The following is a 62,724-nucleotide window of genomic DNA, read 5'->3' as shown; positions in this document are numbered from 1 at the left end:
TGGGCCCTGGCTTTTGCTCTGGAGCACAGGAAGGCAAATGTGGCTGTGGCTTTGACTGGGGGCAAGCCAAAGCAACAGAGAAAATGGAGCTGTGAGATGGGAAGCATGGGCCTCTGGACTGTGCAGACGAGGGGCATCGACCACGACTCGGGGCAGACGGGAACACAGTTTGAGCACTGTGAGTTCCAGCCCTTGTCTAGGATGCGCTGTCCTCCCCACCTAGCCTACAGATGGCCAAGTCCAGCAGGTCCCCATCCTCTCTGTATTGCCGAACTACCTGGGTGTCTTATACCACAGATAGAGACCCAGGCCACCCTCTGCAGACCCAGTTGCAGTGGGTGGGGTTGGGACCTGGGCATCTGCATTTCCTGAATGCTCCTGAGGGGATCCTGAGGTACAGTGCAGGTTGAAACTTACCAGGCTAGGCGGTTCCTGTAGTCCCCATCTCAGCTCCAGAGCTACCCTGTGTGATGAGGAAAATGTACTTTCTGCCCCTCCTGAATAAGGAGGGATGGATTTTATTTCTCATCCTTCCCAGTTTCTGGCGGGGCTACTGAACTGACCAGGGAGAAAGTAAGAGCTTCCGAGCAGGGCTCAGGACCCAGAGTCACAAAGGAGGGATGCAGAACTTTGGGGCAGAAGGAAATTTCAAGGTTGCCTGGTTCTTTTTTTTTATTATCTTTTTTTTTTTTTTTTTTGGTGGTACTGGGGTTCCTGGAAGCCCTTCTACCTCCGGCTACACTACCACGGGCTACACTCCCAGACTTATTTTATACTTTTTTATGTGGAAACAGGGTCTCTTAAGCCAGTGCGGCTGGCTTCGAACCTGCAGCGATCCTCCTGTCTCTGCCTCCCAAGCGCAGGGATGACAAGCGTGCACCACCACGCCCGGCAAGGTCGCCTGGTTCTACTTCCTTGTCTGAGGCCCCGTCCTCCCCTCAAAGCCGTGACTGGTGGGTGGCCACAGGCCTCTGCTGGCTGCCAGCGCTCAGGCTCCCTGCCTCTGGGAGCCTCTTCTGCTAGCCTGGCCTGAAATCTGCCTCTGTCCACCTGGAGGGGGTAGGCTGTGTCGTCAGCAGTCATGGACATAGCCCTGAAGCCTGCATCCCCACACTGGGGACAGGGTCTGTGCCACATCCACTGATCCTGGCTGGAAAGGATGTGTCTGACCTCCTGTCCATGTTCTAGAATTGGGCTGAACCTTGACTCAAAGCCCCTTGGCCCCTTTGCCAGTGTCAGTTACCACAGCAAACCCAGGCCATCACTCCACGTGTGGATTTCCTCAGATATCGCGAGGGCAGCCCATTCCAGGATCCTCCTTGTTCAGATGGGGAAACTGAGGCCAGAGAAAGAAGGACCTGCGCACGGTCCCCAAGTAAACGGGAACCAAGCTGAGGCAGGTTCAGCGGATTCCTACTTTGGGGGCTGAGACTGGCATCAGGCCAGAAGGATCAGACAGACAGACCCTGGAGACCAGAATCCCAGCCCAGCCCTGCCACACAAAAACCCCACTGGCCTCTCTGCCTCAGTCTCTCTACCTGTAAAAGAGTGAGTTGGGGCCAGATCACTGGTTTGCAAACTTCTAAAATATTTTTTTTTAGTAGCAGAATTATGTATTCTCTTAGCAGCCTGACATATAATACAGATAGAAGGGGAGTGTTTGCTGCAATGGGGGGAAGGGGGGATCACAGACCTTCTGCCTTAGTTTCCCCCCATTCGATGGACCGTGGTTTGAAGGTCACAGGCAGACCGACCTCTCAGGTCCTTTCTGACTGTCTACAGTGCTCTTTCCCTGTGAGAAGTTACAGCTCATTGTGGACCCTTAAAGCAGAATTCAACAGAAGGCGAGACAGCATCTAAAAACAGAGTCAGTGCAGAAACTGCCGCTGCGAGAAGGCAAATCGGAATCGGCACCACGTCCCCCCTGGAATCTCTTTCAGCGACGGCGAGTTTTGTTTTCTGGTAAAAAATATAGAAATAGTGGTTGTTCTCGGGGGATGAGTGGTTTGGTCCTGGACCTCCCCACAGAGCCAAGCAGTGTCCCTGAGGGTGAGGGTGGCAGAGGCCTCTGCTCAGAACCGCGCTGAGCCCATCCGCAAATTTTTGATCTCCAGTTCCAGCTGCTTGGCCTGGACCTCCCGCTGGGTCACCAGCTCCCGGAGCCTTCGGATTTCCTCCTGCTGCCGATAGAACATCTGTAGAAGCTGGAAGAGCAGAGGAGAGGGCGAGATCGCCTGGGACTCTGGGGCAGGTCACCAGCAAACAGGCAGAAACACCACTGCTCTTGGATTCAGAAAGGCAGAGTGACGGAATTAACAAAGGGACAGTCTCTGCACTGATCTGCTACAAAAATCTTGGTTAGTTCACGCAGTAAATAATACTTACGAAGACTTGAAGCTTTCAGACACATTGTGCCTTTTGGAGATCCCTAAGGAAAGGGCCTTGATGCCTGAAGATTGGCGTTTTGAACACCCCTAACTGTGTGACCTTGGGCAAGTTACCTACCCACTCTGAGTTTTGATTTCCTCTTCTAGGTATTGGGGGTCAGGATATTAACCTCACCACTAACGACCGTATTTGCTGCTGCCATGCAGAATAGCCGTTAGTTGTTGGGTGGCCCCTGAGGGCCTACATTACCCCCACCCCGGGTGCTCACTACACAACTCTGAGGGTGGCAGTGCCCACAGACCCTCTTTACATGTGGAAGCTTCAGTTTAGGGACATGCAGCCTGGGTCCAAGGCTCCACAGTAAGTGCCCAGTGGAAACACCATCAGAATCCGTCTGGGAGATGCCAGCCCTCACGCTTTAGCTCCTCCAGTCTTCGTGCCAAAGTGCCTATCCCAGACCTAGCACTTAGTAGGCATCTAATGAACGTTGACTCAAATCCCAGAATGTCAGCACCAGAAGGGGCTTTGATGCCCTCTGCATTTACAGGTGGCGCCCACTGTCTGCCTGCGGATCCACCCAGTGAGAATATTAACCTTTCCGCTACCCCATCTGCTGCTGCTGTACAGGACAGCTATTAGAAGCTGGTGGCCTTTCTTATTTCTTATCCCCTGGGGACAATGAGGCTGCACACTTTCCCTTTGTGGACTGATTAGCCAAGTGAGAAGCAGGAGGCCAGGGCCGACCTCACTCCCTCCTCCCACCGGGCCTCCCCTGGGGCGGAAGTTCTGCGCTGTTCCCCGCCCACCTCATTCTCAGTCCTTGGTGGGGGACACTCGAAAATGTCAAAGCCGTTTGTGAGCCAGGACTTCTTCTCCTCCAGCCTGCGCTCGGCTATCCACTTGGGTGCCTTCTCCTCCACCAGGGAGAAGGGCCTCCGGCCATCTTCTGCAGCCAGCTTCACCGCGGGGTCCAAGGGCAGGGCAGAGGATGGCACCCCGGAGGTGGAGAGGGGTCTCTCTGGAGGCAGTGGCCGGGCGCTCGGCAGCTGGGAGCCGGGCCTAAGGGACACCAGGATTGGCTCTGGGACAGAAGCAGAGGGCTGTGAGAGGGCTGAGCGGCCCTGAGCAGATGGAACCGACACAGAGACACGCAGCAGGGGCAAGAGAGATGGCCACCTGCAGGCAGGCAGGCAGGCAGGCTCCCACAGACCTGTACCTGGCAAAGCCTGGGGACAGCACAGGCGCTGCCCCGGCCTGTGAGCTGCCCGGCGGAGCTCTGGGGACAGCTTAGTCACATGCACCCCGCCACCTGAGGCCCTTGGTTCTCCCAACAATAGCCCAGGGAGCTCCGGCCTCTCTTACCCCTGTTCATCCCACTGAGCCACTCCTGCGCCGTCAGCGAGGGCTGGGCCCCCGCGGTGGGTGGGTAGATGTCCTCTTGGTAGGATTCCGACTGCAGGAGAGGTCGGGAGGTGAGGGTTAGCGTTGGGCAGCGGGAGGGTAGGCTGCCTTGGTGGGGAGGGATTCGGACCCCAGGCACTCCCATCCCCCATTGCATTAAGGACCAGGCCCAGAGAGCAAAGTCACTTGCCCAAGGACACACAGCAGCCCAAGAGCAGAGGTGAGGCAAGACCCAGGGCTCCTGGCCCTGGTGATGTCACCCTGACCACAGAAGGGTTTCCTCCAGAGAGTGGCCTCAGCTGCCCTGTGGCTGAGGCCAGAGCCCTCAGGACCCTGACACCCCTGGATCTGTCTTCTCCAGGATGGATTCCCCGCCTTCCTCCCCAACGTCACCACCACCCTCACCCGCCGGGGCACAATCATGGAGACCGGCTCGATGAGGCTTTTGGTTGTGATCAGCTTGTAGAAACGGAAGATCTCGCAGGAGCAGACGTCGAGACCTCTCTTTGGCATGGCACCTGTGGGCGGAGGGTCAATGAGGGCCCAGAGGTTCTGGCTGGGCTGGGGCCACAGGGACCCAGCCACGACGATGAACAGAGACCACACGCCCCATCCCCATCTCCCCCCAGCAAACTGCTTACCAGCGGGGACATGGAATTGAAATAGCTGGACTCTGTCTCCACCTTCAGGGATTTCTTTTATTAACTATACTTTTATAGGCAGCTTGCTCTGCTCGAGCTCCCTGCCTCTGTCCCCACAGCATGGGGACCCAAGTGCTTGTAAGCTTTCTTTTGTGTGTATGTGTGGGGGGTGGTACTGGGAATTGAATCCAGGGTCATTCCATGTCTGAGCCACACCCCCAACTATTTTTTTTTAAGGTACTAGGGATGGATCCTAGGGCCATTCTGTCTTGAAGCTACATCATTAGCCTACTTTTTATTCTTTATTTTGAAGCAGGGCCTCACTGAGTAGCTGAGGCTGTCTGCCAACCCACGATCCTCCTGTCTCAGCCTCCCAAGCACTGGGATTATAAGCGTGCGCCATCATGCCTGGCTCCCTCTGCTCTTTTAGTTTTTTGTTTTGAAACATGGTCTCACTAGGCTGCTAAGTTGCCAAAGCTGGCCTCGAACCTGCAATTATCCTGTCTCAGCCTCCCAAGTGTTGAGATTACAGACGTGCACCGCCATGCCCGGCTTCTGGCTTTCATTTGATTAATGTTAGCATGGTATATCTTTCCCTATCCCTTTCCTTTTCGTCTATCTGTAATTTTACATTTAAAGTTCTTCCCTTCCCCTTCCTCTCTCTTGTCCCTCCCTCTCTCCCTTCTTTTCTTCCTTCCATCCTATACTGGGGTGCTCTATCACTGAGTTACATCCCGAGCCTTTATTATTATTATTATTATTATTATTATTATTATTATTAGTGGTACTGGGGGTGGAACCCAGGGGCTTTTCTACCTCCAGTCTATATTCCCAGACTTATTATACTTTATTTTGAAACAGAGTCTCACTGAGTTGCTGAGAGCCTCACTAAGTAGCCGAGGCTGGCTTTGAACCTGTGCGATCCTCCTGTCTCAGCCTCCCAAGTGCGGGGATTACAAGAGTGCGCCACCACGCCTGGCCAGCCTTTTTAATTTTGAGACAGGGTCTCACTAAGTTGCCCAGGATGGCCTCAAATTTTCAAAACTCCCCCTACATCTAACTAAAGTGGGGTTCTTCATTTTTTTGTTTTGTTTCAGTACTGGAGATTGAGCCCAGAGGCACTCTATCTCTGGGCTACACCCCTAGCCCAGAATCTTGCTGAGTTACCACACACTGGCCTTGAGTCTGCGATCATCCTGACTCAGCCTGCAAGTACTGGGATTACAGGCATGCACCGCCGCACCCAGGGTAAAGTGGGCTTCTTATTGATAACATATAGTTGGACCTTCTAAAATCTGTGAACACACTTAGTAAGGAGGCGGGGCCTGCTCCTTGGAGCTTCTCTTAGGCCAGTGCCTCTCATCTCCCTGCTGCTGCTGTAACTGCTTACCCTTGGCCTAGACCACTGCCTTCTGCTTCTTCATTAGCTCCTTGATGTCACCTCCTCCAGGAAGCCCTCCTGGCTCCCTCTGTGCGGTGTACACCTCAGGTATGGCCCCTGCTGTGGCTTGGGTGCCCCCAGGCCTCATGCATTGAAAACTGGCACTCCCCATTGCAAGGTGTTAAGAATGTGAAAAGTTTTTTTATTTTTATTTTTTGTGGCACTGGAGATTGAACCCAGGGGCATTCTTCCTCCAAGCAATACTCCTAGCCCTTCTTATATTTTGTTTTTGAAACAAGGTCTTGCTAAGTTGCTGAAAGCCTTTCTAAATTGCTGAGGGTATCCTTGAACCTAAGATCCTCCTGTCTTAGTCTCTCACGTACCGGGATTCTATGTACGTGCCACAATACCCAGCTGTGGAAACCTTTAAAATTGTTTGTAGTACTGAGGATTCAACCCAGGAGCACTCTGCCACTGAGCTACACCCCTAGTCCTTTTTATTTTGATACAGGATATCACTAAGTTGCCCAGGCTGGTCCTGAACTTGCCGCCCTCCTGCTGAGCTGCCGAGATTACAGGAGGGGGCCCAAGAGTGTGGAAACTTAATCCTACTATGTTGTGGAGAGGTGGGACCTCTAGGGAGTGATCAGGATTCGATTCCATCATTGAATCCTGATGACTTTAAAAGAAGAGAAGAAGCCGGGCGTGGTGGCGCACGCTCGTAATCCCCGCGCTTGGAAGGCTGAGACAGGAGGAGCTCAGGTTCAGAGCCAATCTCAGCTACTTAGTGAGGCCCTCCGCAACTTAGTGAGACCCCGTTTCAAAATAAAGAAGAAAAAATAGGGCTGGGGTGTAGCTCTGAAGTAGGATGCCCCTGGGTTCCATCCCCAGTACCGCAAAAAAAAAAAAAAAAAAAAAAAAAAAAAAAAAGTAGAGACCAAGAGGCACACAGACTCCCTGTCCTGTCACGCGCTGCCCGGTGACACCCTGGGATTCTGCACATGAAGACCATCAGTAGAACCATGGGTCAAAGCACAGCTCATCTGTTGTAACTCATTCAACCCCACGCCGTGTTATCATCAGCTTCAAGTCAGCGCTGCAGGGCCTTGGGCTCCGCGGCCCCTCCCTGCCGCCCTGCGCCCCACTCACCGATCCCCTTCTGCGGGTTGTAGGAGCGGTACTCAGTTAGGTAGCTCAGATGAGGCTTGTTGGCGCTCACTTCGTAGTAGCGGATGTTGCCGTCTCCCTGGGGGTGGGGGAGGCGAAGCTCAGAGTGGTGCCCGGCAGCCACGGCCAGGCAGCCACCAGGCTCTCACACTGAATGGCTGGCACCCACTTAACGCAAAGAGACACTGGGGAGCACGGGGCCCTGTCACCAGGGCAGGAAAAGAAAGGTCCCTCAGCCTTGACCCAGAGGGCCCCTCATTCTGCTCAGGCCAAAGAAAGCTCCAGGAACACAGGCCCACCCCACTTCCACCCAAGAGCCACACCCAGAGGTCCTCAAAGACCACCTGGGGTTCTGCTCCCTGGGGGACATTTCTTTTTTTTTCTTTTTTTTTTTTGCGGGTCTGGGGATGGAACCCAGGGGCATTTGACCTCCGAGCTACACCCCCTGCCCAATTTTTTATTCTTTATTTTGAAACAGAGTCTCACTGAGTTGCAGAGGGCCTCACTAAGTAGCTGAGGCTGTCCGCGAACCGCTATCCTCTGGTCTCAGCCTCCCAAATGCTGGGATTACAAGCGTGCGCCACCACGCCCGGCTCCTGGGGGACATTTCTGGTTGTCACAAGTACTTGGAGGCAGGAGAGTGCTTGCTGCTCCTGGCATTGGTGGGCAGGGGCCAGACATGCCAAATAAGAGACGGTCTTACACACAGAACTCTTCTGTCCCCAGTTCAAAGTTGCCTCTGTTGAGAATCGCCTCCTGGACCCTGAGCTGGGGAAGACAAGCTAGGTGTGTCCAGCCAAAGCCTGGGGGATCCCAGGGAGCTGGGCCGGCGAGGACGGGTGTTCTCTTGTAGGGAAAAGTGGCTGGCCACTACTGCCTGTCCCATGCTGTACCCCCGGGGGCCCAGGCTGCCGTGTGTCACCAGTGGGGCTCAGCTTGGGACACTTCTGCCCCTTCTCTGGGTGCAGGCAGCCCCTCCCTCCTGTGCTGGGCTGACCTTTCCCACCACGTAGAGCATGTTGGTGTCCGCATCGTGAAAGGGAAACAGCACGCCCGAGGAGCCGTCCAGGTCCTCCTCGGTGAGAGGCACGGAGAGGTCATCCTGCAAGGGAAGGGCGGCCAGGAGGGCCCGTGAGTCTCCCGGGTGCCTTCTGAGATTCGAAGAATTGTTCTGATTCCAGAGAACAATTCAAATTGTGTGTGTGCAAGAGAGAATGTCTGATCCTGTGCACATCCTGGTTCCTGAGGTCCCTGGTTCCTGAGGTCCAACTTGCGGCTACGCTCTGGGGGAGATGACTTTATTTATGGTACCGGGGATTGAACCCAGGGGCATTCTACCTCCCAGCTATACCCCTAGGCTGCGCGATCCTCCTGTCTCAGCCTCCCAAGCGCGGGGATTACAAGCGTGCGCCACCATGCCCGGCTGCCCTTTTGGTTTTTTGAATTTTGAAGCAGTGTCTTTCTAGGTTGCTGACGGTCTCGCTAAGTTGCTGAGTCCGGTCTCATGACTGTGATCCTCCCATCTCAGCCTCCCAAATACTGGGATTACAGAACTGTGGCACCATGCTTGGCTCTGTGTGTGTGTGTGTGTGTGTGTGTGTGTGTGTGTGTGTGTGTGTGAGAGAGAGAGAGAGAGAGAGAGAGAGAGAGAGAGAGAAGATTGAACCCCAAGCATTCTACCTTTGAGCTATATCCCCATATCCCCAGCCCTATTTTATTTTTTTAAATTTATTTTATTATTTATTTTTTTTGTAGCACTGGGGGTGGAACCCAGAGGCTTTCTACCTCCGGGCTATATTCCTAGACCTGTTTTATATTTTATTTGGAAACAGGGTCTCACTAAGTTGCTGAGAGCCTCACTAAGCTGCCGAGGCTGGCTTCGAACCTGTGTGATCCTCCTGTCTCAGCCTCCCATGCATGGGGATTACAAGCACGTGCCACTATGACCAGTTTTTTTATTCTTATTTTGAAACAGAGTCTTGCTAGACTGATGAGAGTCTCACTACTTACTGAGGCTGTCCTTGAACCGGAGATCCTCCTGTCTCAGCCTCCCAAGTACTAGGATTACAGGCATGTACCACCATGCCCGGCTTGCCTGGTTAAGTCATTTTTGACACACCTCATCTCACTCCACTCCTCCTCGACCAGTCTTATTTTTCTACTTGTTTTAATAGACGAAGGGGACTTAGAGAGGGGAAGTGATCTGTCCAGTCCTGAAAACTCTGTGAATGCTCCTTCTAAACAATACTGCTTGGGCTGCCCCGCCTCCAGCTGCTCCCCCTAGGGTTGCACTCCAGGCCTTTGCTGCAGCCTTCTCTCCTTCCTCTTTCCTCCTCCCAGGACAAGAGGCACCTCTCCCTGGTCCATTATGGGACCCCCCCCCCCATCCCTGGCAGACCTTACTAAGTACCCGTGAGAAATGAATGCATGCATGCATGCATGAAGAAATGAATGAGACCAGGTGGGCTACGGGGCAGGTGGGTTCCTGAGACTCACCTGGTCCCATAGGGCCACCTGCCGGTTGTTCCACCGAGAGGTGCCCGTGGATAGCAGCTTCTTCAGGTTCCCCAGAAACAGCACCTTGTTGGCCCGGTGCCCCTTGTAGCTGGCTTCCTGCAGGGACAGCTCAGTCAGTGCTGGAGACATGGAGGGGAGACTCCTGGGCCATGAGAGGGGCTTCTGGCCCCCAACTTGGCGGCTGCTGCTCCTGTACTTGGAAGGCCTCCGCCTCCCCCTCTGCTGGAGAAGCCACAGGGGGCGGGCAGCTCCTCCAGGAAGCCTCCCTGGAGTCCTCCTGGCCACACGGAGGCTCTCCTGCAACTTTATTGGGTTATTTCTCTCCTGCAACTTTTATTGGGTTATTACTCTCTTGCTGAGAGGGCACCGAGCCCCCCCCTGTAAGTGAGGCGGGGGCTGGATGCACGCTGGCACTCTGGGTATCCTATTTCATTCTCTAAGAGGAAGGACTACCAGTCCACTGTTGCTGATGGACAGAGGCTAGCGCACTTGCCCAAGGTCACACAGCTGACACACGCTGGTCCCCTCAGTGTCCTGCCCCGGCGGTGACCAAGCTGAGGACCAACTATGAAGTCAGACCAGATGCAAAGCCCAGCTTTTACCGTGGCTAGAAAATATTCTCCCTTTCTGGTCTCAGTTTTTTTCATGAAAAAGGAGACATGGTTTATCTTACCTCCCCAGGGAGGGCTCAGAGGGGGCTGCCACCCGCCAAGGGCCCCGGCAGCACTGAGGCTGTTCTCAGAAGCCCCAGCCCCACTCCACCCCTGGGTCCTGGGACCAGGCCCCGGCTAGCACTGACCCGGAGCACGGTCCCCAGCCGGGGGTCCAGGATGCGAATCTTGCGGTCCTTACAGGCAGTGGCCAGCAGGCTGCCGTCAGTGTTGAAGGACATGGACAAGATCACGTCCTGATGGCAGGCGATCGTCCTCACGGGGGTTTCGATGACAGACTCCTTTGTATCCAGGTTCCAGACCATCACCTGCATGGCAGAGTGCCTACTCAGCACAGAGGCCACCCCTGCCCCCGCGCCCCCGCCCAGTCACACGCAGGCCTGCTATCGGGAAACACCGGATGGATTCCCGGGAGGGAGGCGCAGCTGGCAGCCTGGCCCAGAAGCACAGTGGGGGTTGGTCACGGAGACTGAAGCTGATGTGGCGGGAAGGGGGAGCCAGGGGCCAGGCTGTCGCTATCTGCCTTTGAGCAACAAAACATCCATGCTGGGAGGACCCCAGGGGCCAGAGAATCCAGGGGATTTCAAAGGGCTATTAGCAGCATTTTCCACTTCACGTGGATAAGCAGGGTTGGCGTGTTTAGTTGCACAGGATGTGCACTGCACAGCTCCAGAGCAACTCCCGCCCACTGTCTCGGAGGTGAGTAGAACAGCGCCCCCTGGAGTTAAGTACAGAATAACCGGGACACAACCAGGGCAGTAGCCCTGCAGACACACCCAGGGAAAGAGATCAAAGGGCACTTCTGCAGAGCGAGGTGGTGCTTGCCTGCAGTCTCAGTACTTGGGAGGTTGAGGCAGGAGGATCACAGGTTTGAGGCCAGCCCCAGCAAGTTAGTGAGCCCCTGCTTCAGAATAAAAAATTAAAGCTGGGCATGGTGGCACACGCTTGCGATCCCAGTACTTGGGAGGTTGAGACAGGAGGACCACAAGTTCGAGAGCAGCCTTAGCAACCTGCTGAGACTCTCATCAGCCTAGAGACACCGTGTTTCAAAGAGAGAGAGAGAGAGAGAGAGAGAGAGAGAGAGAGAGAGAGGAGGGGAGAGGTGGGGGAGCCGGGCATGGTGGTGCACACTTGTAATTCAGGTACTTGGGAAGCTGAGATAGGAGGGTCACATGTTCGTGGCCAGCCTCAGCTATTTCAGTGAGGCCAAAATAAGGAATAAAATATAGGGGCCAGGAGGTGTAGCTCAGAGGCAGACTGCTCCTGGGTTCAATCCCTAGTACCACACACACACACAAAAATTGCTGGGTGTGGTGGTGCACTTGGGAGGTTGAGACAAGAGGATTGCAGATCTGAGGCCAATTTCAGCAATTTAGCACAATTCCCAGCATCCTAGTGAGACCCTGTTTCAAAATAAAAAGGGCTAGGGCTAGATTGGAGGTAGAATGTCCCTGGGTTCAAGTCCCCAGTAGCATTCTTCCCCCCAAAGAACTTCAGATTAGAAGGTGATGGAAGACCCAGAGCTCCGTCAACAGCTCCCACTCCACTTTTTATCCATCACAGAGGCCCCCGAGGTGCCTCTGTGAACCCCAGTAGAGTTGGGAGGGAAAAGCTGAAAAACCATGGTTGTGGTCCCACCATGACAGACCAGGTAACTGAGGCCCGGAGAAGGCAAAGGGGTATTTCCAGACCACACTGCAAGTCAGAGGCTGAGTTGGAAAAGCACAGGGTCTCCTGTGCTGTGAAGCGTCTCAGTCCTCAGCCCGGGAGCCCATGGCCCGCTTGCTGGGCAGTCAGTGGAGGGGAAGAGTCTCTGGAGGGCCCATCCCACCCCCCAGGCACTGCAATCCGCCCTGAACTCAGGTCCACCTGGAGCCTCAAATATGACCTTATCTAGAAAAAGGTCTCTCAGGTGTAAAGATGAGGTCTCAATAAGTTAGGATGGGCTCTAAATCCAATGGCTGGTGTCCATGAAGAGGACACACAGGGACACAGCCACATGAAGACAGACTGGGGTCACACAGCTACCGGGGCCAAAGTACACCCGGAGCCGCCAGATGCAAGAAGAGGCAGGGACAGGTGTTCCCTAGAGCCCCAGGAGCGGGGCCTCCCAACGCCTTGATTTCAGATTTCTGGTCTCTAGAATGGTTGTTCTGGACACAGGCCCTCTGGCTTCTGGCGTCCCCATCCATAGGCGCCGGGGTCTCGGAAGCCTCCAGAAGCTCCGACAGTGGCCTCACCTTGTAGTCGTAGCCGGAGCTGAAGAGGATGTTGGCGGCCGTGGGGTGCCACTCCACCAGGCCCACCCTGCGCGCGTGGCCCACCAGCTCCTTCTTGTAGGCCGTGAGGTTCCTCGCCAGCAACTGCTTGGGGATGTCCCAGATCTTAATCTGGCAGGAGACAAGGCCCGGGAGTGTCACACTGGTAGCCGTGCTGTCCAGAGCTACAGATCCAGTAGGGCCCAGCTCTCTCTGTAGCCATTTCTCAGTTCAGGGGTAGCAGGGGGCTTTCAGAGGAGCGGGGACTTCCCCAGGGCCCCCCAGCCCGAATGAGAGCTGACCTTGACCAGAGATGAGCCTATGTTTTTTAATCTGCTCCCAGAGAACTCTGCCATCTTGGTGGCCTGCGGTGTGGCAGGTGGGTGGGCTGTAGGCCTGTCCCCCCAGCTGGACACTAGAGCAAATCAGGCTCCCAGCCGGAATAACCCTCAAAAGTACAGTGGTCTTCCCTCTCCTCGCCCTAAAGACCCCAAGTAGAGCCTCAAGTGCCAGGATGAAGGGTTCGTGCTGTCTTCTCAGGGCACTGGGGAGCCAGCGTGGACTCTGGAGCAGGACAGGGCAGTGACAGGCTTGCTGACCTGGAGGGCTCCCCTGGATGGCCTGGAGGAGGAAGGCTCGGGCCAGGAGGCTGGGCGGGATGGCAGGAGGCCTGTATTTCACAGTGAGGGCCTGTGAGGAGGGGCTGGGGCTTCCTTCTGAAAATGGAGGGGGCTGCCATGGGTAGTGGAGGGGTTCAAACAGAGGTGCAGGGGTGCTGCGGAGGGAGGTGAAGCTGGGGTGGTGCTGTCCTGCTGCCTCTGGTCGTTCTGCGAGGATCTCAGGCCTCTCTGTGGTGTGTGTACCGCTTCCCTTAGAGATAGGCAGGTTCTTCAGGTAGAGGTCTTGTTGCCAATTCAGCAAGTATGTATTTCCGGGTCATCTTGGATTTGGACCCAGGAAGTGAACTCAGTCTGGAGCCCGTGCAGCCCGACAGAGCCGGCTGCTGAAGGCTGTTGCCGCACGGCTAGCTAGGGTCAGGCTGTGGAGTCTGCTTGAGAGACTCTGGCCCTCCCTGACGCTGAAGAGGCACCCATGCACTGCCCAGCGCTTTCCAAGGGTGCACCTCCAGAATGACTTGGCTGCCACCCCGATCCCTATAATTTGGGCCATCCCCCCTGCCCTGGGACACATGGGGAGGGGCAGTGGCAGCAGTGAGGTCTTTAATAAAGACCTTTCTGGGAGCCTTCAAAGCATCCTGAAGGGTGGGTGGAGGACAGGGCCAGCCCCGTGCCTCCTGCCGGGAGCCTGCACTCGCTGGAGAAAAGGCTCTATAACTTCCTGAGAATACAGTACAAACCCCAAGTTCTGTCCGGCACTTGGGGCTCCACTCCGGGCTTCTAGGACGAGGAGAGGGGTGTTCTAGGGTGGGGATTTGCTTTGGCGTCCAGCCTGGAAGACGGGCCCACAGCCATCGCCCTTCAGTGACACTGTCGTCTATGTTTCTCAGCGAATTCCTATATGGAGACCTTAGGATTTTTCTGTCTTCCTTTCCTGATAAACCAGTCGGATTCCTCTGATCTATCAGAGAAGGTTCTGCAACACATTCTACTTCCCTTTTTTGCCTCTGCTGCCAGGCAGCACTGAGCTGAAGTCAGATCTCAGCTGCTGCAACCCTGCAGAGCCCATGTCTCTGGGATTTCCTCCACCTGTGGCTTAGCTCAGTGCAAAGAGGATGGGCTCTGGGGTCAGTCAGGCCTCAGTCTGAAGCCGGCCCTACCTCCCACAAGCTGTGTGGCCCAGGGCAAGCTGCTGCACCTCACGGTCCTCGGCTTCTCTAGCAGAACTCTTCTAACTTGTGGGGTTGTTGGAACAGAGAGGAATGATCGGTGTGAGAGTCAAAAATACAGGGGGAGCCGGGCATGGTGGTGTACATTTGTAATCCCAGTACTTGGGAGGCTGAGACAGGAGGATCGCAGGTTTGAGGCCAGCTTCAGCCACTAAATAAGGCCATCAGTAACTTAGTGAGACCCTGTTTCAAAATAAAATATTTTCAGAGCTAGGGGAGTAGCTGTGGGCTTAACCCCCAGTAACACAGGGGGGAAAAAAAAGCCAGTGGTAGTGGGTCATGCTTATAGTCCCGATACTTGGAAGGCTGAGACAGGAAGACTCAAGGTTCACAGCTAGCCTCAGCAACTTTGTGAGACTCTGTTTCAAAAAGATAAAATAGGAGCCAGGCGTGGTAGCACATGCTTGTAATCCCAGTACTTGTGAGGCTGAGACAGGAGGATCGCAGGTTTGTGACCAGCCTCAGCTACTCAGTGAGGCCTTCTGCAACTTAGTGAAAACCTGTTCCAAATTTAAAAAATAAGAAAATAGGGCTGGAGGTGTAGCTCGGAGGTAGAATGCCTATGGGTTCAATCTTAAGTACTGTAAACAAAACAAAACAAAACAAAACAAAAACAAAAACAAAAAAACAGGGGTAGGGATATAGCTCAGAGGTAGAATGCCCCTGAGTTTAATCCCCAGTACTACCAGAAAAAAAAAAAAAACACAAAACACTGAACATTGTGGGGACAGAGATTATGTTCTTGATATAGAATAGGAGCTTAAAAAAGTTAGTGTAAGCCAGGCATGGTGGCATGTACCTGCGGTCCCAGCTACCAAGGAGGCTGAGGCAGGAGGATTGCTTGAGCCCAGGAGCTCGAGGCCAGCCTGGGCAACACAGTCAGGCCTTGAGGGACTGACCTTTAAGGACGGTCTTGGCATCCACATTCATACAAGGCTCCTACGTCTATTCTTCCTTCTCTACTGTCTGTGAGAGCAAGTGGCACCTTCTGTGGCCACAATGAAAATGCCCCTCATGGAATTTTATAGTTTTCCCCCAAAGGGTGGGCTCTCCCACTGGAGCATGACTCTCTCTAGATCGCCATTAGATGGACCCAAGCTCTATGGCCATTTTATAGGTGGGGGAAACTGAGGCGCAACTTCTCCTCCTCGATTTCCTGTGCCCCCCATGCCACGACCTCATCTCAGTGATGGAGTCACCGCCCCACCTCCCACCCCCCTTTGGCGAGGGAAGCGCCTCCTGGACCACACTCACCGTGGCATCTTCAGAACAGGAGGCGATCTCAAAGTCGTCAAAAGGGTTCCACTTGATGTCTAAGACGTTCCCTCTGTGCCCGCAGACTTTTGGGTAGTGGGGGTCCAACTTTCCAGTCTATAAAACAATGGCCAGAAGTGAGAGGAAGCTGGGGTGACTTTAGCATCTGAACGATCACTCAGCCAGCCATCACTGAGTCAAAGGGAAGACGTAAGAGGCAGAACTGGGTGTGCGTGTAGCTCTTCCTAGGTATTCCCTGTGTGACCCTAGGGGAGTTACTTCCCTTCTCTGAGCCTCAGAGAAGCCACCTTGGTAAAGTGGAGGAAATAATTGGCATTTCACAGGCGAGTGTGAGTGTAGAGAAAACGCCAGGCGCCTGGCGTGGTGGAGGCACTTAATCAAAGGGTGTTTTCCTGCTGACCTTACTGGTCGGGGACAACAGCCTGGCAGTTCCTCAATAGGTTAAACAAAGAGTCAGCGTGTGGCCCCGCCATTCCGCGCCTAGGAATGTCCCCAGGAAGAATGAAAACATAGATCTACATAACACTTGTTCACCTGTGTTCATAGCAGCATTGTCTACCACAGTCAAAAGGTGGGAAGAGCCAGACCGCAACAGTGCACACCTGTAATTCCAGCTACTCAGAAAGCCGAGGCAGGAGAATCCCCAGTTTGACACCAGCCTCAGCAATTTAGCAAGAGCTTGTTTCTAAATAAAATAAAATAGGCTGGGGATGTTGCTCCGTGGTAGAGTGCTTGCCTAGCATGTGAGAGGCCCTGGATTCAATCCCAAGTACCACAAAAATAGGTAAGTAAGTAAATAAATAAATGTGGAAACTGGCATAGATCTGTAATCCCAGTACTGGAAAAGCTAAGGCAGAGAATCTCAGGTTCGAGGCCAGCCTCAGCAACTTGTTGAGACCCACAGCAGCTGAGTGAAACCGTTTCAAAAATAAAAGAGGCTAGGGCCCGGGCGTGGTGGTGCACTCTTGTAATCCCAGCATTTGGGAGGCTGAGACAGGAGGATTATGGTTTGCAAACAGCCTCAGTTACTTAGTGAAGCCCTTTGCAACTCAGTGAGACCCTGTTTCAAAATAAAGAATAAGCCGGGCGTGGTGGCGCACTCTTGTAATCCCAGCCCTTGGGAGGCTGAGACAGGAGGATGGCACAGGTTCGAAGCCAGCCTCAGCTACTTAGTGAGGCTCTCGGCAACTTCGTGAGACCCTGTTTCCAAACAAAATATAAAATAGGTCTGGGAGTATAGCCCGGAGGTAGAAAAGCCCCGGGGTTCCACCCTTAGTACCACACACACACACAAAACAAATAAATAAAAATAAAGAATAAAATATAGGGCTGGGAGTATAGCTTGAAAGTAGAATGCCCCTGGGTTCCATCTCCAGTATCGCAAAAAAAAAAAAAAAAAAAGAGGCTATTAGGAATGTATCTCAGAGGTAGAATGCCCCTGGGTTCAATATCCAGTAAAACACACACACACACACACACACACACACACACACACACACACCTATTGCCCATCAAATGATAATGGATATCTAAAATGCTTACTCATACAATGAAGCATCATTCATCCAGAAAAAAGAATGAAGTACTGACAATGTGCTACAACTTGGACGAACCTAGAAAACATTCTTAGTTAAAGAAATACACATAAAAAGCCACATATTAGCCAGGCACCATGGGTATTTGGGAGACGGGGGCAGGAGGATCAGCCTGGGCAACACAGTAAGTGCATCTAAAAAAAAAAAGCCACGTTTTGTGAATACTGTGATTTCACTTGGATGATGATGTGGTTTCACTGCGTGAACAAATCCATGCCTCTCCCAGGACCTGGTGCGCAGAGCACCGACTAATGCATGCGGAAGAGCAGAATGTGTCTCGTGGTGACGCAAGGCAGATTAGTGACTGCTGATGATACGGGTTTCTCTTTGAAGTGACGGGATTAATTTTAAATTGGTGGTGACGACAGTCCACTGTCTTGTGAATACAAGATCACCGAGACGGGGAATGTTGTGGCCTGGAATGTGTGTGGTGTCTCAATTAAGACACAGGGCATTTCCTCCCTTGCCCCCTTTCCTGCTGAGACTTCTGTACAAGTGCGGGAGGGACACACGGGTCCTACAGCGCCTGCCATGCAGTCCCGAAGCTGACACCCCCAAGCCCACCGACTGACTCAGATTTCCCGGGGTCCAGGAATGACCACAATAGCAAAGTCACAGCAACTTGGGCCTGGCAGTGGTCAGTGCACTCCTTTGCACACCATACCCAGGGCCCTGGCAGAATACTGACCAGTCTCGGGCTCTCTGCCACCAAAATGGTCACTGCCCACGTCCACCATCCAGCCTCAGTTCCTGAGCAACTGACAGGGATGTTCCTGACCATCTTTATAGCAAAGCAGAAGAGAGAGTAGAGAGAAAACGGACCAACACCCATCCATTCAGCGAACATTCACCAGGTGCCCGGGGACAGCCCCTATTCAAGGCGCCCCACGCGAGCTGAAGAAAGTCCTTGGCCTTAAAGAACCAGTGGTGTCAGGATGTTTTGCAAAGGAACTTTCAAGAACAGAGTGGACTGAGGGAGCACTCAGCTCTCTTCCCTTTACCTCCCCACTGCAGAGAAGCCTGCACTTTTGTGTGTATCCTGAGACCATGCCCAGTCAATTGCACAACTGTGCAGCTGCAGCGACGGTCTCTGATCGCTAGATAAGGCTGCGGTGGACAGCTGCCGGGAGACTAGACTCAGGGCTTCTTGGTCACCTTGGGCAAAGGCTGACCTCCCGGGCCCCTGGTTTATGCGAGTTTAGGCCTGCATCTCAGTAGCCTGCAAACAGAAGAGGTGGTCGTGGGCTGCCCAAATCAGCTCACTCCCCTGGGACAAAGGTGTGAGGCACCTTCCCCTGGATGGGATTCCACTCTGTGGGGAGAACTCTTTAATGAACAATGTTTGACAAATTTAAAAAAGATTGGTAGATTTGATGAAAGCATCATTGCATGTTAAACTCACTGAAGTGGAGGTTTCAGAAGAGACTATTTCTTTTCTTAGAAAATACTGAAGTATTTCAGGGTAAAGGGCTAAATTGTTCCCAGATGTTTTTGGTAGGGGGTGGGGTCACACACGCACACTCAGAGAATTGGGACTTGTGTCATCGTAACTGATATGTGGGGAGGGGCCCAAAAGGCCTATTTTGTCAAATGTTTCTTTCTCATCCACAGGTAGAGAAAATGGCCCCTGCTGGGGAGGAGAGGCCCTTGCTCCCTGCCCACTCCAGCAGGGCACTCCCCCCAGGCCCTGGCTCTGGTCTGTGGGACCAGGCCTCCAGCCATTGACCCACTCAGCCTCCAGGCCTCAGGCTGAGCTTTCAAGAATTAAAATTTGAGCATGTCATGCACCTGCTCAAAATTTTGCAAGTCTCTTTCCTCTCATCTGTAAAATGTGAGTAATGAGCTCCTCCCTGCAGACTTGTCGTCAAGGGTAAAATGAGATAGTGTGTATGAAAACCCAGTGAGGTACTGCAGCGAGTACCCAGTGACAGCTGTCATCAAACAAACACATGTGCATGCATGCACACATGTCTGTGTCAGAGCTGAGGCAAAGACCAGTAGGAGATGAACCAGAATGCTAGATTTCGGATGGTGGGACCCATGGACACTTTTTTTTTTAAAAAACCATCTTCTTTGTCTTTTATTTGAACTATGAATATTTGGCAATTAAAAATGTATTTAAAAACAAAACTGTGTATTTTCTGAAAAGATGGTACTTCTAGGATTCACCAGAAATTTGCTATAAGAGCTTGAAGGAGTCAGGTGCATGGCACATATCTGTGAGTGCAGCCCTTTGGAGGCCAAGCAGAGAAGATTCTGAGTTAGAGGACAGTCTGGGAACCTAGTGAGACCCTGTCTCAAAATAAAAATGCTTAGGAGGAGCGGGGCATGGTGGTGCACACCTGTAATCCCAGTACTTGGGAGGCTGAGATAGGAGAATCACAGGTTCACGGCCAGCCTCTGTTACTTAGTGAGGCCCTCCTCAGCTTAGTGAGACCCTGTTTCAAAATGTAGTATAAAAAAATAGGGCTGGGGATATAGCTTGGAGGTACAATGCCCCTGGGTTCAATCCTCAGTACTGTGAAAAAAAAAGATGTTTAGGGGGCTGAGACAGGAGGATTGCAGGTTCAAGACCAGCTTCAGCAACTTAGCAAGACTCTCAGAAATCTAGCAAGACCATGTTTCTAAATAAAAATAAAAAGGGCTGGGGGAGTAGTTCAGACATAGAATGTCCCTAGGCTTAATCTCCGGTACCACAAAAATAAATAAATACATACATACAACAGCAACAATACATTTCAAACAAAACAATAAGAAAAGAAGCTCACAGGGCTCTCAGACCAGGAGGAGTATGCACCTTGCTGAGTTTTCCTATCCTGTGTCTGGCAGACATCACAAATGGATCACAGCACTCCTGCTCTTGAGGAAACCCACACAGAGGCAGAGCTGGGCTTTAGCCCAGGCCTCTGGCCCCCTAGGTTGTGCCTGTGGCTGTGCTGAGGGAGTGTCAGCCTTCTGAGTCACTGCACTGGCCCCTTTCCTGCACACAGCCTTTCTCTTTTCTTGGATCACTTCCTGGGCCAAAGGGCATAAGCAGTGCTGGACCTTCGGTGATGGGCATGGATTGTTCTCAGGGCCTCTCTACTCTCTGGCACAGGGCCATGCCCTAATTTCTGCTCTGCGAGTTTCTGAGGAAGCACACATTGTTAGGCTGGCCTTGGGCTGACAGGAGGCAAACTGCCCAGGAGGCCGCTCAGGCCCAGCCTTCTGCTTCCTGCTGAGAGATTCAGGGCAGGTGTCTCTCTCTGGGCCAGGCCTGGCAAAGAGAGGCAGCCCCTCAGAGGGATGAGCGGGAGCCAGTGCTCCTTCCAGGCCTCCAGAGCAGAAGCCCGGCCCCAACAGCTCTTCCTTCTCCTCTGTGGACAGGAGATGGCTGGGCGTCCCCGGAGACCACATTAGCCAGTCTGGTGGGCTCCTGACTGAGCTGCTAAAAGCCTGTCAGGGCAGGGACACTTAGAGCCAGCAGGCCATTTCCACCTCTCTGCCCATTAGGCCAGCTCTCGGCTGGGGATGGGCCTCTGATTTATGGGGTCACAGCTGTAAGTCAGGGAAGGTGCACCTGCTCCCCTGCAGACTCAGGAGAGTCCTGGCCTGAAAAGGACATTCAGCCTGGAGGGGCTGCCCTGGGGCAGGGGTATGGGCAGGAGAGAAGAGCCCCAGGACGCAGCCAGGCGGGGGACAGACCCTAGCTGCCAGGATGGGAGAAGCTGCGAGGCACAAGGCGTGGCTGTCCCTACAAGATGTCCTGGCCATGGCTTCCAAGGGGCCTCCCAACAGCCACTGTAGAGCCTGGAAGGCAGGGGAAAGAGGCGCAGGGAGGCCGCCCGATGTAGACAGGGTTAGGCAGGCAGGCTGGGTTCAGCTACACTGCTTACTACAGCTCAAGGGGGCTAGCCTCAGCCCCCACGCCCATCCCCTCGCCCACAGGCCCCCATCTGACGGGTGAGTACGAGGACTGCCCGGGACATGGTGAGTTCCAGGCAGATCAGCCAGTTTATTCATCAGCGCCAATCACAATTAGTGTGTGCATGTGTGTGTGCGTGACTGTGCGTGTGCACTGTGCTGCGGATGAGACCTTGGGCCTCACCTCACACATTCTAGGCAAGTGCTGGACCACTGGGCTGCACCCCCAGCCCAGCCAGCTGCTCATGTTGCTCCGTCTGTTTCAGGGCCGGGGGCTATGCAGTGTGAGGCTAAGCTATTCCGCGGGGGCCTCCATCCGCTGCCCCGCGGCGGGCCAAGGAGTCAGCTGAGGCCTCCACTGAGTTCCACCTGATGGCTCAGGAGCCGGACCAGCCATGCACCTGCAGCTATAAGAAACAGGCTTTCGCTGTTGTTTTGTGGTGCTGGAGATTGAACCAGGGCATTCTACCTCTGAGCTACACTCCCAGCCTTTGTTTTTTCTTTCTTTCTTTTGAAACAGGTTCTTATTAGGTTGCTGAGAATCTCACTAAGTTGCTAAGGCTGGCCTCAAACCTGTGACCCTTCTAACTCAGACTCTCAAGTACTGGGTTTGTGTAACCATACCTGGCTAAAAACATGTTTTTAAATTTTTTTTTTTTTGTGGTAGTACTGGGGGTGGAACCCAGAGGCTTTCTACAACCGGGCTATACTCCCAGACCTATTTTATATTTTATTTGGAAACAGGGTCTCACTAAGTTGCTGAGAGCCTCACTAAGTAGCTGAGGCTGGCTTCGAACCTGCGCGATCCTCCTGTCTCAGCCTCCCAAGTGCGGGGATTACAAGTGTGCGCCACCACGCCCGGCAATGTTTTTCTTTTTTATTTTTATAATTTGTGTGTGTGGTACTGGGCATTGAACCCAGGGCCGTTCTACCTCCAACCTACACCCCCAGTCCTTTATTATTATTATTATTATTATTATTATTATTAGCGGTACTGGGGGTGCAACCCAGAGGCATTCTACCTTTGGGCTATACTCCCAGACCTATTTTATATTTTATTTGGAAACAGGGTCTCACTAAGTCGCTGAGAGCCTCACTCAGTAGCTGAGGCTGGCTTCGAACCTGTGCGATCCTCCTATCTCAGCCTCCCAAGCGCTGGGATTACAAGCGTGCACCACCACGCCTGTCTCTTATCAGTATTATTTTGAAACAGGGTTGCGCTAAGTTGCTGAGGCTGGCTTTGATCCTCTGGCCTCAGCCTCCCAAGTACTGAGATTACAGGCGGGCACCTAAACATCCTGAAGTTTTCCTTTAGGATCCACCATAGAAGGGGCCCTACTTGTGCTTTGCTCCTGTTATTTATCTCCCAACTCCTCACAGGAGTACTGCGAGAACCCCCACTGAGAAGCTCCCTGAGGCCCTGGAGCCCGTCCTGGCAGAGCAGGAGCCCTGGCTTTGTTTCCCCCAGCTGCCCAGTCTGCCTCTTGCTGTCCTGGGTACCTGCTATGTGCCAGGCCACAGGCTGCTTGCAGGTGGTGCCGGAACCTGGATGCTCCTGGTCCCTGCTCTACAGGAGCCATGCATCTTGGGAGGAAGAAAGATGTAATGTACTTAGAGCATGGGAAGAGGGGCAAAGGGCCCGGGAAATAAGTCAGAGAAGGCTTCCTGCAGGAGGTGGTCTTTGAATTGGGCCTTAAAGAGAGTGTGACTTTGACCAGGCCAGATGGAGGAGAGGCACTTCAAGCCAGAAAGCCAGGGCTACCACTAGGTTTCAAATGAGAGGACCTTGAAGCAGGGGATAAGGTGGGCTGGAGGACGGCAAAAGGGGAGTCTGTGCACTGGGGGTCATGGCTGGACCCCATGGAGACACAGAGAAGAGGGCACAGGAGCTCTGTCCGGGCTGGGAAGCCAGGAGGCTGCAGTTGAGCAGAGGGGAGGGGAGCGCGTCCCGATCCTGGGAACACACTTCAGTGTGCGGATCCAGGGCACAGTGTCCTTTGTCATCCTCCCCCAGGAGCTCACAGATGACACAGGGCTGGTGCGGTGTACTGCAGAAGTTACTTGCTAACCTTGCTTGGTTAGCCCTGAAGATGGGGAGCTCATTTCCTACCAAGGTAGTTTATTTCACTTTCAGAATGTGTTGATTCTGGGAAAACACTTCTTACTTCCTCCAGCCCTGTGCTGCCTCCCTCCATCCCCTGATTCTGGTCCCAGCAACATCTTTTTATTTTTTTATTTTTTTTAATACTGGGGATATAACCAGAGCGTTCTACCTTTGAGCTACACATCCATCCCAATTTTATTTCTTATTTGGAAATAGGTCTTGCTAGGTTGGTGAGAGTCTCACTATTTAATGAGGCTGTCCTTGAATCGGTGACCCTCCAGTTTCAGCCTCCTAAGTACTGGGATCACAGGCCTGTGCCACTGTGCCCCACACAGCCGTGTCCTCTAAGGACCCAGACACAGTTGTCCCTCTGTCCTGGGCCATTCCTTGGCTCTTTGAAGGCAGAGGCCCCACATCTTGACTGTGATCCCTTCCAGGCTGAGCAGATCCTGGAACTGAAAAAGACTTCTAAAAAGCCAGACTAGCCCACATTGCACTCCTGGAAGGGGAATCCAGGCAGAGGAAACAGGCATGTGTTTTGGAAGGTCCAAAGTGTGCTGGCCAGGACAGTCTCGGAGGGCTTGGGCAAGAAAAGCAGTGTTCTCTGTAGACAACGGGGAACCTGTGATGGGGTCAGAAAAGCCTGAGAGGGTGGGTCAGCCTCTGAGCGGAGGTGAAGTGCCCCCCACCCTCCCATACCCCTAGGCCCAGGGCCCCCTGGCTCTAGCCGGCCTCACCCCAAGTGTTCGGGGGCCCACTCCCACTCCCAGGGCGCTGCTGTCCCTCCCACCTTCCCCACCTCACAGCAAAGTCCACACTCCTCAGCCCTGTGGGGTGGCTGTCTCAACAGGAGCCCAATCTGGTCCTCAAGGTCAGGAGCCCAAGCTGCCTGTCCCCAAGGCTGAGGGCAGCCCTCCCCCCACCTCTGCTGCCTGTTGGCTGAGCACAGACCTTGGTTGCCAAGGCTGCAGAAACAGGTTATGAAACTCGCCCTCCAGGGCTCACCTGTCCAATGTGCACGGGGAGGGACCCAGGCTGCGGCGGCACTCCCCTTGGGACTCCCAAGTGGCTTGGGCCCAACCAGCACCTCTGCTAACCACTTCCAGGAGGCCGTGGAGGCCGTGGGACACCTCACCCAGCTCCTTACACACGTATTAAAGACCTAGCTGGCTCATCCTCTCCTGCACGTCACTTGTTTACGACACTGCTCTGGGCACGGGCTGCAGTCCTGGCAACCAACGAGGAACAAGGAGCGGAAGGGGACAAACAGCCAAGCCTCCGTGCAGCAGGGGTTCACTGAGAGCAGCCGGGCACACCCCGGCCTGGGCTCCTGCCAGGGTCCTCGCCTCACTGCTCAGGGTGTGTGTGGGGGGAGGGAGCCCCAGACCTCAGCATCCTCATTGGGCCAGTGGGGCAGTCACCTTCCCGCACAGGCCCAGCGCTCCAGTCCCTGGTTACACCGTGCTGAAGGGCCAGCCTGCACAGGGCAGTACTAGGGATGGACACGCAGGTGCGTTCATTCCCCTCTCCAAGCCACGTGTCCCTGTGCAGTAATGCTGCTTAAGAAACAGGTCTGCTGGAACTCTAAGACATTGTTGGTGGGATTGCAAATTAGTGCAACCACTTTGGAAAACAGTATGGAAAATCCTCAGAAGAATGGGAACAAATCTACCATTTGATCCAGCAATACCACTGTTGGGTATCTACCCAAAAGAAAAGAAACCAAACTACCAAACTACTGCATGTGTATCTATGTTCATAGCTGCACAATTCACCATAGCCAAACTATGGAACCATCCGAGATGTCCATCAGCAGATGAATGGATTACAAAACTGTGGGATATGTACACAATGGAATTTTACTCAGTCATTTAAAAAACACAATTGCAGCCGGGCGTGGTGGCGCACGCCTGTAATCCCTGCGCTTGGGAGGCTGAGACAGGAGGATCTTGCGGGTTCGAAGCCAGCCTCAGCTACTTAGTGAGGCTCTCAGCAACTTAGTGAGACCCTGTTTCCAAATAAAATATAAAAATAGGTCTGGGAGTATAGCCCAGAGGTAGAAAGCCTCTGGGTTCCACCCTCAGTACCACACACACACACACACACACACACACACACACACACACAAAACACAATTGCAGCATTTGCAGGGAAATGGATGGATCTTGAGGAGATTATGCTAAGCGAGATTAGCCAGTCACAAAAAGTAAGGAATCGGATGCTTTCCCTAGTATGTGAAAGCTAAGGCGAAAGGGGTCATAGGAGGAACTCCAGGTGAAAAAGGAGATCCTATAGAGGAGCAAATAAGGCAACCTAACTGAGGGGATGGGAGGGGGAAGGAAACTCTTTAAAGCGCACGATGTACTTATTCATATCATAGTCAACCACTACGCCACACATGGGAGGGAGGGAGTGGGGACTGGGTGGGGGCTGGCTGCGTGATGTGTGCGTTTATGTCTGCACAGGTTCTTTGCTTCATCATGATGTATAAATACAACGCACCAATAAAAAATTAAAAAAGAAATAATAAAGTGACCTTCCGAAAATAAATAATAAAATATCAATTTCAAAACGTACAAAAAAAAGAAAGAAAGGAAGGAAGAAGGAAAGGAACAGGTCTGCTGGGCGTGGTGGTACACGCCTATGATCCCAGCTACTCAGGAGGCTGAGGCAGGAGGACCTCAAGTTGGAGGCCAGCCTGGACAACATAGTGAGACCCTATCTCAAAAAAACAAAAACAAAAAACAAAGGGCTAGGAGTATGGCTCAATGGTAGAGCACCCCTGGGTTCAATTCCCAGTCAGTACTGGAAAAGGAAGAAAGGGAGGGAGGGAGGAAGAGGAGGAGGGAGGAAGGAAAAATCTGGGTGTGGTGGTGAACACCTGTAATCCCAGCATTTGGGAGGCGGAGACAGGAGGATTGCAGGTTTGTGGCCAGCCTCAGCAACTTAGTGAGGCCATTTCAGATAAAATAGGGCTAGGGGTGTAGCTTAGAGGTAGAATGCCCCGAGTTCAACCCCCAGTAGCGCGTGCACGCGCGCGCGCACACACACACACACAAGAAATATTCAAACAAACCCAAGTTATATGCTTTGTCTGAGCTTCCAGCCAAACAAAGAGGCGTTTATGAGACAACTGGAGGCATTTTCCTATGAACTGGGAATCAGATGGTCACAAGGAAGTATCAATTTTGTGATCCTAGCATCGTGGTTAAGTCAGAAAAGGTCCCTTCTCTCTGGAATTGCATACTGAAGTTGATGTGGGGGGCGGGGGTAAAAAATATCCAGGTTTCAGCCAGGCGTGGGGGCCCACACTTGTAACCCCCGCCTTTGGGAGGCTGAGACAGGAGGATGGCGCAGGTTCGAAGCCAGCCTCAGCTACTTAGTGAGGCTCTCAGCAACTTAGTGAGACCCTGTTTCCAAATAAAATATAAAATAAATCGGAGGTGTAGCCTGGAGGTAGAGGCCCCTGGGTTCCATCCCCAGGACCACAATATAGAAAGAAAGAAAGAAAGAAAGAAAGAAAGAAAGAAAGAAAGAAAGAAAGAAAGAAAGATAGATCTAGGTTTGCTTTAAAATATTAAAAAAAAAAAGGACTGGTTGAAGCAAGAGGGTAAACGCTTGGTAATTCTAGCAGCTGGCTACGTAAGAGTTCATTTCTTCATCTGTATCTGCCTTCCTGATTGAACTCTTTCACCGTTATGGATATGGACGAGGGAGAGGCTCGCTGCTGAGCGCGGGGCTCGCAAACTTGCAGCATCAGCACCACCTGGGAGTAGGGAAGCCAAACACAGCAAGTAGGTGTACAGGCTGCCAGCGAAAGTCGGGTTCCTCATACGGGAAGAAAGACTCTTGTAGTATAAATAGAGCCCATGCAATATTTGACTTACACTAAAACATCACTCGTGAAAGCAGTTTGACAGTTTCTTATACATGGGAACATGCAAGTAACTGCCTTATGACGCAGCCATTGCACTCCTGGGCTTTTATCCCAGAGAAATGGGGACTGCCTTATGGTCTCACAAAAACCTGCACACGAGTGTTTACTGTAGTTTTACTCACAACAGCCCCAAAGTGGAAACAACCAGATGGCTTTTAATGGGTGAGTAGTTACATAAACTGCGTCCTATCCATTCTGTGGAATACTACTTAGCAATAAAAAGGAACGTACAACTGACTTGTGCAACGAGGATTCATCCCCAGAGAATTCTGCTGAGTGAATAAGCCCACCTCCAAGGGCACACATCGGGGTGGGGTTCCATCTACAGACATTCTTTTTTTGGGGGGGAGTGGTACTGGGATTCCTGGAAACCCTTCTACCTCCGGGCTACACTCCCAGACTTATTTTTATACTTTTTTATTTGGAAACAGGGTCTCTTAAGCCAGCGTGGCTGGCTTCGAACCTGTGCGATCCTCCTGTCTCCGCCTCCCAAGCGCAGGGATTACAAGCGTGCGCCACCACGCCCGGCTTATAGAACATTCTTGATATGGGAAAAATATAGAAATGGAGAAAAGATTAGAGGTTGTCAGGGCAGAGGGAAGTGCCTGTGGCTATCAGGGGGTGATGGGGAGATCTCTGTGGTGTTGGGAATACTCAGTATCCTGGCTCTATAGATCTCACTGTCAGGACTAGCACACGATACTGCAGGCTTGGAAGATGCCCCTGCTGGGGGACAAAAGCTAACATCTACCTTTACTTTTCGGGGTGAATGGTACATAGGAGCTCATTCTCTTTTTTTTTTTTTCTATGGAGGTTGAACTCAGGGGCATTCTACCTCCAAGCTACACCCCCAGGCTTTTCTTTAAATTCTGAAACAGGGATCTGGCTGTGGTAATTGTAATCCTAGTACTTGAGAGGCTGAGAATGAGGATCGCGCAGGTTCGAAGCCAGCCTCAGCTACTTAGTGAGGCCCTCAGCAACTTATTGAGACCCTGTTTCCAAATAAAATATAAAATAGGTCTGGGAGTACAGCCCGGAGGTAGAAAGCCCCTGCATTCCATCCCAATTAACACACACACACACACACACACACACACACACACACACACAATGAAACAGGGTCTTGCTAAAGTGCTGAGACTGGCCTTGAACCTCTGCTTCTCCTGTCTCAGTCTCCCAAGGTCTAGGATTACAGGCATGTTCCACTATGCCTATATCACTATTTCTTACAACTGTTTTTTGAATTGACAATTACCTAAATAAAAAGTTTACGAAAAAAAGGATTAAAAAACGACTTGCTCATCTGACCTGAAATGGCAGTGGACGTGCTGTATGTGAGCTGGCCACTCGGGAGCCATCAGGCAGACAGTGGCTGGGATCGGACTCGTGGCTGTGAGAACCTGTACAGTAACACTCAGGTAGCATGGGCTAAGTCGCGGATGCAGGTCTCAAAAATGGCTCCTGTTCCAGCCTCCCAAGTTACTCAGATGAAAGGAAAAAAACAAAACAAAACAAAAAACCCTCTGGGTTCAATCTAGTCAACCCCCTTCCCCCAAAAAAGGGTGAGGAACGCTGCCAGGTGGCTCCCAGCTCCTGCTGTGCCTGGATTCTTCAGGGTCTGGGTGGCGGCAATGAACCTGTGTCCTTGAGGCTGCTTGTGAGATATCAAAAGGCCCAAAGCATCATGTCTGCTGCCTAGGATCAGGCGCAGGATGGCTGAGGTCCACCCCCAACAGCTCCACTGTGTCCACAGCGCCTGGGAGCCGAGGCCCTGACCTCATCTGAACTTAACTCCCACTTCTTGTCCAAGCGACCTTGCGCAGACACACCAAACCCGCTCCCACCTCGGGCCTTTGCAGCTGCCCCTGTTCTGCCTGGACACTCCCCCTAGAGTCAGCTCCGGAGAAAGGCCTTCTGGGATCGTACCGCCTAAACTAGGCCTCTTCTCCCCACCTTTGTCAGACTCTCATGTCAAACCAATTTCTTTTTTGTTTTGTGGCACTGGGGATTGAACACAGGGGCTTTTGACTTCCAAGCTACACACTCAGCTTTTTTTATGTTTTTGTTTTGAAATAAGGTCTCAGTGGGTTGCTGAGAGTCTCACTATGCCGCCGAGGCTGGTCTTGAACCTGTGATCCTCCTATCTCAGCTTCCCAAGTACTGGGATTACAGGCATGTGCTACCACATCCAGCTGCTGCTTATGTTTAATTATATTTCCTAAATCTTCCCAATGTATACAAATGCAATTCATTTATCAAAACGATTCTGAGTTTTATATCCAGCTGCCTTCCCAATGCTCATATTTTTCTAATAATCTGGCATGTTCTTCTGGGTTTCTATGTTGACAATCATATACATAAATAATAGTTTTATTTCTTCCTTCCTCATTCTAACACCTTCAGCTTATTTTTTAAATCTTCCTGGTCAGTCTATGGGCTTTATCTTCTTCCTGGTTTTCTTTCTTTATCAGCTGGGGATTGAACTCGGGGTCTTGCACATGCTAGGCAAACACTTTACCGCTGAGCTACAGCCATATCTCCTTATTCCTGATTTATTTTTTCCCCTGGTACTGGAGATGGAACCCAGGGGCATTCTATCTCTGAGTTACTCCTCCAGCCCTATTTTTTATTCTTTCTTTTGAAACAAGGTCTCACTGAGTTGCAGAGGGCCTCACTAAGTAGCTGAGGCTGTCCACGAACCTGGATCCTCCTGTCTCAGCCTCACGAATGCTGGGATTACAAGCGTGCGCCACCATGCCCAGTCATATCCTGACTTTGAAAGAATGCTTTTAGCTGGGATGGTGGTGCTTGCCTGTAACCCCAGTATTTGGGAGGCTGAGACAGGAAGATTGCAAGTTTGAGGACAGCCTCAGCAGTATAGCTAGATTCTCAGCAACCTAGTGAGACCCTGTTTCAAAACAAAAAATAGAAAGGGCTGGGGGTGTAGCTCAGAGGTAGAATGCCCCTGGGTTCCATCCCTAGTATCATAAAAAAAAAAGAATATCATGAAATAATGTAGACTAAGAGGTATGACACCTCAATGCGTATTGTCGTCTTGACTTGGATTCTAAGTCAGGAAAAATGCTACAAAGGACATTATTGAGGTAACTGGCGTAATTCAAAGTTGAGTTTTGTATTATAATTAGCATTTATCACATTAAATTTCTAGAATGTAGTGGGCGTGGTAGCACACTCTTGTTATCCTAGTACTTGGGAGTCTGGTGGCTCATGCTTGCAATCCCCGCGATTGGGAGGCTGAGACAGGAGGATTGCACAGGTTTGAAGCCAGCCTCAGCTACTTAGTGAGACCCTGTTTCCAAATAAAAATATAAAAAAGATCTAGGAGTTTAGCTCGGAGGTAGAAAGCCTCTGGGTTCCACCCCCAGTACCACCAAAATAAATAAATAAATAAATAATAAATACACAAAGAATAAACTGGGCATGGTTGTGCATGCTTGTAATCCCAGCATTTGGGAGGCTCTGAGACAGGAGGATCGTGGCTTATGGACAGCCTCAACTACTTAGTGAGGCCCTCTGCAACTCAGTGAGACCCTGTTTCAAAATAAAGAATAAAAAATAGGGCGGGCCGGAGGGAGCTCGGAGGTAGAATGCCCCTGGGTGTCAGCACCAATGCCACAAAATAAATAAATAAATAAAATATATAAATACATAAATAAATAAATAATAAAAAATAGCGCTGGGGGTATAGCTTAAAGGTAGAATGCCCTGGGTTCAATGCCCAGTGCCAAAAAAAAAATAAAAAAGAAAGAAATTTCTAGAACTTGGCTACATTGTAGCTATATAAAAGAATGTTGTCTCTAGAAGATGCGGAATGAATTATAGTAATTAGGGGTGAAAATCATCTCTAACTCTTTTGTTTACACACACACACACACACACACACACACACACACACACACACAGTGCACATTTGCCAAAATGTTAATAATTGGTAAACCAGATTTTTAAAAATTAGGAATTCATTCAACCACACTTACAAATGTTCTGTAGGGTTGAAATTGCCTCGAAATTTAAAAAAAGAGCTGGGCATGGTGACACGTGCCTGTAATCTCAGTAGTTGGGAGGCTGAGACAGGAAGAAAACAGGTTTGAGGTCAATCTTAGCAATTTAGAGACGCTCTCAGCAACTTTACAGGATCCTGTTTCCAAATAAAAAATAAAACAGGGCTGAGGGTGTAGCTCAAAGGTAAAATGCCCCTGGATTCAATCCCTATGCAAAAGGAGAAAAAAAAGTTCCCTTCCTTCCCTAGCGCTGTGGTTTGGGCTTGGGATGTCCCTAGTGGCGCAGGTGTCCCGTCCTGGTCCCCAGGGAGAGCTGCTGGGAGACTAGGGGGTGGGTCCTTCTGTCCTTGAGCGCGTGGCCTTGATGGGACCTGGGATCCTGGTCCTTCCTTTGCGTCTTCTCTTTCCTGGTGAGGTGAGTGGTTCTGCCAGGCCACCAACTCCCAGATGCACGACCTCACCAGAGGCCCAAAGCAACGGAGCCAATCGATCATGGACTAAAACCTACAAAACCTGGCGCCAGAATAACCCTTCCTTCTTTATACGCTAATTATCTCAGGTATTTGTCAGAGTGATAGAAAGTTAGCTAACACACCTAGTTAGCTGAGATTTTTCTCATGGGTGGGTACAGATTTATCAAATGCTTCTTCTGAATCTGTGGAGCTGTCCAGGCATTTGTTAATATGGTGATTTAACTTTGCTGATTGACTAGCACTAAATCACCTTTTGTGGTTTTTTTTTTTTTTTTTTTTTTTTTTTGCGGGTCTGGGGATGGAACCCAGGGACATTCAACCTCCAAGCTATAGCTTAATATTTTTTGAAACAGGGTCTCATTAAGTTACGGAGTGCCTCACTAAGTAGCTGAGGCTGTCCATGAACCACGATCCTCCGGTCTCAGCCTCCCGAATGCTGGGATTTACAAGCGTGCGCCACCACGCCCGGCTCACTAAATCGCCTTTAATAGGGCATGGTGGTGCGCGCCTGTAAAGCCAGCCACTCAGGAGACAGAAGCAGGAAGATTGCAAGCTCGAGGCCAGCCTCGGGAACTTAGCAGGACCCCGTCTCAAAGTAAAAACTAAAAGGAGCTGGGGGTCCAGCTCAGTGGTAGAGCACCCATGGGGAGTTTCAATCACTAGTACTACAAAAGACTCAGAAACCAAAAGATACACAAACCACCTTTAGTTTCCAAACCACATATATTTTTTGGAATAAATCCAACTATTGTAGTGTTTATTATTCACAGTTACATTCCCTTTGCCAGTAACTATTATCTATCTATCATCTCTATCTATCTATCTATCTATCTATCTATCATCTATCTATCTATCTATCTATCTATCATCTATCTCTCTATGTATCTTCTATCTATGTTGCTAAGAGTCTCACTACTTGCTGAGGCTGTCCTCAAACCTGCAATTCTCCTGTCAGCCTCACAAGTACTGGGATCACAAATGTGAGCCACCGCACCCTTGGCTAGTATTTTGCGTCCATCTTCGTGGCCGATCTATATTTGTGTGTGTGTGTGTGTGTGTTGTTTCTTTCTTGTTCTGTCCTTGTCTGGCTTTAATATCAAGGTTGGCCTCATGGCATAAAAAGGAAGTACTCTTCCTATTTTCAGAAAAGTTTGCCAAAAAAAAAATTAGAATAATCTCTTTTTAAAAATTCGAGGTAAGCCTGGGCAATTTAGCAAGACCCTGTCTCAAAATACAGTTAAAAAATAAAAAGGCTGCAGATGCAGCTCAGTGGTGGAGCCCCTGCATGGCATTCGAAGGCCCTGAGTTCAATCCTAGTACTGCAAAAAAGAAGGAGGCGAAGGAGGAGGAGTAAGGAAAGAAGAAGGAAGAAAAACCTGTCCATGAGATTCTAATCTCTATTGGATTAGTGCTGTTTTATTTATTTTTATTTATTTTTAAATAGAGTCTTGCTAAGTTGCTGAGGCTGGCCTCAAAAACCTGCAATCCTCCTGTCTCAGCCTCCCGAGTACTGGGATTATAGGAGTGTGCCACCATGCCTGGCTCCAATCTGTATTTATGATTTTAACTTCTGAAGTCCTCTCAGAAGTTACTTGCTATTTCAGCTGACTCTTCCCCATCGTGCTGCACAGGCATTGTGAGTTGCTATCGCCCTGACTTAATCTGTGGGCTGCCTTCCTTGGAAGAGGCTCGACACCTGCCTCTCCTGTGGACCAGAGGCACCACCAGCCCTCAGTCCTGCAGCCTCTGGTGCTCAGCCTTTAGGGAGAGACTCAGCATTAGATTTGCTATTAGGATGAAATGGATGGGGATGTTGCTTTGGGGGTTGGAAACACTATCAGCCACAGAACAGAGTCCACACTACATCACTGGCGCGAGCCCTGAGGACAAGCCTGCTCACCCTTTCGCTTTCTGTCCACCTCTTTTTAGTAGCTTTTGACCTGACATTTGTTACCCCTTTTTTTTGGCAGAGGAAGGAGGCTTTGGAGGTTTCCCCAATCCTATGTAAATCCATCAAAATTATGTTTTATTCAGGAGTGAATTAATTTGTAGAATTCTTCTGCAGGGAGCAGAGGCGGTCCTAGGAATAGCTGGGCCAGCTTTTGGAAGCCAGGAAAGGTCTATTCTTCCCAAGAAGGAGACCAAGTCTTAAAGAGATGAACCGACTGATCGAGGTCACGTAATTGGGGCTGGGCAGGGCTAGGACCTGCCTCTCATCAGAGACTGGAAACCTGGCTCCTTCTACCTTCCCTCTGTCAGCAGTGCCACCGGAGCCCAGCTTGGGCTTCAGGGTTAGCGGGTACTCTTTCTTACCTGGTGCAGGGGGATGACGAGGAAGGCTCCCCCACCAGCGCACTCAGTGACGACGGCGATGAAGTGTGGGTTCACGGCACAGAAGTGATTGTCGTGGACGCTGCGGGTGATGGGCACCGAGTCGTAGCAGTTCTCCTTGCTGGCTGGTTTGCCGAAGACATGGCGGAACTTGGAGCTCCGGTACTGGGGGTGCCATGACATCTACGGGAGACAGATGGGACCAAGGCATGAGGCTCGGTACCTCGGTGGTGGGACACAGCGAGCTCGCCCTTTGAGGATGCAGACAGTGGTCAGAGTTCTGCAGACAGTGATGCCCTATGGGAGCGACCGCGTGGATAGCTGGAATTGTGGTTATTTCTGTGCATGCGGAAGGCAAGGTGGGCTGGTGCATAGTAACCACGGACTGCAGGCTGGTGTGTTAAGGCTTTTCACCCTTCAGGTGTGAACACAAATGGCAGAGAATCATGAAGAACCTCATTCTCCCACCCCCACCTCATCAGACACCTCCCTCCCAGCCCAACTAAATGAGTAACAGCGTGTTCTCAGGAGGCTGCCACCTGGGCTCCATGCCAGCTGTGTCTTTTCTCTCTCTCTCTCTCTCTTTTTTTTTTTTTTTGTGGTACTGGGGTTCCTGGAAGCCCTTCTACCTCCGGGCTACACTCCCAGACCTATTTTATATTTTTTATTTGGAAACAGGGTCTCTTAAGCCAGCGCGGCTGGCTCCGAACCAGCGCAATCCTCTTGTCTCCGCCTCCCGAGCGCGGGGATTGCAAGCGTGCGCCACCACGCCTGGCAACGCCAGCTGTGTCTCTTACCAGCTGGATGGGCAAGGGACTTAACCTCTGTAGTCTCTATCTTCTTGTCTATAAAATGGAATGACAAAGTATCTGTCACACAGACCTGCCATGAGGACTAGATTAGGAGATATATTTAGATCCCTCGGCACACGGCAGATATTTGATTGACAACAGCAGTGACTACTACTTCAGGCTGAACATCCCTTATCCACAGTGCTTGAGAAGAGAAGTGTTCAGATTTGGGATTTTCTCAGTTTCTGGAATATTTGCATATGCATAATGAGCTGATATCCTGGGGATGGCACTCAACTCTAAACACAAAATTCATTTGCTTTATGTACACCTTATACACATAGCCCGAAGGTAATTTTTTTGTTTTATTGTTTGGTACTAGGGATTGAACCCAGGGGCATTCTACCTTTGAGCTACATCCCCAGTTCTTTTTATTTTTTATTTTGAAACAGGGTCTCACTAAGTTTCTGAGGCTGGCCTTGAACCTGTGATCCTTCTGTCTCAGTGTCCTAGGTACTGGGATTACAGGTGTGTGCCATCACTCCTGACCTGAAGATAATTTTAGGCAATATTTTTAGAGTGCTTATGTTTTGACTCTAACCTGTCACATGAACTCAAATGTGGAATTTTCCTTCTCTTTTTTTGTGTGTGTGAAGATTGAAAGAAGTTTATTAAAAGATAGAAATACAGAGGATAGGTACAGCTCCATACCAGACTGGCATGGAGGGTTGACTCGAATGAATACACCCTTTCCCCCTCTTTTTTAATTGTGTGTGTGGTACTGGGGGGATGGAAACAAGGGGCATTCCACCTCCAAGTTACACCCCAGCATGATTTTATTATTTTACTTTGAAACAGGGCCTTGCCAAGTTGCATAGGGTCTCGCTAAATTGCTGAGGATGGCCACCAACCTGTGATCCTTCTGTCTCAGCCTCCCAAGTACTGAGATTACAAGTGTGCATTACTATGCCTGGCATGCTCAAAAATTTCAGGTTTGGGGATTCAGAGGAAGGATGTTCAACCTATATCATCATCAGGGTGTCTTAGGCTTCCTATGCCCCTTGTCCAGCCTATATTCTTTTACTCAACATTTACTGGGCAGAGTAACGGAGGCCTGCTGCTGATTCTGGAGCCCACAGATGCTCCGTTTCAAAGCTGACATTTTCCTCCTTTGTCTTCCGTCTTTCCTTCCCCATTATCAAATACCAAGTTTTTATCAGTTTACTGATGGAAGGGGACCAGGCACCTATGGATCTGAACTGACACAAGGAAGACTTAGACATGAATTTTATCTCTTCTGATAAACATAACAGCATGACCCTGGCCTGTGGAGCTGAACAAGAATTGATTCAAATAAGAACTGAGGCTGGGCGTGGTGGCAAACGCTTGTAATCCCTGCATTCAGGAGGCTGAGACCAGAGGATCGCGGTTCGCGGACAGCCTCAGCTACTTAGTGAGGCCCTCTGCAACTCAGTGAGACCCGGTTTCAAAATAAAGAATAAAAAATAGGGCAGGGGGTGTAGCTTGGAGGTCAAATGCCCCTGGGTTCCATCCCCAGACCAGAAAAAAAAAAAAAAAAAAGAACTGATTTAAACATGAATTGTATACCTTCTGATAAGGTACCAACATGACTCCCAAGAGCTAATTCTTAAAAGGGACTTGATTCCTTTGTTTGTTCCTGAATACAAGTTCACTGATTTCCCTGATATGCTAGAAAATTAATAAATTTCTTTTTTCTTCTTCCCAAAGGCTTGTACCAATTATTTGATTCAGCAAATTAGGGCAGGTACCGGGGTTTGGTAACAGCATCACTGTGTTTGAGCCCTTGCAGGAGTGAAGAGTCCTGCGGGTGAGGCTGCTAGGGGAGTCTGGGACACTGGGACCCACTATTCTACGAATAATAACTGGGGTATGTACATGGCACTCACAGAGGGCTTCCCATAGGAGGTGACACTTGGGCGCACTTGAAGGGTGAGCAGGAGTTGGCCATGCAGGCAAGACAGGCAGAGCTGGGGGAAGGTGTACCAGGTGGATGGAAGAGCCTGAGCTGAGGTCTTGAGGTAGCCATGAACATGGTATGTTTGGGGAAACCACACTTAGTAAGATTTGCAAGGAGATGTTTAAAGGAAAAAGAATATATATGTATGTATGTGTGTGTATATATATATATATGTGTATATATATATATACTTTATAAAATAAATATATAAAGTATATACTTCTTTGTAAAAGAAATATGTAAATATATATAAAAAGAAATACAAATATAAAAATAAATACTTCCGAGTTTTCATCATATACCAGACACCACTCCCGGTGCTTTCCACCTACGAGCACAACAGGTATGTGCCACCTGGCTCCCCCTGGACGATTCGGGGAGCCAGGCAAGGGGTGGTGACACCGCTAGTAGATGAGCTCTGACTTGCAGATCTTACTAAATCACATGTGGTTCCCCAAACGCAGCTCTACCTGAGCCTCTGGCTCCAGGCTTACAGAAAATGACCAGGACTGTAGCATTTGCACCCTATGACACCCTGGGTCATCTCAGCCCCTAAGGGCGCGTGTTGTCATTATGATGGCACACATATGACAAGACAAGTTAGCAGCAGGAGGCTCAGTGCCCCTTTGGAAAGGCAGCTCCGCAGCCCAGGATGAAGCCAGGAATAGCCCCTGCGGCCCGCCCCAGCTAGCAAGGCCAGCTCCCGCTCTGCGTGCGCTGTGGGAGTGCGCACGCAGCAGCCTGTGTGTGCTAGTCAGTGTGAGCGCTGCACCAGTCAGGATGCTTCTCAGTGACTCCTCTGGTGGGGACGCATGTGCGGATTATGCATGCGTGACCGGTGACTCAGCGATTCACAGCAGTCTCACTTTCCGCACAGGCAGGCACTTGCAGTGGGTGGGCCTGCTGGGGCACGGCGGGTGGCACCCATTCTGCTGCTGCCTGCGGTGCCCTGTGTGCTGGGCCGGGCTCACAGGTCTGCAGGATTACATTTGGCCCAGCGGTGAATTCCCACCCTCAAAAAGAGCTAGGGTTGGCCTCCCATGGAGCTTGACTTGCTTTCCTTCTTTCTTTTCTTTTTCTTTTTTTTTTCTTTTTTGTGGTACTGGGGATGGAGCCCTTCTACCTCTGGGCTACACTCCCAGACATATTTTATATTTTTTTTATTTGGAAACAGGGTCTCTTAAGCCAGGGCTTAAGCAGGCTTTGAACCTGCGTGATCCTCCTATCTCCGCCTCCCAAGCACAGGGATTACAAGCCTGTGCCACCACTCCTGGCTTTTCTTTTCTTCCTTCTTCTTTCTTTTATTCTCTCTCTCTCTCTCTCTCTCTCTCTCTCTCTCTCTCTCTCTCTTTGTATTGGGGATCAAATGCAAGGATGTTCTACCTTGGAGCTACACCCCCAGCCCTTTCTAAGTTGCTGAGGCTGGCCTTGAACCTGTGATCATCTTGTCTCAGCCTAGGGTTGCAGGCGAATCACCACAGCTGAGTTCATTTCTTAATGCCTGTCTCATTCCTTACAATTCCCCTGGGAGGTAGGTGGGGCTTGCCATCCCTATCTGATGATGGGAAAACAGGTGCAAGGGGGCAACTGGCTGGAGATCATATTGGCCTGAGCAGTGGAGGTGAGCAGCCGGGCCGCCCTGCTCCGCGGCAAGCTCCTCTCTGACACAGCAGGGGCGGAGTGCAGGAGACAGACACAGATTTTCCTGCTCGCTCCCCAAGGCTCCCCCACTTCCTGCCCAGCCCTAACATCTATATCGCTGCAGGACAAGGGTTAGAGACAGGGTGGCTGAAACTAGCCCAAACAGGGTGCGGCACAAACCAGCCTAACAGATAATTCATTACTGTGGCTTCAGGGTAAGAATGAAATTACCTGATTTGGTTTTTGGCTATGGGGGATGGGAAGTATTGCCCACTTCCACTGTCTCTTTGTAAATTTGTGCGTGGTTCCACAACTAATACTTGAAGCTTACTGTTGTTATTGTTTTCCATTAAATTTTGACCTTGGAGACACAGAGAACTGTCTGTCCCCTCTAAGTGCTTCCTGGGAGAGTCTGACCACCACACTAGGTCACAGCCATGGTTAATAGAGGGGGATTAGAACCACCAGTTACCCTGCACGTTAAAATGAAAGGGATTGCCGGGCGTGGTGGCGCACGCTTGTAATCCCAGCATTCTGGAGGCTGAGACCAGAGGATCGCGGTTTGTGGACAGCCTGTGCTACTTAGTGAGGCCCTCTGCAACTCAGTGAGACCCGGTTTCAAAATAAAGAATAAAAAATAGGGCAGGGGTTGTAGCTTGGAGGTCGAATGCCTCTGGGTTCCATCCCCAGACCCACAAAAATAAATGAATAAATAAATAAAATGAAAGTGATTAATAGCCAGGCACGGTGGCGCATGCTTGTAATCCCAGCATTTGGGAGGCTGAGACAGGAGGATCACGCAGGTTCGAAGCCAGCCTCAGCTATTTAGTGAGGCCCTTTGCAATTCAGTGAGACCTTGTTTTGTTTTGTTTTGTTTTTAAAAAAAAAAAGCTGGTGTGGTGGCTCACGCTTGTAATCCCAGCATTTGGGAGGCTGAGACAAGAGGATCGCGGTTCGCGGACAGCCTCAGCTACTTAGTGAGGCCCTCTGCAACTCAGTGAGACCCGGTTTCAAAATAAAGAATAAAAAATAGGGCAGGGGGTGTAGCTTGGAGGTTGAATGCCCCTGGGTTCCATCCCCAGACCTACAAAAAAAGAAAAAAAAGAAAGTGCTTACAAACCAGGTATGATTACACCAGCAATCCCAGTATGTGGGAGGCTGAGTCAGGAGGATGCAGGTTCAAGGACAGTCTCAGCAATTTAGTGGAAACCCTGTTTCAAAATAAAAATTAAAAGTGCTGGGAGTGTAACTTGGAGATAGAATGCCCCTAAATTTAATCCCAAGTACATAGAGACACAGACAGAGATGTGTATGTGCGTGTGTGTGTGTATGTGCGCACGCGCGCGTATGTGAGAGATAGAACACTATTTGAAATACTTCTACAGAGACCACAAATTAACACAGAGAACACCTAATTAGGGGTAGGTTCTTTACCTGGACTCTTGTCCTTGGCCAACTATTACTCATCCTAGAGTTTTTCCTGATCCTGACCATCACCCCAAACTTAACGGGAAATCTCGTTTCTCATCCAGAACTCTTAATGGAGCCTCTAATTACCCACATAGGGTGGGGGATGCGGCCGCTGGCTCAGGGAGCCAAGGCTGAGCAGGAGTCCAGGCCCCACAGCTGTCCACCCAGCATCCCCAGCCAGGGTCCTACCTTTCTTACCAGGCAGAAGAAGCCACAAGTCTCAGCTGCTTCTCCCACAGTGCATTCCACCCACAACTGATGCCGGTCGATCTATGGCCTGGCCCTGGTTTAAGCCACAACCTCTGGGTACAGGGTATTTTTATTTTTGTCTCCCCTAGGCTGCTAAGAGTCTCCCTAACTTACTGAGGCTGGCCTTGAACCTGCAATCCTGCCTCAGCCACCACGCCTGGCGACACTAGAACATCCAAAGTAGAAACATCTGTGGTTTTATAGAGAGGTGACTGCTGCGTGTAATCACCAGGCTTGTTGTAATCACCAGGCTTATCTGGTGTCAGCTCAGTACTCCTTCGGTGCTGGGTGCAGGCGTGAGGTCAGTGGTGAGCTACTGGGCCACTGGTCCTCCAGGTTTATTTTACCTCCCTCAGGGCGAGGTGTGGTGAGAGCTGAGGAGTCCCGAGGCCCAGTGCAGCCATGTGCAACTCTGAAAAATCAGAATCTTCTAAATCCCCACGCAGGTGTGGGTTCCTGGCCCCAGTGCTCCTCAAGCTTCCCAGGGGGAAGAAAAACAAGACTCGCGATGAATGGGACGCCCCGGCTCTCAAAGTGCTCAGCCCAGGGCATCCTCACCAGGAACGGGTCAGAACTGCAAACCCTCGGGCTCACCCCAGGGTGGGGCCAGCGCCCTGTTAACCTTTGGTCCAAGGCACTGCAGCACCGGACCCAGATTGAGAGCACGCACTGCAGCCAGCGTGTGACAACACGGCCGGACGAGGTGTCTTGCCAGAAAGTTGAATCCAACACTGGCCAAGTCTTTGTTGGTAACTACACACACAGGTTGTGAAGAAACATGTTCAACAACCACGGGATGCAACTGGCAAACTCTGGAACACAGGAAATCCTACCCGCCGAGTTACCTGGTGTCTAACACTCACTCGAAAAGGCCAGAGACCTACATACAGGAGCTGAAGCTATAAAACTCAGAATAGCTAGGAGTCTTAAAGGGCAACAGCTTTATTGATAGGCTATGGGTGTGGCTCTGTGGGAGAGCATTGCCGAGCATGTGCAAGGCCCTGGGGTCCATCCCCAGCACCACACACACACACACACACACACACACACACACACACACACACACACACGACACTGTGTGGACATGCCTGGGTCCTGAATCAGCCAAACCAACTGCAAAAAGATATTCATGAGACAACTGGCCAAGTCTGAATAGATACCTGATGACACCAAAGAACTTAGATGTTTTCAGGTGTGATAGTAACACTGTTGTTATGGTAAATAAGAGTCTGTGTGTGTCTTAGAGATTTTTTTTTTTTTTTTTTGCCATACTGGGGATTGAACCCAAGAGCATTCTACCTCTGAGCTACAGGCCTATTTTTTATTCTTTTCCCTTCCTTCTTTCTTTCTCTCTTTCCCTTTCTCTTCTTTCTCTTTCTTTCTTTCTTTCTTTCTTTTTTTCTTTCTTTTTCTTCATTTATTTTTGGTGGTACTGGGGTTCCTGGAAACCCTTCTACCTCCGGGCTACACTCCCAGACCTATTTTATTTTTATTTTTATTTGGAAACAGGGTCTCTTAAGCCAGTGCGGCTGGCTTCCAACCTGTGCGATCTTCCTGTCTCCACCTCCCAAGCACAGGGATTACAAGCGTGCGCCACCACGCCCGGCTTTATTCTTTTATTTTGAAACAGGGTCTCACTGAGTTGCAGAGGGCCTCACTAAATAGCTGAGGCTGTCCGTGAACCATGATCCTCCTGTCTCAGCCTCCGGAATGCTGGGATTTCAAACGTGTGCCACCATGACCGGCTTTATTTTTTATTTTGAAACAGGGTCTCACTAGGTTGCAGAGGTCCTCACTAGATTGCTGAGGCCCACTGCAAGCCTGTGATTCTCCTGTCTCAGTTTTCCAAGTACTGGGATTACAAGTGTGCCCCTGGCTAGAGATATATGCTTAATATAAAATGATACAATGTCTGGGACTTGCTTTAAAACAACCTGGCAGGGGGTGGCTAGAAGAGCAGAGCTGGAGAGGACTAGGAGTTTAATATGAACCCAGGTGCTTTCTACCTCTGAGCTACATCCCCAACATTTTAAAAAAATTTGAAACAGGGTCTTGCTAAGTGGCTGAGGGGCTCATTAAGTTGCTGCGGCTGGCCTTGAACCTGCAATCCTCCTGTCTCAGCCTCCCAAGTACTGGGATTACAGGTGTGCATCACCGTCCCCAGGACCACAGGGTTTTCATCTTGGCTCACATTGCTCAGCCCAGCCCAGCCCATAAGTTTCTTGACCATGTGACTTTTAAATTCAATTTTAATTAAAATTAAGTGAAATGTAAACCTCAGCTCCTCAGTCTCCAGCCACATTTGCACCACAATTGTGCACCTGTCCTCCCTGCTGCAGCAGGGAGTTCTGTTAGACAGGACCAGCTGGCATTTCCTATCTCTGTAACTTTTGGCAAGTTCCTCACCAGTAACAAACTACAAAAATGGCTACCACTTGGCCGGGTGTGGTGGCGCACGCTTGTAATCCCCGCACTTGGGAGGCAGAGACAGGAGGATCACGCAAGTTCGAAGATAGCCGCGCACACTGCCTTAGGAGACCCTGTTTCCAAAAATAAAATGGGTCTGGGAGTGTAGCCCAGAGGTAGAAGGGCTTCCAGGAACCCCAGTACCAGCAAAAAAAAAAAAAAAAAAAAAATGGCTACCACTTACATTACTTTCCGGATGTTATGAGCATTCTGCATACAAACTTAACCCTTACAGCCATCCTATAGCTGCTATGCTGCTATTATTAGTAGTATTATTAGTATTATTACTATTATTATTTATTTATTTATTTATTTATTTTTGTGTGGTACTGGGGATGGAACTCAGGGGCCTTCTACCTCCGGGCTACACTCCCAGACTTATTTTATATTTTATTTGGAAACAGGGTCTCTTAAGCCAGCTAAGGCTGGCTTAGAAACTGTGCAATCCTCCTCTCTCAGCCTCCCAAGAGCGGGGATTACAAGCGTGCGCCACCATGCCCGGCTCCATAGCTACTATTATTATTACCCCGTTTTTCCAGGTGAATAACTGAGGCACAGAGAGGGTAAGGAACGTACCCATCACCACACAGCTGGTCAGTGGCTGGGCTGGACCTTGGAGCTGAGCTGTTGAGAGCCGGGTCCACCCTCTCACAGGCTGCCCTGATGACTAAGCGAGGTCACCCACTCACACTGGAGTGATGCTTGCTGCGTACTTAGCAGGTGCTAGCTGGTGAGATGCTGTGGACCCAGAGCTCACAGGATGCTCAGATTTGATTTAGTACACAACAGGTACAGGCATGTGCTGAGGGCTTAACATCTTAAGGATCTGTGTAACAAATCCCCAATCAGAAAGTGCAGACACACGCACAGGTGAGCGCTATCAATCCCTGCTGGCCAAGAAGAATTACAAGGGTGGGTCTGCATCTGACAGCGGCTTCTGCAGGGAGGCAGGAGCGCCAACGCCCCACTCCCCCATCCCCACAGTGCCCTGGTGCAGATGGGATTGGGTGGTGTGGGGAAGCCCTTTGGCTTCTCCATTAGCAGAAAGAGGAAAGCAGGAGAGGCTGCCCAAGGACCCTCCGTTGCCTCAAACATCAGAGTGCAGGCGGCAAATATCCCCAGGCCTCTGCCCAGCTCCCCACCCCCAGCCCTCGTCCTTCTGGTCCAGCACAGATGGCTCCCCACAGGCCCACAGGAAACACAGATCCAGTCAGCAGCAGCCAAGGAAAGGCCTCTTTCTCCCTGATGAGATTAGACCTGGGGGCACGCCTCCTCCTGACTACTGACACTACGCAGAGCCAGGGCCCCTGGGCTGGGCACCTCCTGAAATGGCCCACACCCAGCCCACCCGCCCGGGCTGTGCCTGCTCCCTGCCCTCCTGCAAGCGGGGCCGCAGTGGCCTGCCCTCTTGGGAACTTGGTTTCTTCCCCACCATCCCCGAGCCTCCTTGTCCCCTGTCCCAGGTTTCCTCTGTCCTGAGAACCAAGCCCTCTGCTAGACTTGAGTTGCAAGTCCCCCCACCACCCACCTCCCGTCCTCATCTCTACACTCCTGCCTCTCAGCCCAGCTACCCCTCAAAGCACCAAGCTTTCCCAGACACCTCACCTCTGCTCAGGCTCCGGCTCCTCTCTGCCTGAAACCAAGCCAGCCAGGGCAAGTCTTTGGCTGGCACCTAGCTAGGCTCTTAGGCTCCAGAAGAATCCTCTCCCCACCCTAGGAGGGCCCCATCCTCAAATTCTAGGAGGGAGCCCAGAGCAGGGAGAGAGAGGCACCAGGTTCAAATCCTGAACCCCACTTGCATTTGTACCTCAGCACGCACACTTTAAAATGGTATACTACCTCCCAGGGTCTGGAGGAGAATTAAGTGAGATCATATATGCTAAATCCCTTGCTCTGTCTGGCACAGGGAAAGTCCTTCCCTTCCTTCACCCATAGGACTGTCAACACCCTCTGCTGTGCCCGCTCTCAGACTCCAGGGTACCAGGGAGGCCAGACTGCTCCTGGCTTGAGCCAACACTCTCCCCCTCCTCCCCCTCCCTGGGCAACAGGAGCCAGGGCGGGGTGCCCCCATCACAGGCAGCTTAGAGAGTCCCAGTTCTGACAGCAGCTGGCTGTCAAATCCCATCCCCTCCCTGGTTTTCCATCCATGCAGTGGAAGGACCCCTGCCCACCTGTGCAGGGCAACGTGCCGAGGGTTCTGCAGCCCCCATGTGCCAGACACTCCAGGGTGAGGGGAGCTGTCCACCTGTCCGCTGTCGCAGTTCCCGCTGGTCCCCTCCTGCCTGAAGCATCTGGAGACAGCACTGAGCTTCTTGCTAACTTCCCAGGTAAATCCCTGAGCAGAACTCCAGGCACATTTATTGCCCCAGAAACTCTTATCTGGAAGTTTCGAGCAGCAAGGATCATGGGGGATTTGCCAGGACTCCTCCAGGAAGGTGAAAACCCGGAGGCTCTGCTTCCTGCTCTCTGCCCCTCCCCTGGTACACAGCTTTTAGGTCTGTCTTGTGTGTATGTGTGTGTGTGTGTGTGTGTGTGTGTGTGTGTGTGTGTCTGTCTGTCTGTCTGTCTGTCTGTCTGTCTGTGTTACTAAAGGTCGAGCCCAGAGGCATTCTACTTCTGAGCTACACGTTCAGCCTTCCTATATTTTTCGCTTTGAAACAGGGTCTCAACTAGGTTGATGCAAGCTTCACTGACTGGCTTCAAACCTGTGATCCTGCCGGGCATGGTGGCGCACACTTGTAATCCCTGCGCTTGGGAGGCTGAGACAGGAGGATCGTGCAGGTTCGAAGCCAGCCTCAGCTACTTAGTGAGGCTCTCAGCAACTTAGTGAGACCCTGTTTCCAAATAAAATATAAAATGGGTCTGGGAGTATAGCCTGGAGGTAGAAAGCCTCTGGGTTCCACCCCCAGTACCACCAAAAAAAAAAAAAAAAAAAACAAAAACCTGTGATCCTCCCATATCAGCCTCTCAGGTGCTGGGGTTACACACATGTATCACCACGCCCAGCTCAGTTTTTGTTTTCGTTTGAGATGGGTTTTTGCTAAGTTGTCCAGGTTGGCCTGGAACTTGCAATCCTTCTGCCTTAACCTCTCCAATCGCTGAGATTACAGGGATGCAACACTGCACCCAGCCCAGACCTCCTTAGAACAGAGAGGGACCCAGAGGCCCAGAGAGGGAGAATGCCTTGCCTAGGGTCCTGCAGGGAGTAGCAGGCAGGGCTGAGCACCCCAACTCCAGTCCTGGGATGGGCATCCAGCGAGGGGCCATGTATTCAGTTGTTGGCGTCCCCTCCAAACATCCACAAATGGGTCCCCGCCTTGCCTGCTTCAGGGACATCATCAGTGCCCTCTGAGCCTGGCACCATGCTGGGCACTGAGGGGCAGACTGACCGGCACTTGGTGGATGGGAGAGGGCAACTGGGAGCCAACGGCTCAAACATGGCTACACTGCCCAGAGCTACCAGCTGAGCAGGGCACTGGAAACCTGGTGGCCGGGGAGGAGGAGGACATGTTTGAGCCACGCTGTACAGGCTGAGAGTAACAAGCCAGGCAGAGCCTCGAGGGGAAGACACCTCAGCTGGAAGGCATTGGGCTAGGTGATGCCTGGCCTTTCGGGGTGTGGGGAATGGGGTGGGAGCCTGCACTGTGTGGGGTGAGGCTGGGAAACGGGGTGTCTGGGCTAGGGCAGGGAGCCCAGAGCATGCAGCCCGACAAAGGGCCAGGCAAGGCCTCTGAATGCTGGCCTAGGGCTTGGACCTTGAGACAACAGGAGGCTGAGGCAGGAAGAGTGCAAGTTTGAGACCAGTCTTGGCAACTTAGTGGGGACCCTGTCTCAAAATAAAAAATTAAAGCCAGGCATGGTGGTGCATACCTGTAATCCCAGTGTCTGAGAGGCTAAAACAGGAGGATTGCAATTTTGAGGACAGCTTCAGCAGTTTAGCAAAGCCCTGTCACAAACAAACAAAACCACACACAATCTGGGCGTGGTGGTGCACACCTGTAGTGAGGCTCTCAGCAACCTAGCAAGATCCTGTTTCAAAACAAAAAATTAAGAAGGGCCGAGGGATAGCTCAGAAGTAGAATGCCCCTGGGTTCAATCCCCAGTACTGAAAAACAAAACAAAACATAACAGATAAAAAAAAAAAAAAAAAAAGAAAGAAAGAAAAGTGTGTAGCTGGCCGTTGTGGCACATGCCTGTAATCCCAGTACTTGGGAGACTGAGACAGGAGGATCACAGGTTCCAGGACAGCCTCAGCAAGTAGCGAGGCTCTCAGAAACTTAACAAGAACCTGTTTCAAAACAAAAATAGTAAAAAGGGCTGCAGGGTGTACCTCAGAGGTAGCTCGCCCCTGGGTTCAATCCCTAGTACTGAAAGAAAAAAAGAAAAAGAAAACGGTTTGTAACTAGAGGCAAGGCATGGTCAGAGGTGAGGTGTTTTTAGCCATGAGGAAGCCTGGGGAGGGATTTTCTTTCAACTTTGGGATGTGATCTAAAGAAGAAATAACAAGTGGGTTTTGTTTCCTGCTCAGCTCCAAAGGGCTGGAGGTGTTCTGGAGCACTGTGGGGAGGAGGAAGAGGAGGAGGAAGAAGAAGACTTCCATGGTTGGACTCAGGAGGAAGAGTATGACTGCCCTGTGACTAGAGTCCCCAGACAGGCCTGGGGGGCTGCCTGCTCCTCAGATGCAGGGCAGAGAGCACCGTATCTCCCAGCCCAGCCCCACCCAGGAGGGTGATGGGAAATTCTGCTTCCCTCATATGCTTATTACCATGGAGATAAATGCTGCTGCTCAGCCTTAATCAATTCCCCAGGTAGGGGCTGCAGCAGCTGGCAGGAGGATGGGAGCCTCCTCCTGTTGCCAGCCTCCCCTCCCTGAGCTCCGCCCAGACCGCTTGCTCAGGCTCAGCCTGCAGGCCAGGGAGGCAGCCGCCAGGATGACGCTCCTTCTCTGATTTCAAGTGCCAGCAGTCAGGGCTTATGAGGATGAAGAGTACGGGAAAGTAGACAGTGTCCCCATAAGGGGCATTTGTCCCAAGACTGGCTGCCAGGACAGGTGCCAGCATAGGTCTCAGAACATCAGGGGCCCCTGGAGGGCTGATTACCACCTGCATCGCCCGGCTCCGCAGGCCTGGGGAGGGCCTGAGACCTGCCTTTCTAGCACGTTTCCAAGGAATCATGAAGCAGCTGGTCCCAGGACCACTCGCTGCTCCTTAGCCCGGCTTACAACTTGCAAAGTCCTCTCCCTTCGCTGCTCAGTTTATTCTTGAGACCACCCTGGGGCTGGGAGAATGACCTGCATCTTGTGGATGTGGCTTCTGGGACTCAGCTCATGGGGGTGGAGATACCTGTGTGTGCTCCGGAATGCACAACTCGGGGAACCCCAGGGGCTGTGATCCTCAGCTCTTTCTCTCTCACTCTTCTCGATATACAAATTGCCTGCTCTCAGGCCTGAAGAACTGGACGTCCAGTCCTCGGCCTCCTCCTCACGGTGCTCTGCAGCCCCTTCGGCTAAGTGGAGTATGAAGCCAAACCCATTTGCTATTACTTCTCCCCTATGACAGCTTCCCAGGCAGCCTGGTGCAGGTAGCTAAGGTTTGGGACAGGAACCCAGGCTCATCTGGAAATACGGGCGTCTGCCTCTCATGGGACTGCTACGAGATGGGTCAGGAAGCTCCACAGAGCCTCGAGCTCTGGCACACAGTAAGTTCTCAATAAATAGCAGTAAGCATTGTGTGTAGACTAGGACCAGTGGAAGAGCTCACTAACTTTTTTTCTAGTATTGGGGATAGAACCCAGGGTCCCTCTACCACTGAGCTATACACCCTGGGGCCTTTTAAAAATGTGTGTGTGTGTGTGTGTGTGTGTGTGTGTGTGTGTGTGTGTGTGGTACTAGGGACTGAACCCAGGGATGTTCTACCTCTGAGCTACACCCTCAGGCCTATTTTATTTTTTAGTTTGAAGCAGGGTATTACTAAATTGTTGTGGGTCTTGCTGATCTGTTGAGGCTGGCCTCAACAGATCTGTTGAGGATCTTCAATCCTTCTATTTCAGTCTCCCAAGTACTGGGATTACGGGTGAATGCCAATGCATCCGGTTCACCCCTAGCTTTTTAATTTAAATTTTCAAATTTTGAGACAGGGTTCAGCTGAGTTGCTGAGGCCAGTCTCGAACTTGGAATCCTCCTGCCTCAGCCTCCTGAGTGGCCGGGATGAAAGGTCACTGCATGAAGCAATATGTGAACCTAAGGTGACCTGTTAAGTAGTTATATTCAAAAGAAGCACATAATGGTAATGTTCATACACTGAGTAGCCATTGTGAGCCAGGCCCGGTCCAGAGCTGCTTGCATGTATTCAGGAGTCGAAATGAACATTTAGTAAAAAGGAACGTGGGCTCTGAACAGAAACTGGAGCACGGCGTCCGAGATCCTTGATCTCTGCTCAAAGCAGCCACTACCTAAAGATGGGGGAAGGGCGGGACCGTCCTTCAGAGAGGCACCAACTCCCCCCTACCTGGAGGAAAGCAGAGAACACCTGTGCCCATCCCAGCCCTCAGCGCTGACTCAGCGTCTGACGCGCTAATGCTTATCACCTCTCATTTTTGGCCAGACCTGCTAACCCTCGCTCTCCAGCGATCTTTACATTACATGACGCCAGGAAGCGAGAATAGCTGCTTGTCCCAGAGGCGTCCAGCCCCGTTCCCTGGCCTCTCTTGTAGACCTTTCCATCCGTCCTCTGCGGGGTTGGCTAGTGATGGAGGAAGAAGAGCTCAACTCCTACAATTTCTCCCACTGCCCCTTCTCTGTCCCTGGAGCCCCGCCAGTCACAGCAGCTGCTTCTGCCCCTCACCAGCCTTTCTGATGTGACCCTGACCTCAGGTTATCAGGATGGCTCTGCTGCAGCCGGTGTGTGTGTGTGTGGGGGGGGGGGGTTCTTTCATGACTCAGTTTCTCAACTCCTCCCCAAATGGCTGCCTTCCCATGGAGCTCCAGGCTATTCCCAGCTCTCACTCAATCTGGATCCTGGATCCTACTAAGAGCTCTCGGGAGGGGCTGGGGCCACTCGGAGCAGGCGGGTCCCCAAAGGTACCAGATTCCACATCTCAGAATAGTAGCACTGACCCGACCCTGAGAGACTGCAGGGTATAGAAGGGGAAACTGAGTCAGCATGCCCAGGGCTGCCCATAAAGGGAAGAACTAGGAACAGGATCCGAGTCTCTGGTCTGGGAGTCCAGGAGTCCTCTAAGACATGGAACAAAGTTTCCTTTCATTTTGTGCCTGGATACAGTACCAAATATTTTGTCCCTTATCTGTGTTGCTGTAAGTAATAATGGAAACTCGTTTGTGGAGGGACAAATTCCAAGGATGGCCGGGGAAGGAAGAAAGGCTTTATATTTGTGAGGTTGGGGGTCATTTAGCTTATCATGGCCCTCCTGAGGCTCAGACTTTTGAAAGGCGAGCCGTTTCTCCTAAGAGTGGTTTGGGCTAGAAAGATGGGGCCCCTGAGGGGCAGGAGAGAAGGTTGAGAAGGTCTTCTCTGGGGGGAAGGCCAGTGGAGAGCCAGCGGCCCGGCTGCACAGGGTAAACTGGAGCCTGCCACCTCTGCCTAGTCCCCCTCTGGACACACCCCTGTGGCGGCTCTGTGGGCACAGGAGTAGCCATGGGGCTTCTGCTTGGGAATGGATCAAAAAATGGAGCCATAGCCCACCAGAACAAAGGTTGATCGCAATCGTGGTGGCCACAGTAGCAAACTCTTTTGATCATTCACTCATTCCAAAGAGGGGGAAAAAGAATTGAGCTCTGCTGGGCGTGGTGGTGCACACTTGTGCACACTCCCAGCATTTGGGAGGCTCAGAGAGAAGGCTCGCGGTTGGCAGACAGCCTCAGCTACTACTTAGTGAGGTCCTTTGCAACTCAGTGAGACCTTGTTTCAAAATAAAGAATAAAAATATAGGGCTGGAGCTGAGGGTGTAGCTCTGGGAGATAGAATGCCCCAGTACCAAAAAAAAAAAAAAAAAAAAAAAAAAAAAAAAAAGAATTGAGCTCAACTCTCCAGTATTTTATACGTATTTTTTTGTGATACTAGGAATTGAACCACCAAGTTACACCCACAGTCCTATCTTATTTTTATTTTGAAACAGGGTTTCATTAGGCTGATGAGAATCTCACTACTTGCAGAGGCTGTCCTTGAACCTGCAATCTTCTTGTCTTGGTCTCCAAGTACTGGGATTATAGGGGTGTGCCACCATGCCCAGATAAAGTTTTTTCTTTTGTCTTTTTGGAACTGGGGATCGAACCCAGGCTGGACATCCCAGCCCTGTATTTTATATTATACCCAAGTGGCTGTCATTGTAGCCTCAAGACACAGCGCGTACATGGGAGAGATTCAGCGTTGTTATCTAGACTGACTGACAATCTGCATTTCAAAAGGTGGCTCCAAATTACACAAATTAAACCTTGACTGACTTCTTGTTAGCTTTAATTAGCTTGTCATTGTTTTTGCCCCTGGTCTGGTGGTCAAGGGGGTGATCATGCTGGAAATCTCCCTGTCTGCACATGATCGGGATTACTAATCCACAGTTTTTAAGCAGGAATCTTTGAAAAATGCTTGTCCCTTTAGGAGGGATAGTTATAAATGGGTAATACAATCCATAAATCCAACCTCGATTAACTAGTCTGGATTCGCCTGGATAAATTAACCAGGTTAATTGGGATAACCAGCCACAAACAGACTGCAGAGTGAGGGAGTCCTCATCACCCTTGTCTCAAAGTGTCTCCTGTTCTCCCCAGAGACTTCTGGACCACATGAGACCTGCCTGCCTGGCACGCCACCTGGGGAGGTGTCAGCGTGTCCACACCTGACGAGCGTGCGCCAAGTTCTTGTCTCGTGTGGATCCCATTCTGCCTGCACCTAGTCAACACCGTGCGGCCCTCACGCTGGAAGCCCCTGGAGCAGACAGAGGATGCTCAAGCTGCCAGGGATGGCAAAGACCACGTCTACCTCTCACTTTGCAGATGGGAAAGCAGGAGCCCAAGAAGGGCACCACTTGTCCAAAGCCATCTGGCTGGTCAAGGGCAAATCCTGGACGGAACACAAATCTCTAGTTCTGGATGCCCAACCCAGCTGTCCTGTTGGGTCCTGGCCACCAATTCGCCCCTTTACCTGCCCTGTTACTGGACAGTGGGCAGGCCCCAGTGCCTCTCATCCCGCCTTACCATGAGGCTTCTGTCTGCTCATCTGAGGAATGAGACTCGGCGCTCAGGCTTGCGTATCCACAGGTCCAATACTGAGGGGCTGAGAAGTCAGCCCTCCTCGCAGTCAGGCTGTACCCCCAGCAGCTCAGGGTCCCCAGACATGCGGCCTGGGCCTGGCATGGCAGCGGTCAGCTGTCGATGTGGTCCTGGGCCTTAAGTGACAATGGCCCGGAATCCCACTCCTGCCTCCAAAGTGCTGGCTCTGCTTCCTCCACTTCGACCCTTCCCATCTTCCAGATCCTTCCCCCACCTCCAGGCAGACTTGAACCTCCCACAGTGTCTGAGCCAGGCATTCACAGCCAAGACCAGGATACAGAGGAAGGGACAGGGAGGAACCGGAGGGGGAGGACAGGGAGGTGGGGGGAGGGAGCGGAAGGTGAGCCGGCAGCCTAGGTGCTGACAACGAATGGGTGCCTTCCTAGAGAGAACTTAAAATCAGTAATAAAACTGACTCTGAGGCTGACTTTCTATAATCACCAGGTGTCTGTAATTCTAAGCAATGTCAGTGAGAAAGTACTCCTTTCTGGGCTGGGCATGTGGCTCAGTGGTAGAGTCGGTGCCTAGGATGCTGGAGGCCCTGGGTCACCCTGAACTTTGTCACAATGTGAAACTGCTCCGCCTGCTTCCAAAGTCACGGATTCCAGTGCCCCCTTGCTGACCTGGGCACCCCATCCATGCCTCCAGCCTCCGTCACCTGCCAGATGGAGTGGCCCTTTGCCAGCATCCCTGATAGATCAATAGACACAGGGCCCTGGAACCAGGACCAGACTCCCCTCTCCAGGATGATGGAATCCCGTAAGCGGCCGCCGATGCCACTGCCTCCATCTGCCTGAAGTTCTGGGGCTGGTGTCTAGGCCACATGACACCCATTCGCTGTGGAGGCCCAATTTCTTCGGACATCAGCTCGTGCTTATCCTTTGCCGCCCTGTTTCTTGGATGGATTTTCTATGATCATATTAAGCACCAGGATGTCTAAGCACTGGCGGGAAAGTGGACCAAGCTTCGTCCAGGTTAGGAGACACCAATGGGTGGAGGTTTCCCCCTGAAACGTGTCCCCTGCATGCCTCCCTCTGCAACTCAGGCCTGTGAAGGATACCGAGGACCAGCCAGGACCCGGGGTCACTACGTGGCCTCCTTCTCCTTGTACCTAAAGACAACCTGCCACTCATCCTATAATCCCATCTCGCGTCCCAAACGTCTCTGACACCTTCCATCTGACCCCTTCCTGCTGCCTGGATCAGCACCTCTCATCTGGTCATGTAATCTGAGCCACCAAGCCTCCTGCCCCAGATTTTTTCAAAACATGCAAAGCTGAGCAAACCACTCCCTGGCTATGGCACAACCTCTGCGATCTTGCCGGACCCAGGAATCTGAAGCTGCTGACATAGGTGTTTTTAACTCCTGCAAGGCCCATTTCCTCGAGCCTCAGGGCCTTTGCACTGGTGGTTCATCCTGTCCAACATGCCCCACTCTCTACCCTCCCCTGCTCACCCCCTAATCATCTTTCAGAGCTGGATTAAAAGTGTTCTCCCCAGGGCAGCCTTCTAGTGTTCTGGCCCTGGGCAAGGAGCATTATCTACTTTGCAAGCTCTTAGCTCTCCCTCTTCTCCTTCAGGCACCTGCCACAGGCTGGTGGGACTGCACAATTTCTGTCCCATTCTGCCTTGAGCCCCCAAGGGCAGGGCCTGGGTCTGTTTTGCTCTGCTTTGTATCTCGAATGCTGGGGCTTGTGCTTTGCGGGCACAAAGTGATCAATACAAGAACAAAGGTCCTATTCAAAAAATTAAATTAAAAAACAGTGTCTTAGGGAACAAATGAAGCGGCCGGTCTGGGCAAGGTTCCAGGATAATATGTGTGGGGTGGATCTCCGTGGCCTTTCTGCACGGTGGGCCACAGGCCAAGCCACTCCTGGTAATGCTTGGAACAAGGAGGAGGCTGATGCCCAGCCAGGAAGCTCTCAGAGCTCCTTCCAGACGTGATCTGCTCTGCCCCCCCCCCAGGCCTCCCCCACAGCTCTAAGCACCCGGCACAGAATGCCTGGTTCACTGGAGTGTTTCTTTTTTCTTTCTTTCTTTCTTTCTTTCTTTCTTTCTTTCTTTCTTTTTCTTTCTTTTTTTTTTTTTTTTTTTGCAGTACTGGGGATGGAACCCACGGGCATTCTACCTCCAAGCTACACCCCCAGCTCTATTTTTCATTTTTTATTTTGAAACAGGATCTCATTAAATTGCAGAGGGCCTCACTAAGGAGCTGAGGCTGGCCATGAGCCTGTGATCCTCCTGTCTCAGCCTCCCAGGACTGGGATTACAAGTGTGCACCACCATGCCCCGCTCACTGGTGTACATCTAAACTGGTACATCTACTCTGCAGTTTGGACATTTCTTCTCAAGGGCCAGGAATCACGAGTCTTATTAGCAGGGTGGACAAAGAAAAAGAGGTAGAATCCAGGGCAATCAGGTTGAAATCCCAACTTTACCTCTTCCTGGCTGTGTGAATTCTTGAAAATTACTAAACTTCCTGGGACCCTGTTCTTACCTATAAAAACAGTACAAGAATATCTAGCTGTGAGGCAACTGCAAGGACAAAATATGTGAAAGCGTATTAAGAGCCTAGGTGGGGCGGACACTGTTGTGCACATCTGTAATTCTACTGTTTGGGAGGCTGAGACAGGAGGATCACAGGGTCAAGGCCAGCCTCAGCGAATGACCAAGATGCTATTTCAGAATGAAAAATAAAAAGGGCTGGGAGTGCAGCTCAGAGATAGGTAAAATGCCTCTGGGTTCAATCCCCAGTAACACACACACACACACACACACACACACACACACACACACACCCTGGGTGGGGACTGCCACATGTCAGATGGTTCCAAGACACACAGCTTTTACATCTTAACATCTCTGAACCTGTGATGCAATATACTCTTTTATTTTTACTTTTTCAGTTCTGGGGGTTGAACCCAGGGGCATTCTGCCTCAGAGCTACACCCCAGGCTTATTTTACTTTTTATTTTTAAAGAGGGTTTCGCTAGGTTGATGAGAGCCTCACTACTTGCTGAGGCTGGCCTGCGACCTGTGGCTATCCAGTCTCAGCCTCCCGAGTATTGGGATTACAGGCCCGCACCACCACACCTGGTGCAATTTGCAGTCATAATTGTCTCTTTTTTCTGAACATCCCCGTGCTCCTCTACCAGGATTTAACCCAGAAGCAGTCTACAACCCAGCCACGCCTGCAGCGCTTTTAAATGCCCAGGCTGGCCCTGAACTTTCAATCTTGTTTCAGTTTTGGAGTAGCAGGGATTACAGGTGTGGCCACCACGCCCAGCCTGCTTTATTCTTCTTAATGGATTATGAAATAATAGATGAACCCCGGCCTTCAGTAAAACAGCTTGGTTTCTGTACTTCCTCTGCAAAGAGGCTGGAAGCCTATGAGAGCCCCAGAGGCCAGAGACCAGGAACACACATTGCTGAGGGAAAGGGGTTTCCTGGGGTCTGCCATCATCCTGGATCCCAACCGTCACAGAGCCTGAAGGCTCAGGGCCTCCCGGCCTGGCGCCCCCTGGATCTGTCCCACTGAGAGGCTGTCCCCGACTCCAGCAGGTCCTTGGCTTTGGGAAGTCTGGTTACGATGCTGTGTTTGAAGCCACCTAAACTCCCAGTCTTATTCTAAGAAAAGAGTCCTGGGATCCCCCCAGGTCTCTCCTCCAGTGCCACTCCTCCGTCTGGCGTCCCTGGACTGAGCCCTCAATGTTCTGGAACCTGTCAGTGGAGATGTCCCCAGGCCCCCCGCCGGGAGTGCCGCCAGCCCCCAGCCAGAGACTGATCACTATACTATCTGCCTTATGGTTTATTGTAACCTATATTACACATGTACACAGCACCAAAATCATCACAGAAATGCCGATTGTGTCTATAATTTTCAAAAGACAGACAAAAGAAAACACAATTCTACCACCTGATGCTAACCAGCTTGATGTCTGCCTGAATGGTTTTCTACATTTACATGTTCGTGGATATATTTCCTCATATTTGAACCCAAACAAGCTTAGGCCACACATACTGTTCTCTCTCTCCCTCCCTCTCCTTTTTCTGGTACTGGAGATTGAATTCAGGGTATTGTACCCCCTAATTACACTCCAGATTCTTTTTTTTAACTTATTTTTATTTTTTAGTGATACTGGGGATGGAACCCAGGAGCATTCTACCTCTGAGCTACACCCCCAGTTCTATTTTTTATTCTTTATTTTGAAATAGGGTCTCACCGAGTTGCAAAGGGCCTCACCAAGTAGCTGAGGCTGTCCGCGAACCGCCATCCTCCTGTCTCAGCCTCCCAAATGCTGGGATTACAAGCGTGTGCCACCATGCCCGGCCTCCTTTTTATTTTTTAAAACAGGCTCTTGCTAAGTTGCTTAGGGGCTCACTAAACTGCCGAAGCTGGCCTTGAACCTGCCATCCTCCTGTTTCAGCCTCCCAAGTACTGGGGTCACAGGAGTGTGCCACCACACCCGGCTACACACACTGCCCTTTTACTTGCTTTCCAGCTAACTCGCCACCTGTGGCCTCCCAGGGTCTACGCAGGCAGGTTCGCAGTGACCACTGCTTCTTCACCCCTTTATCTCACAGGTCCCCGCAGCCCCTTATGTCAGGTCCCCATGCCATGCCAGGCCAGACCAGACCAGACCAGAGCACAGGGCCTGTACCAGGGCTGCAAGGCTTTGAGCCTAGCTAGCTTCTGTGGACACGCTCCCTCTCCGCTCCCGGCAGGGCTGTGACCCGCCTTTGGATCCAGGCTACCTTCAGGGCCCCTTCAACCCAAGCCACGCCCTGGTGCAGAAATACTCCAGAGCTCTTAAATCAAGGGGTGTGAGGCTAGTGGCGGCTGTCTGTCCCTGTCAGATTTGCTAGTGGCCCATTCACAGCCCCAGATGCTGCTCTGGTATTTCCCTTCCCACCCCCCAGGGGCCCTGGAACTCAGAGCAATGAGCAGGTGTCTGGCATTTTACAGTTCATAAAGTGCTTTGAGCGCGGCAACAACCCGATACATTAGGCAGAGCAGCTACTCATTATCCCCACTTTATAGAGGAAGAGACTGAAGGTCAGAGAGGTGGGCGATTTGCCCAGTGTCCACCCTGGTTATTTACCCCTTGTTTGATAGCCAACTCCAAATCTCAGGGTCAACCCGGCAGGCGTCAGCTGCTGTGGGGAGCTTTCCGGATCCCCATGCCACCTCAGACTGGGATGGACACCCCTCCAAAGGAGCTGTAGCTCCTGGGCTTCCCTTTCATAACTAGCTCCTGGTGGGCCTGACTTATCTATTTCCACACTCCCCATGCATAGAAAAACCCCAGTAGACAGTTTCTGGGTGGAGACCATTATGTTCAATGAAGTGAGATCAATATTCTCCCTATGTTATGGATGAGACCACTAGGGCTTACAGAAGGGACAGTACTTGCCAGAGGAGCGTGCCTGCGGCAGGGCGGGGCCCCCTTCCTGGGTGGGGCGGGTCCTTTCTTTCCACTGCGCCCCTTCTTGTCTACAATCCTGGACTCCAAACCTTGGCCTGAGGTTCATTTCTGTCTCCTTGCCCACTGGCCGGGGTCCTACCTGGTCCAGCCAGGTGCGGAGGGAGGGTGGTGGGGCTCAATCCCCCAGCTGGGACAATACCTGGGGAGGCCTTAGGAGCAGCAACGGGAGCTGCCTATTTACTGTGCGCTCCCAGGTGCCCCGCCCTAGGCAGGCACCTCCCCTCAGCCAGCCTGGGGTCATTGTGATGCCACCCTGCAGGTGGGGAGGGTAAGACCCAGGCTCAAGGCCACCCAGGGGCTGAGCTGGGCTGGAGGCCTGTATCCCTGGGAGCGGGTGGCCCCAGGACCTGGCGGCCCCAGGAGCTGGCTGGCACCAGAGCCAGAGATGCACAGTCAGATCACAGGGCCGACGCCTAGGGGGGCCGCTGTAAATTGGCAAAGCCCCAAACAGTCTCTTCCCACCACTTGGCCACCTCCCAGAGTGGGCTGCAGCTGAAGCTCTTGGGCCCAGGGAATGAGGCTGGCCTGTAGTCCCCAGCTCTCCCTGTTGGGCAGGGTCATGCCACTGGCCAGCCCCTCTGCAAACTCTGAGCCAGAGGCGAAGCTGGGAGCTGCCGTCACATGGGCCCTGCATGAGGCCTCAGCTCTTCCTTTCTTAGTTGGGGTGACACCTGCATCTCTGCTCCTGGCTGGCTGACAGATGCTGGGCAAGGCCCTGCCGTCCATGGGGCCTCACTTCCCCTGACCATGAGGTGACATCAGGAGCGAGGACCGTCTCGCGCACTGGCTTCAGATGACACGGTGCAAATGCTGGCCCCGGGCCAACGGCCCAGCCTTTCCAGGCCTGTGTTCTCTTCTGTAAAACACGGATGATACAAAAAAAGACTGAAAGTAAACCAGTGCGGTGGCGCACGCTTGTAATCCCAGTACTTGGGAGGCTGAGACAGGAGGATCACAGGTTCGAGACCAGTCTCAGCTACTTAGTGAGGCTCTCAGCAACTTCAAGAGACCCTGTTCCAAAATAAATAATAGAAAGTACTGCGGAGGATGTAGAGGAAGTAGAATGCCCCAGGGTTCAATCCCTAGTACTGAAAAAAAAAAAAAAAAGACAAAGATGGAAAGGAAACACACCCAAATGTCTATATTGATTATTTGGAACACAAAAAAGAGATACAGAAAATTTATTTTTGTTTTCTTTTTTTGTGTGTGTGTGGTACTGGGTATTGGACCCAGGGGCCTTTTACCTCTGAGCCACACCCTCAGCCCTATTTTATTTTTTATTTTGAAACACGGTCTTACTAAGTGGCAGAAGGCCTAAGTGGCTGAGGCTGGCTATGAACCTGAGATCCGCCTATCTCAGCCTCCCAAGGACTGGGATTACAAGTGTGTGCCACCACGCCAGGCTTCTGTTGTCTTTTTCTACAAAATTCTCCATTATCATCGAGTATGTATTTATTTATTCATTTCTTTATTTAGTAGCAATGGGGATTGAACCCAGAGGTATTCTACCTCCAAACTATACCCTCATCCCGATTTTATTTATTGTTTATTATTACTATTATTAGTGGTACTGGGGATGGAACCAAGGGGCATTCTACCTCCAAGCTACACCCACTGCCCTATTTTTTTTTTTTTTTTTTTGGTGGTACTGGGGTTCCTGGAAGCCCTTCGACCTCCGGGCTACACTCCCAGACCTATTTTTACATTTTTATTTTGGAAACAGGGTCTCCTAAGCCAGCGCCCGCGGCTGGCTTTGAACCTGCGCGATCCTCCTGTCTCTGCCTCCCAAGCGCGGGGATTACAAGCGTGCGCCACCACGCCCGGCTTGCCCTATTTTTTATTCTTTATTTTGAAACAGGGTCTCACTGAGTTGCAGAGGGCCTCACTAAGTAGCTGAGGCTGTTTTCGAACTGCAATCCTCCAGTCTCAGCCTCCCAAATGCTGGAATTACAAGCGTGTGCCACCATACCCAGCTGTTATTTCTTATTTAAAAACAGTGTCTCACTAGGTTGCTGAGAGCAACCTTAGTTAAGTTGCTGGGCTGGCTTTGAACCTGCAATCCTTCTGTCTCAGCCTCCCAAGTACTAGGATTACAAGTATGTACCACCATGCCCAGCCTCATGGAGTAGTTAGAATAGAAAGAAAAGAAAAGAATAGTCCAGTGCAGTAGTGCATGTCTATAATCCTGGTATTTGGGAGGCTGAAACAGGAGGATTGCAGGTTCAAAGTCAGCCTCAGCAATTTACAGAGGCCCTCAGCAACTTAGTAAGACCCTTTTTCCAAATAAAAAATCAAATAGGGCTAGGCATGTAGCTCAGAGGTTGAATGTCCTTGGGTTCAATCCCCAGTACCACAAAAACAAAAACAGACCTACTTTCATTGTGAGTTAACTATTTATTTATTTATTTATTTATTTATTTATTTATTTATTTTGGCACTGGGATAGAACCCAGGGGTATTCTACTTCTGAGTTACACCCCCTGCCCTATTTTTTATTCTTTATTTTGAAACAGGGTCTCACTGAGTTGCAGAGGGCCTCACTAAGTAACTGAGGCTGTCAGCGTACCTCCATCCTCCTGCCTTAGCCTCCCAAACGCTGGGATTACAAGCGTGTGCCACCACGTCTGGCTGTAAGTTAACTTTACTGAGATGCGATTTACATATAACATAATATGCCCATTAAAAATGGGAAGAATAATGATTAATACCATCCATCCTATATGTTTTATGAGGACTGGGCTGGGTTGATGCAAAATCTCAAGATATCTTAGAGCGTAAGAAGCCCTCCTCCTGCTCACTGGCCTGGGTTCCCAATCACTCCCTTGGCACCACGTCTAGCAGAACCCTGCCCGTGTTCACCACCCAGGCTGGACTACTTCCACAGCCGTGTCTCTGCATCCTGCTCAGTCCGCCAGGGCTGCCAGAACAAAATGCCATAAACTGGTGGCTTATAAACAGAAAGGTATAAACAGAAAGGTATTGCTGGAAGTCCCAGTCAAGACAGCAGATTGTGAGGCTTGAGGCTGGTGAGGGCCAGCTTCCTGCCTCACAGAAGGGCACCTTCCACGCTGTCCTCACCTAGTGGAGTGGGTGAGGGTCTCGTGGGGCCTCTTTGAAAGGGAACGATCCCATCACAAGAGCTCCACCTTCTTGACCTGATCACCCCCAAAGGCTCCACCTCCTAACACCATCCCCCTGGGGGCTGGGATTTCAACACAACCAGACCACAGTGACCTCAGAGGAATCACAGACATTCAAATGTGGCCTGCTCCTGCCTTGCCCCAAAGCCTCCCAAGGCTCCCCACTGCCCTGGTCTAAGACCCCTAGTTTCTCTGAGACACTGTGTTTGCTAGTTATTTGAACCTCTCTGTATTTTTATTTCCTTAATCAAAAAGGAGGGATAAAAATAATGATGCCTCCCAGCCGGGCGTGGTGGCGCACGCTTGTAATCCCTGCACTTGGGAGGCGGAGACAGGAGGATCCCGTAGGTTCAAAGTCAGCTGCGCTGGCTTAAGAGACCCTGTTTCCAAAAAAAAAAAAAAAAAAAAAAAAGTATAAAATAGGTCTGGGAGTGTAGCCCAGAGGTAGAAGGGCTTCCAGGCACCTCAGTACCACCAAAAAAAAAAAAAAAAAAAAAAAAAAAAATAGTGCCTCCCTCTGAAACCTGCAGGCCCCGTGCTGTACATGGAGAGTTTGCACAGCCTGAACTGTGCTGCGTCCCCACTTCCCTCTTCCACTGGTCTATCCTGCTCTTCTTTGGACAGGCCAGGTGTGAGCCTAGCTCAGGGCTTTGTACAGGCTGTTCCCTCCAGCTGCTGGCTCCTCCCCAGAAGTGCGCTCAGCCAGCCTTTGCCCCAAAGCACCTTCCCCGTGAATCCTAAAGACCGCCCTGCTTAGAGCTGCAACCCCGCGGGGTCCCCTGGCCCCCTTCAGACCCCCCTGTTTATTTGCTCCTCTCACTTATCACTGTCTTATTACTTATTGTTCATTGTCTGCCTTTAGTCCCTATCTGATGCCGTGCTCCTTCAGGGCAGATCTTTCCAGGCTGCATTTTGTTTACTATCAGACTCCCCAGGCCCCGTCTTACCCCCAGCACTTGAAGCACAACGGAGGTGCTGAATACATACTGGCCTGATGACTCAGTGAATGAGAGGCTAGGAGGGAAGAGGGCAGGTGACAAGTACTTAGGTAGCTATCACCATCATCATCATTATTGATTCTTCCAGGCAGGCTCCCGGCCCCTCCTCCTAGGCTTCTCCAAGTTTATAATCACACCTTCCTAGTCCCCACCGCACCCTGCCTGTCTCTCATTTATGGTAAGGAACAGTAATTACATCTTTAATTATATCTTTTTCTACTTAGGCTGAACCAAATGAAATTGCTATTTTTCTGTAAGTCAAAAAATGGTTGGATAGAGGCTGTTTCCCATGGTTCAACCTGATGCGCGTCCCACTGCACGGTGGAGCCTCTCTGGGCCTGGACAGGGCACACCCACACAACGTTTGCCCGCCACGCACCTGGGTGAGGTCCCTGGCCCTTCAGACCCCAGGGACTGCAGGCACCTCCTACCTGTTCTGAGGGAGGCAGCACTGCAGACAGAAAATAACAGAGGGCGCGGCTGCATTATTGGCTCTTCCAAGAAAGGCACCAAGCTCTACAATGTGTGGTAATGGTGCGCAGGAGTTGGCGGCCAGCTCTAGGGGAATTGTGTGTGTGTGTGTGTGTGTGTGTGTGTGTGTGTGTGTGGTGCTTGGGATGGAACCCAGGGGCATTCTACCATGGGGGTACATCCCCAGCCCTAATTTTTATTCTTTATTTTGAAACAGTCTTGCTAAGTTGTGGAGGGCCCCACTAAGTAACTGAGGCTGGCTGGGAACCTGTGATCCTTCTGGTCTCAGCCTCCCAAGTACTGGGATTACAAGTGTGCGCCACCACGCTCGTTTAGAGGAATTCATTTAATGATGAGGGAGGGAGGGAGGGAGGGAGGCTGGAAGAGTCCCTCGTGGTCGCGTGCCCGTGGCTACTTTAAGCGAAAGGAAGGGATTTCTTTGGTCTAGCCAAGCCACCGGGTTGCCCAGGCTGGAACAATTCAGCGACCACTGAGCCCGCTCCCATTTCACAGATGAGGGAAGTAAGGTCTAGAGAGGGAAGGGACGGAGCCAAGGTGCAACTGGGGCAGAGGGAGAGCCCATCCCGGGATCTGTCTGCTCATATTAGTCTTAGGGCCTTTCCTCTGGACACTGCATCTACGCCGGCAGTGATAGAAGGTGTGTGTGTGTGTGTGTGTGTGTGTGTGTGTGTGTTATGGGGGGTTGAAACCAGGGCCATTCTACCTCTGAGCTACACCTCCAGCCCCATTTTATTTTATTTTTTGAAAAAGGCTCTAAGTTGCTGAGGGCCTCGCTAAATTTAATTTATTTTTTTTTAACT

At 51.2% G+C, this 62,724-nt stretch overlaps 1 protein-coding gene across 1 annotated transcript; it reads right to left on the bottom strand.

The window, feature by feature from the left end:
* Positions 1–2,072: 2,072 nt before the first annotated feature.
* On the bottom strand, positions 2,073–34,093 carry CORO2A (coronin 2A; the record flags this gene model as incomplete). Its single annotated transcript, XM_080708651.1, has 11 exons — positions 2,073–2,204; positions 3,195–3,469; positions 3,751–3,841; positions 4,195–4,307; positions 6,961–7,057; positions 7,976–8,080; positions 9,475–9,591; positions 10,295–10,474; positions 12,407–12,556; positions 15,525–15,641; positions 33,893–34,093. The coding sequence occupies 11 exons, from the start codon at positions 34,091–34,093 to the stop codon at positions 2,073–2,075; spliced, it is 1,578 nt and encodes a 525-aa protein (XP_080564777.1).
* Positions 34,094–62,724: the final 28,631 nt, after the last annotated feature.

This window comes from Muscardinus avellanarius, assembly GCF_963383645.1.
Source record: "Muscardinus avellanarius genome assembly, chromosome: 13".
NCBI lineage: Eukaryota > Metazoa > Chordata > Mammalia > Rodentia > Gliridae > Muscardinus > Muscardinus avellanarius.
The sequence above is the reverse complement of the archived record's forward strand: the minus strand, read 5'-3'. Positions and strand labels throughout refer to the sequence as shown.